This window comes from Elaeis guineensis, chromosome 1, assembly GCF_000442705.2.
Source record: "Elaeis guineensis isolate ETL-2024a chromosome 1, EG11, whole genome shotgun sequence".
Classification (NCBI taxonomy): Eukaryota; Viridiplantae; Streptophyta; class Magnoliopsida; order Arecales; family Arecaceae; genus Elaeis; species Elaeis guineensis.
In genome coordinates this window covers 32,903,039-32,975,127 of record NC_025993.2, presented here as the reverse complement: position 1 = coordinate 32,975,127, position 72,089 = coordinate 32,903,039, and the positions used below count along the sequence as shown (strand labels likewise).

Sequence of the window (72,089 nt, the reverse complement as noted above, 5' to 3'; positions counted from 1 at the left end):
CATATTTAGATCCTAGTGTAGGGTAAATATATATTAATTAATTAGATTAATTAATAATTTTGACTGTAAAATAGTGATTTTGAAAAAAATTTAAAATTACCATTTTGCCCTTGCACTAAATTTCGCAACAGAGAGACCATATCAGGTAGATGAAGTCATCCGACCAGGAACCTACTAGTTGAAGCAATTAGATGGAGCCCTGCTCTCTCGATCATGAAATTCGGAATATCTCCGAGTGTATTATCAATGATGTAGCATATAGCATTAATAAAATCCTTACTCTCCAAAAAAATGGTCTCTCATCTGTTTGTCAGCCCACGACCTTTGATTGGCCCGACTGAAGAAGTCTTTGATCGGCTTTAAATTAAAATGAGATGACTTTTGATCGGCTCGACTGAAGGAGCTTTTAATGATGGGCTTTGATTAGCCTAATTGAAGAAGTCTTGGATCGACTTTAAGTTAAAAATGAGATGGTCTTTGATCGGTCCGACTGAAGGAGTCTTTGATCGGTCTGACTGAAGGAGCCTTTGATTGGCTTTAAATTAAAATAAAATAGCCTTTGATCGATCCGACTGAAGGAGCCTTTGATTATCTTAAAATTAAAATGAGATGGCTTTTGATCGATCCAACTGAAGGGGCCTTTGATCGGCTTTAAAACAAGATGGCCTTTATTCGGTCTAACTGAGGAATAGTCATTAATCGAAAATAACGTACACACATGACACATGGAAAGGAGTAAACAAATTTTTCATTAAAAATATTTATAGAAAATGGTGCTTTAAGCACTGCTCCCAAAAAAAAAAGAAAAGGAGGGATGAGGAATCTATTCCTCATCCAAAGAAAGGGCCCCTACCTCCTCATCACTGTTGCTAGCGAGGAGGTAGCAAAGGTCCAACTGCGGCAACATTTGCTCCAAGTAGGCCTTGCAGTCTTCGAAGCCAAAGACGTAGGTAGAGGCAGTGATGTTGGTGGCATCTTCCTCAAACATCATCGAGACCTTGTACTCTTTGATGCAGCGCTCGCAGACCGCATAGGGGATCCGCTCAGTGGAGGGGGCACTTTCATCCCTGACAGGCAGCTCCTCATCCAAGGAAAGGGCCCCTACCTCCTCATCACTATTGTCAGGGAGGAGGTAGCAAAGGTCCAGCTGCGGCAACATCTGCTCCAAGTAGACCTTGTAGTCTTTGAAGCCAAAAACATAGGCAGAGGTAGTGATGTTGGCGGCATCTTCCTCAAACATCGTCGAGACCTTGTACTCTTTGATGCAGCACTCGTAGACCGCATAGGGGATCCGCGTAGTAGAGGGGGCACTTTCATCCCTGATAGGCAGCGGTGGCTGGGGTGCAGACGATGTCCCAAAGGAGGAGGACTGGCTGAGTCCTTCCTTCTTCGCCTTCTTAGATGAAAGGGTCTTTTTTGCGGCGATCCTCCTCTCCTTGATCAGGTCTTTTATGGATTACTTCGAGGGCATCATGGTGGCAGAAGAGACAAAATCTTTGCAAATGCTACAGAAAGAAGGATGGAAAGTGAAGTTCTCACCAACCATCAACCCCACTTTATAAGCACGAGTGCCTCAACTGTTCACCAATCGTCGATCTTGATGGAATAGCTATTCCCTAAGCCATAAATGGTGCATCTTTCCAACTTCAAAAACTAGCTCAAGTGACACTTCATAGACTGGTACATTGCCACGTGGTGTGTCCCCATAGGGTCCAAGCATTTTTCCAAAATTCACTCCGACGGAGGAGGCAACGATTGTTATTTCCTAAAATCAGTGCCTAATCACGTTACGTCCATCTTAAATGCATCAAGATTTATAAAGCACCACCCCTAATTAATGCAGGAGTAGTTAACGTGATAAGCGTTGAGGGTTCCTCGTCTGAAATTTGATATGAAGTAGTCTAGTGACGACACCAAATAGCATTGCAGAACAAGGGAAAAAGTGACATAAGAAAGATTTATTGCATTTGCAAAATCATTACAAGAACATCGTCACCCATAATGGACAACCAAAGATTGTCACATAAGGTCATGACTGGTCCTAGCCTCTAAAGTTTCATCCTTGTGGACCTCCATACCGTCAGGGCCGAACTCGTGGATCTCCATCCCCTGAGACCTATGTCAAAGGTAGAAGACTCAATATTGCCTTCAGACAAAAAGTTGAAAAGATCTAGCCCTGGGAATACTATTCTGATTCGATTCCTGCATGTCTAAAAACCAGTCGTGTAACCCATGTCGAACATTCGTCGGACTGTATCATCCGGAGATGCGAGATCAGCTAATCCTTGTCTGACTAGGCTCTGGGATCTTATGATCCTATTGGCCGACTTTTCCTCGATCTATATTTGGCAACCACATTCTCTGAACTCTCAAGTCTGAAAATTTTCTCTCGGATGACACGAAGATCCTTTGAAGCCATGCCACATGATCGATGAAGTGGCCGACGACTTCAATTCTGAAATCCTTCCATGAGCCCAACAGAGCTGACTATGGACGTGGTGCTGTTTGGCAGTGACACCCCAGATGGTATGCTCAGTAAGTTCTGACAGCTTTATAGACTCAGTTGTCAATCTAGCCTTCTCTGCAGAGTACGTCACGACATTCCGATGAATGATCAATTTTAACCGATCGATTTCTACTGAAGCCTCATCGAGTGCCTTCTTAGTCTTCGACAGCTCCTTCTTCTGAACAGTAACTTTTTTGTTCAATTCCTTAATCTTCTTCTCTAAGTCACTTATGCAAAACCTAATCCTTACTACTAAAGCTGTCGGTAAGGGCTCGACGACTGAAACTAGGGGCACATAACCGCCAAGTACACGCTGACACAACTGAACAAACAAAAGAAGGATAGTGTAAATTTTAAAAATGGATAAAACATCATTCCACTAATAATGACCTTTCTACAAAAGAAAAAGAAAAGAAAAAGTACAAGACGTCTCATTCGCTGACCTCACCTTGAAGATCGGTGGAGCTAGGTGCGGCCCCCATGGGCCCGAGGGCACTTCAGTCGAAGGAGTCATCCCCAGAGTTGACGTGTCGATGGCAGGCATCCTTCAGCTTCCTCTTCTACCTCATCCTCATCTAAGAAAAAGAGGTCAGCCTCAGGGATTCGAGCGGCAACTCAGCGGCGGTAATCCTCAAATTCGATTTCATGCTCCATGTTGAAGGGTTCTTGACCGAATGCAACCATGGCATCATAAAATTCTTCTGATTCCTTGAAGCTATCAACCACCTGAGCTTTCACCCCACTCAAAATCTATCAAAATTTTGAAAACCTCCACAGCCGACCAACAGGCCTCAACAATCCTTCCCTCGGCCTCTTGCTTGGCCGCTACGATCAAGTCCTCAGCTTTCTTCTCGACCTCTATGATCTTGGTGGTGGCTTCCTGTAGCTCCTCCTCCCTCCGAGCAAGGTCAGCATTAGTTTTATTTAGCATCTCCTTCAGATGCTCCACCTCTCCACTGGCTGTCTCGATCTGTGCATGTGCCTCTGCTGCGGTAGACTCAACCTACCGATGCAGATCTTTCATCATCTCCACTTTGCACGTGCGGTCAAGCAAGATGACTAAGAAATGAAGCATCTGCATGGAGGCCATGTTAGTAAGAAAGATGAAGAGGAGAAAAGAAGTAAAAGAATAATAAAAAGAGCAAGGGAAGTACCTGGTGCATGGTAGTCGCAGAGTATCATTGTAGGTCATCGAAGTCCATGCCATCGATTCTCCTCAACTCCACTAAGAGCATTGTCCTCTCAATCAGCTCTTTGACAACCTTCCAGTCATCAAAGTTCACACCCTCGGGGATGGTGAGAAGATGAGCATTCGAATCGACTTAGTCATCCAGGGGAGGCAGTCTGCTTGGGCCTGTGGTCACTGACGGTCGAACCCCAACTCCATTGGGGGATGTAGGTGGAGTCGGTGCAGGAGCAGCAAGTGGCGGAGACACTTGTAGCTGAGTAATAAAGGTGGGGGCCTCAGCCAATAGAGACAGACTCGGAGGGGCGGCAGTCACCAACACGACAGTGGCTTTGACTGTCGAGGCCTGCTCACTCGCAGCCTCTTATCAGGGGACTGCTCATTTCTTAGGAGTGCCCTTTGACATCGGAGCCATCCTCTTTTCGGAAGGTTCCACTTTATTTTGGTGAGATCCTCAGGCCTCATCTCTATGATTGACAAAACTTGGTTAGAAACGAAAAAGAAAAAAAAAAAGCAAAAGACAGATGACTATGCTACTGAGTCTTGCATTATAAAGGGCTTCATCGGACAATAATTTGACAATGGAGGGGGCTTTAAAATTTTTAAGGATCTTAAAACAATGTTCTTCCTCGGCTCCTAATTTTGAGATCTGAAGTGCTAAAACCTTTGACCGATCTCAGCTCAGCAAGTTCCAACTAGCTACAAAAGAACTAGAAATAGACAAAAACTTCTCCTTCCACCTATGAACGGAGGTAGGAGCATCCTTTATCAGAGAAGAAATCTTCTTCTAAAAAGAGATGTGCCACCAATTCTTAGCATAGGGGTGCCTCTTGATGGTAAAGAAAGAACGGAAGAGGGAGACAGATGGTCGAACATTAGCCATAACGCAGATGACCAAAAACCCTACTACAAACCTAAAAGAGTTTGGAATGATTTCATAAAAGGAAAGGCCATAAAAGTCGAAGATGTCAAGAATAAGAGGAAGAATAGAAAACCTCAAGCCAGCCCAGAGTGCTTCCTCATACACATCGAGTTGTTCGAGAGGTAGATTGTTTATTCGACCGCCAGCCCTGGAGAGTTCCAGATCGAAGTCTGGAGGAACTCCATACCAAATCTGTATCCGACACAAGTTGTCTAGATTTAATACAGAACTATGGGTGCTGGGCCTGACCTCACTCTGTTCAGCTATTTCTGGACAAAAAGACTAAAAGATAGTTTGAAAAAAAAAGTAGAGAGAGAAAATAGATGGGGGGAAGGAATACCAAGAAAAATTCATCTGAGAACAAAGAAAAAAAGATGAAGAAATGAAGCAGCAAGAAAACACCTTCAAAAGCAACTTCAAAGGACTGCAACTCAGACAAAAGGGAGAGCCTCTTGTTTCGAAAAAGCCATAGTGAAGACAAAATCGAACGAGGACTAGTCTGCGTAGTAGCAACCCCTACAAAGAGAGCAGGAAAAAGAAAAAGAGGATGGAAGAGCCTAGAAACAATCAAAGGGGCCGAATAGACCCTTCTTCTATTTATAACTAAGAGAAGATAATCATCAGATATGGAATCATCTCCAATCAACAACCTATGGTATGTGTGGCGCATGTGGCACACATGGCCCCTTCCCATTCGATTAGCCGTTGCCACCAGATGAGTAAATCGATGCCACGCATCAAAAAGGACTTTCGAAAAGATGCCCATTTTAATTTCATAATGATGGTTTGGCCATATTGCCTCATTTACGTCTCAAAAGTTGCGTACGGCCCATCAACTGAAAGGTCTTTTTATATCCTCGACTTAAGAGAGTAGGTATACTTTCTTCATCCGACCAAAGCTCAGACTCAAGAGTAGGAGGGCATGTGTTTGAAAAAATTTCATACGAACTGATGATATGAAGAAGCCCAAGGTCTAGGATATTTAAACCTGACAAGCCCACCTGCTGAGCCCTCACCAACCCCTAGTTAGCTGTGGCTATTGTTGCTCTATTACCGACTGATCCTCGACATCTATCCTATTATCATTCGTACCCTAAATAGATGAAGGTCATCTGACTGTCGCTCGGTAACACTCACTCATGACCGTTGATGTCTTCTCAGCAACTAACTCCTCTAGGCTAAGTTGATGAATCGACAGCATGTCCAAATGTCCAACTCAATCCGATCGAAAGATGGTCGTCAGTTGATCACATCCGACCAACCAGTCTCCTCCTATCGAGTAGGCCCCCAGTTCTTGACTTCCTCATCTGACAGCAGCATGGGGTATCCGACTCATGATCATAACCAACCAGCCTCGGCTCATTGGCACTAGTTGGCATGTCAATTCAAAATTCAACGCCAACCAGGTGATAACTATCACAAAACTAATAAAGCAACCACAACTGCGATATCCTGAGAATCTCGAGCGATAGTTTTGCCACTACACATGAATATACCTCAACTTGATGGGATCATGTCAACCAATCTGCCAACTAAAGCAACGATCTCCATCTATAAAAGGAGACCCAAAGAGGATCTTAAAAAAGATACGTCATTACTCTACCTCTCACACTTCTCTATCTATTGAACGAGAGTTTTGACTTGAGCGTCGGAGGATCGCTACCGGAGCAACCTCTGATCAGAACTTTTTTACAGGTCATGTCCCAAAAGACCCCACTTTGCCATCGACTCCAGTGCCTCGATGCCTTGTGGATTCGCGCACCAACAGATATGAATATAGATAAATAACTATCCAATCCATGTTCGAATTTTGGAATCTACATATAATCCTATATAATTTTATATAACAGTTATTAATTTTTAAAAAAATATACAATCATATAAATATATTATTAACTTGATTTATCATCTATTTAGTAATATCTTTAATTTTATAGTTATAAAATTTAATTATTTAAGTTATATTTATAATTATATCCATACTTTTAATATCCGAATTGTATCCGTATCCGTTTAAAATAAATATGGATATAAATTTTTGTATCCCAATAATATCTCTATCCGTATTTGTATTCAACTGATAAAACAAATATGGATATGGATATGGATATGCTGGTATTTGATCTGTATCTGATCTGATTTTAGTGCTAATTATATGTCGCTTTTATATATTTGTCATCTCCTATATGGTCTATGTATTATCTTCTGCTCTTAGGGGGTGTTTGGTTGGAGAGAATGGGGTCTAGAATCGGAATCGGAATGGATGACTCTCATTCCAACCGTTTGGTTAGAAGGAGTCCCATTTCGATTCCGATTCCAAGGTGGAATAGGAATGGCTCAATCTATATAGAACTCAATCCCTACTCTCCTCTGTGGATTCAAATTTTCATTCCAATTTCGATTTCGATTTCGATTTCGATTCCGATTCCGGTCACGAACCACACGCTTCGGAGGATTTGGCTATTCTGATTCTGATTCCAAGCCATTCTGATTTTTATTCCTATTCCGATTTCGATTACGAACCAAACACCCCCTTAGTGTCTTATTATCTTCCACTATTTTGTATATTTACTTTGTTGAACAGGGGTACCTATTTTTGTATACTTCTTATCTGGCACCTCCTACTTTGTAATTTTTTGGGTTCCTTACTATGGTCAGACTCTATATTTATTAGACTAATACAGCTTCACCTGCTCTTTTTACCAGGAAAAAATAAATTATTCCAACTATAACTAATATAATAAATAAAAATAAATTAGAAATAGAATCTGAATAAAAAATATAAATAAGATAAGTAATGAACTTCCAATAATAGACTGATCATTTTCTACTTGCCAACGAATCCTTTCCTCCAAAAACACTTTTGCCTTCAAAATGCTCATCCGTGAACATGAGGACTACAACCATTGAAGAGGTTGTAAGAAAACAATTTGGAAAGTGTTTTAACTCATAGACTTTATAAAACAATGAATTGCGATTTTGGAGATGCCTGACTTGTTATACCGAACCAAGCTTGAGTTGTTTTACTTCCGATCAAGCTTGTATCTTGGAATGAGCTCTTGGAAGCTGTCATCTCTTTGGGAAACCAAGTTTTCTTCTTTGTTTTTGCGGCCGTCATTTCATCTACAGCCCCTACTCGTATGCAAGAGGAATCCATTACGTCCATTGTCACTAAGTCAAGGCAACTTGGCCTTTTTCCACCAACTTTGCCAGCCTTTGAAAACTAAAAGGGAAAGTCTTCTCTTTTAGTTTTCAAAGGCTGGCAAAGTTGGTGGAAAAAGACCAAGTTGCTTTGACTTAGTGATAATGGACGTGTGCGACTGTGAGCGAACACTGATGATAGGATTTGGAAGATAAAAAAATATTTAAAAATAGAAGCAAATCGACAGCCAATGGTGATGGGTTCTTCATCGAATTCACTGAACAGCCCAAAAATACAAGAAAAAAAAGGTAAAGATCATCCATCTACTATTAATTGTCGACCATCGATGGGCAAACCATCGAAAGCTACTCGGTCTTCTAGGAACCGTGTCGCTTCCGATGGGAGACGTCACGTGATGAAGTTGCTGTTTTGGAGCAAAGATTCACAAAGATAATTGCTATTTCAAATGATCTAATTCATAAATCTAGCGATAAATGGCAAAATGTCCTAGTTGGAAAATTTTTGGGGCGAGGATTTTTGATTGAGTTTATTCAAAAAAAAATGAAGCTAAGATGGAATTTAGAGGGGGAACTCCAAGCTTCTTCTTTATCAGAAGAGCTTCTTGTTTCCACTGTCCATCAGTGGAAGCTAAAACAAGGATTTTGAAGTGAGGGCCATGGTCACTCACTGGATAACTTTTAGCTTTAGAGAGCTAGCATCCAAAATTTCAGCTAGGGTGGGATGCAATCACCCAGGTATGGATTTGGCTCTGTCTACTAGACCTTCCACTTGAGCTATGGGATAAAGAAATAATGCTTAACATTGCCTCAGCGGCTAGCACGCCCCTCTTTTTAGATGACTGGATAAAAACCTCCTCTTATATGAGTTTTGCAAGGGTCTGTGTCTTGCTTGATATTATGAAGACCATCTGTCCAGGGATTAAGATCAGGGTTAATGAATCTCTAATATGACAACAATTCATTTATGAAGAATTGCTAGCGATGTGCTATCTTTGTGAGAAAATTGGCACTACAATGAAAATTTGTGGTTGTGGACCTGCCGAAAATATCAAACCAGTATTTGGTCCTTGGATTCGTGCTGTCCGAGTGCCAGTGGAATCACCTACTTCGCAAGAAAATAGCAAACCAACTGGCCCTACTACCACTAGATCTTCTCCCCCCACATAGACAATCCCTAAGAAATAGCTAAGTGATCTCCACCTAAATCCCGACCTGCTACTGAGAAGACTCTAGTAGTGGGGTCTACCTCCAAATTTTTCCCACTATCTGAACATCAAGAAGAGGGTGAAGAATCACAGATGATAGATATAATAGACGTCACTGCAGATAAAGATCAGACCTTCAGGGTGGCCCAATTAAAGGAAAAACACAAACGCTCCCCTCCCAAGAGCCAGGAGTAGAGGGGTTCTCTAGGTTCAGATTCTCCTCCACAAACAAAAGTCCAAATAGTTAAGAAACAATCTTCAACAACTACTGATAATCAAGAATTGCAATTAGTTCTTCCTACTTCTAAGCAACATCCACGTACTGTCAAGGTTTATAAAGAAGTCTAGAAGCCTATATCATCTCCAACACAACAACCTGCTGATTAGAAAATGAAATGTGAGGTCCAAAAGGATGTCAAAGATAAATTTCCACTTTGCCCAAACAAAGACCTCCCAATGATATATTTCTTTTTTTAGCAATTAAAGCAGAAGCTAGAAGATACTAGCACACTGGTAGATCAATCTACTACAGTTTGTGTAATTTCAGATTCGACTGTCTTGGCTTCTTTAGAGTTGGTGGCTGATAAGGTTAACTTAGAAAGAGGGGATGCGTGTCTTCAACCCCATCAAAAAATGAAGATATTAGCCTGAAATTGTAGGGGTGCAGCCGAATGCCCCTTCATAAATTATATGAAAACTTTACTTTGTCAGTTTTGTCCTGATATTTGTTGCTTCCTTGAAACTAGACTATCCTTTGAGACTCTTAGCCGCATCAAAAGAATCATGGGGCCTCATTGGGAGATTTATATGATACGAGCTAATGGTCTATCCAGGGGAATCATGATTACTTGGTTAAAAAATCTTGATCAAATTTTTTTCACTCATGTAGATAAGCAAGCTACCTTTGGTATTATATCTCAACAAAATCAGCCTATCTGGATTCTTGGTGCGGTTTACGCAGGTACTTGTGGTCTGCAAAGAAAAAAACTTTGAGCTCAAGTACTCTCAGTTCAATCTCTCAATCAGCCACTCTTACTTATTAGTGATTTTAACTATATCACTTTTGCGGATGATAAGAAAGGTGGTAAAAAATATTATCCCAATAGGGATATTAAAGAATTTAAGTATTTCCTCCAAACCTCAGGTCTAATTGATCTGGGTTTTCAGGGACCCAAATTTACCTAGTGTAACAATAGGTTGGGCTTGGCCAGAGTCTAAGAGCGTATTGATAGAGCTTTTCCCTCAGACCTCTGGTTTGATCTCTATCCTAAGTCTACTATCAGACACCTTGTCTGTTTTGCTTCTAATCACTATCCTTTGTTGTTATCCACCATCAGTGATTTTTGAAAAGACCCCATTCCTTTCAGATTCAAAAAAATTTGGCTATATTCTTCTGATCTATATAAAACTATCTCCACTGCTTGGTTTTGTTCGGGTGCCCATTCTCCTTCGGTCAAATTGACAAAGTTATTGAATAATACAAGGGCTACTCTTAAAGCTTGGAAGCACAAAGTAGATAGTATTTTTAAGCAGGGCCAGTCTTTAAATGATCAAATCTATAATTTGCAGCTTCAGGAATCACAGGATAGAGGACTATCTGAGCAAGAACACATGCATCTTTTGTCTCTATTAAGAGCTCATCAAAAAAATCTTTTCCTACAAGAAGTTTTTTGGAGACAAAATGCTCAGGCCACCTGGATCAAGGAGGGGGTGCTAATACAAGATTTTTCCATCGATCCATTCTGTTGCGGAGGAGAACAAATAAAATTCATTCTCTTCTAGATAATAATGGTGAAAAGGTGGAAGGGCATGCATTCATTTTGTCCTTATTTCTTCGGTACTTTCAGGTCAGATGGGTGTCTAATACCAATCTTAATACTATGGACCTCACTGTTCTGCCTCAATTAATCACTCCTGACCACAATATGCGGCTTACTCAAATGGTATCTGAGAAAGAAATTGTTGTAATTGTGAAGTCATTGCATCCGGATAAAGCTCCAGGTCCAGATGGGTTTCCCACCTTCTTCTTCCAACAATTCTGGACTTTGATCAAAGATGATGTCATCCTTGCTGTAAAATATTTTTTTCAACATTATATGCTTTCGGATTCTTAGAAATGTACTTATATCACTCTTATTCCAAAAAATCCTCATCCTACAAGGGTCACTGACTATAGGCCAATTAGCCTCTATAATACTGTTTATAAGATCATTGCTAAAATTTTGACAAACCATATGAAACACTTTCTACCTTCTCTCATTTCACCTGAGCAAGGAGCCTTTGTATCTGGAAGATATATTTTAGAAAATATTCTTTTGACCCAAGAAGCTATGCATTATCTTGAAAGGGCCCCTTCATCCAAAAGCCTAATGATGCTAAAATTGACATGGTGAAAGCCTTTGACAAAATACATTGGCCATTTTTGTTCCAAGTTATGAAGCGGATTAGTTTTCACCTATCTTATATTTGGTGGATTCAAGCTTGTGTGATTGCTCCTAAATTTTTTACTCTAGTCAACGGGTCCCCTACAACTTGGTTTGCTTCTTCTAAAGGTCTCAGATAGGGGTGTCCTCTCTCCTCCTATTTATTTATCTTTTGTTCTGAGGTTTTCTCTAAATTTCTCCAATATGCAGTGCAGGTCCACATGCTGAAAACTTTTAAGGTGCGTGGTGGCCCTATGATCTCATATGTATTTTTTGCAGATGACTGTCTTCTTACTTCTAGAGCCACTCTTTCAGATACTGTTTGCCTCCGGGCTATCATTGATCCCTACTATTCACTATCCGGCCAATCAGTTAATTATGCTAAATCTCATATTAAGTTCAGCCCATCCACTCCTTATATTAAAAATCAAGTATGCGGGCTATTTTGGATCACTCTAAAACAAGATATTTGGCTTTATCTTGGGGTTCCTATCGCTAGTGCACCTTTGAATCCAATTGTTTTCAATTCTTTATTAGATAAGGTATGAGAAAAAAAGATAGATTAAAAATGGAAGGCTTTGTCTTGCACTGAAAGACTCACTTTACTCCAATCTATTCTTGCATCTTTCCCCCTTCATTGCATGTCGGCCATCCATATCTCCGTCTCTATTATTAATACTTTGGAAAAGGAATTTCAGGCTTTCCTTTGGGTCATTCTACTCATATAAGAGGGTTTCATGCTGTCGCTTGGGATACTATCCGTATACCTAAAAAATTGGGGCACCTTGGATTGACTTCTTTGCCCATCAAAAAGCTAGCTTATCTTGGCAAATTGGCAGCTCAATTGGTCCTAAATCCCAATTCTCTTTGGACGAAGGTTGTAACTGCAAAATACTATTTTAATGGATCCTGGACTAATTATAAGAAGCCGAGGCAATGCTCTGTCATTTGGAACAAAATTAGCTCATTAAGCTCCAAAATACAATGTGCCTTCCAATGGTAAGTTGGATCTGGCCTTACAATTCACATCATGACTGATCCTTGGATCTCAAACATTCCTATTATTGCTTGGCCTACCTTTGTTAATATGGATCATGTAGATGACTATCAATTTATTTCAGATCTTATTACCACTGATCGATCATGGACTATCGATATTCTGCAGACTTTCTTTTCAGTCGACATGATAAATCAAATCATCCGCATTCCGATTGTGAAGGGGGTTTGGTCAGATCACCTGACTTGGTCTTATGGCAACTCTCAAAATCCTTCTTTACAAGATCTTTACCCTCTAATTACTCAATTTCAACATTCCGACACTCGGGTTCATTTCTCTTGGATTTGGAGACTACAAAATCTTCCAAGAGTTAAATTATTCTGGTGGAAACTTGTCTGGAAAAAACTTTCCACAAAAAGTGCCCTCGCAAAGAAAGGAATCATTCCTTCCTCTTGCTCACATTTTGATATCTGCCATTTGGAGGAGGACTGTGAACATATTTGCATCTCTTGTCCCCTTGCGATAGCCTGCCGGAGGTTGCTTAGTGGCAGATGTGGGCTTGGTTTTCAGCCAGACTCTCTTCAGTCCATGTTTGATTTTATGATAACTGCTGAAATTAATTACCACCTCAAAGCTTTGATTGCCTATCTTTCTTGGCTTCTATGGAATGCTTGTAATGATAGAATTTATCAGCATACTGAGTCCATTCCAGTCCAAATTATTAATATGGCTTGTGCTTTTAATTCTGCAGTTGTGAATCTAAACCTTCATACTCAATTAAGGCACTAGGGTGGCTGTATTTCTTCCTCTCCATGCGCGGATAGTAGTCTTTATGTAAGCTGGCTGCCCCCTCCCTTGGGAGTTTTGAAGGTCAATTTCGATGCTTCAGTTACCTCTGATAAAGCTGCAGTAGGATTTATAATCAGGGACCATAATGGTCAACCGATAAGAGCTGGAGGAAAATTATTGCCTTCCTCCTCGGTTCCTTATGCAGAATTAGTAGCTGCATGGTTAGGGCTTCATACTGCCGTAAATGAGCTTCATGGACAGAACATTTGGTTGGAGGGTGACTCCTTCACTGTCATCAATTGGATGCTAAACTTAAATAAGTGTAGCAAGCTGGGTTTGCCTTTTTTTCAAAGATATTATACAGTGGCATAAAAATAGGAATATATTCATCACTCATGCTTTATGGGAAGCTAACCAAGCTGCTGACTATTTGGCAAATTATGCTCTTAATGGAGATATTCAGAATATAAATTATATAATCTCCACCCCTCAGTATGCTAGTATCTCGCTGGCTGATTGTATGTCCATCTCCTTCTTAAGACATAAAAAATGGAAGCTCTGATGGTCTTCTTTTCTTATTCTGCAAGATGGCACGTCAACAAGTATTTTGGCATTGTGGAAGAGGAATTACATCTGTTGAGGTCTACTGCCCAGTCGTACCAATCTATCACCTCCACCCAATCGTGAGGTATTGTCCGCTCTGGAGCGGGGCCCGGGCCTCTGATCCGGTATCACCCGCCCCACACGGTTTTGCCCCGCAAAAGGCGCCTCACGTGGGAGAGGGAGGCTGGTAGTACTTAAGCAGTAGAGTCCCTTGATTGTATCTGGTATGGGACTTTCGGGCTCAATGCCCCCGATGCCCATCCCACAACAACATCTAAATCTTTCTGATGGGATTATTGGAATAGCATGCAACAACAAGTATTTGAATCTCCCAAATGATGATTTCTATTTCAATTTCACTAAAGAGCCTGATGGGGCTTGCAGCTGGCCACATAAAGCGCTGTCTGTTGATTATTGGAGAGGTGAACTACATCATACTGGCCATCTGGTAGAATTATTTCTCTTTACTCGGAGAGTGACCTTCTGCTATGGTTGTATATTTAAATTCACCATATCCCAGCATGTTGCGTTTTGCAGAATTTCAATTATTCTAACTACTGCTGAACCTATGTTGAGAGATGGTATTTGCAATCTTTTACTGATTTTCTTCTCCTGCCTTTTAAATTATGTGAGCCATCTGCTGCACAGGGATTTGAGCTTTAAGTTGCTAAGACTCCCATATGATGCTTCACAAATAAAATTTGTTGAAGAGAGAAGGACCTGCACTTATAAAGACCTCCATAGGGATCTGTTTGGCTCCATAATCTATTCTTTGTCCTTTATTAAATTGCATACTACCCCAGATGATGAACTACTTTCAAAATATTCTTCTGATGGGTTTGTTGCCGTATTGTGTAGGACTTCTTGTTGGAACTAGATAGATGCTGTGCTTTATACTTCTCCCATAGATATCTCTGAATGATTCGCTCTTAAACTTTGTTATTTTCAATATGGTAGGAGTTTCGATCTACTTTTTGCTTCTTGATGGTCCTACTGCAGAACTGGCTACACTTTCATCATTTCTTGCAGGGACTAATATATACTTGGCAACGGCGAACTTTTATAATATACAGTAGACGGCTCTTATTTCTTTCAGCAATAGTCTGTATTCCCAGCATTGCATATGCTTTATCTGTTATAATGATGCTGAGGGAAGGCGTGCAAGGTATCCAACAAAAGCTTAGCATCATTGATACAGTTCTCAGGCTCCCAGATGATGAATTCAATGGTGTTAATAATTCTGATGGGAATTATCCAATCTTACATATTGACAGTTCTACTTCTTATTGGGAAAACATAATTATTCATACTTGCCAATTGTTGCATCTTGCCTGGTCTGGAGAACTGATTTTTTGCTATCCTGATACAACAGAGGCTGGTTCGGTTGCATGTTGTGTACCTTCTTTCTCATTAGCTCTGTGGCCGTGTCATCTTATCATCCTTTATAGCATCTTGGGTGCTCGGGATGCTAGCAGTATAATTATCATCTTGTGTTTCGTAGGGTATTTTTACTGCTATATATTTTGTTTAACTTGTACATTTCTTAACTCTGCCGCTCACTTTTTTGTACATGTAACTCTCAAATTTTATATTTTATTTTTAATATTAAGCTCTGCCCTCATGCTTCTATCAAAAAATAAAAAAAAATTATGCACAATATAGTGTAATAAAATTGACATAGAACACACCATTCAATCATATTGAAGTACGTAGTCATCACTTTTTAACATGTATATGATAGCACATTTAATATCTACAATTCTATTTTTTTCATTAAAAATTTTTAATAAAAAAATATTTTTTTATTTTGAAAAAATTATGATATTCTATGACCATATTATAATATCCTACGATCAAATTATGATTTTCTGCATATAGAACGTCATAATTTTTTTTAAAAATCATAAAAAAAATATTTTTATCATTAAAAATTTTAAAAAAATTTTAAATAATAAAAATTTATGAAATTTTTAAATGATAAAAATATTTTTTCATTCCTTATAATATATTATGATCAAATTATAAACAGAAAGTCAATATTTAAACAAGAATATCATGATATATCCATAGAATGTCATAATTTTTTTTTAAAAAATATTTATATTATTTAAAATTTTAAATAAAAAATAAATTTATAAATATTAAATATATATTAAAAAATAATATTTATTGGATGTACAAAAAAAAAAAATTACTCAAACTAAAAACTTCACTAGCGTTTTCCGCCACCAAAAAGCGGACACGGACTCGAAGCCAACTTGACGCTCATACCACTCAAATATTGCCGCATCTTCTTTAAGATATGTTAGACCAAAGTGGTCTTTTGCTTTGTTTTGGTGTGTAGATTAAAAACCCGTGTTTCCACCCATCATCTGAAACCCACTTCCATCTCCTCCAAGAATGCCTCCTTTCTTCGCTCTCATCTCTCCTCTTCTCCTTTACCTCCTCTACCGCTTCGTCTATTCCCTCTTGTGGATCCCTTACCGCACCCAGCTCCACCTCCGTCGCCAGGGAGTCCGCGGCCCACCCCGCCGCCTCCTCTCCGGCAACGCAGCCGACGTCCGCGACCTCATCGCAAGGGCCCAGGCGGCGCCGCTGCCGGCGTTCCACCACCACGATGTCGCCGGCCGGGTCGTGCCCCACTACCGCGAGTGGTCGGCCCAGTTCGGCCGGACATTCCTCTACTGGTTCGGGCCGCGGCCGAGGCTGGCGATCGTGGAGCCGGAGCTGGTCCGGGTGGTGATGACGGACTCGACCGGGCGGTTCGAGAAGGTGGGGTTCAATCCACTGGCGAAGCAGCTGTTCGGGGAGGGGCTGCCGGGGCTGAAGGGGAGGACGTGGGCCCGCCACCGGAGACTCATCGCCCCGGCGTTCAACATGGAGCGAATCAAGGTTGGTGTGTTGAACCCTGTCTCCCTTCTCTTCTTCTTTCTTCTTCTTCTTTTTCTCGAATATTATGCACAAGTTAGAGCAGATGCTGGCATTGGTGTCGTATTCTGGCATTGCTGTCATAAATCTGAGCCTGATCAAGCATAGTTTAGATTATTTTTGGTTGTGGCATGAATTTGGAAAGCACCTTGACTTGCTTGCTATAGCAAGATCCAAGCTTAATTTTCTACCGAGCCAAAACACGAGCCTAATTGACCAGCTTGATAATCTCAAGTTGACCTAAAATCCTTTGGGGTTTGTATCAAGTAATCAAACCTTTCTTCAACCTTGAATCAATATATTTAGCTGACCCAAACAATAAATTATTAAAAGAAACATTCACTCATAAAGCATCAATTTGGAGAAGACAATTAAATATATTATAAAATATTGCACTTCATAAGATATAATAATTTAATTAAGCTATCAACCAGAGCTTTTATACAATAGCATATATTATATATACTACAAGACATTATATAATATTGTCCAGCGTTATTGAGTCAAGCTTGATGGAGTTAAATATAATCTTTGGCTTGTTCTGAAATTAATTTCCTGCTTGTGAATCAGGTTCAAGCTTGGTTTAGTTAAATTTGAATTGAGCTTGGTTCAAGCTTGTTTTGATGTCCACTCTTTTACAAGCAACAAGGTGTGGATCATCCATATGATGGTGATCTTCAAGGAATCTAGCACACCAACAGGGAATGGATCTTCAGATGGCTTGATCTTAATCGACTTTAGATGAGTGACTTGATTTTGCCATATATGCTCCTCACATGCATCTTCATTATTTTGTTCTTTTGCCCTTGAGATGTCCAATGGATCATCATCTAACAGATTCTCAATTAACAAATCTTTGATGCTAGTATCGTTGCATGCTGGATCCTTGACCATGGACTCTTCACATGATAAAGAATCAAGTGAAAGCTCTTCATGCATCAGTTCTTTGGCTTCTTCATCTTAAGATTCTTGATCTTTAGTTTGACCTTAAGGAGACTTTTAATGCCTAAAGCCACCACATTTGCTTGCAATATAGCCTACATTGACTATTGATAGATGCCAATCTATTGTGCATCGAGCAAAAGATATTCTTCCCATAGCTGATACGCTCGTGAAGATTACTGGTTCTGAAACTTAAGTCATTATTTGTGATTACAATAAAAGGGAAAGAAACGAGAAAATAAAAAGAAGATTAAGAATAAAGACAAGGTAGGATCCTTCAACTTGTTATTGGTGGCTACTTCTCTAAGATGGCACACTTTGTAGCATGTCGGAAAACCACGAATGCGAGCGATATCACTAACTTATGCTTAAAGGAGATTGTGCATACCCATGGTGCCCCAAAAACTATCACCTCTGACCAAGACATGAAATTCATGAGTCACTTTTGGAGATGTTTGTGGAAGAAGATGGGAATAGAGCTTCGTTTTAGCATTGCATATCATCCTTAGGATGGATGGGCAAACTGAAGCTGTGAATTAGAGTCTTGGCAACTTGCTTAAATAAGCCAAAGCAACGGGATGTACCTCCACCAAAAGCTGAGTTCACTTTCAGCATGTCTCAGAATAAAACTTTTGGTCGGACCCTCTACTAAGTGATCTTGGCAATAACCCCACTGGTGTTTTGGATCTAGCACTGGTTTTCCTCAAGTAGGAAGGAATGACAACAAGGCTGAGGATATGGTAGAGCATATGAGGTCCATCCATGAATCTGTCAAGCAGTAGATAGAAGCCAGCAATGCTAGATAAGCTGCTGCAGATCAACATAGGTGATAAATAACATTTGAAGTTTGTGGGCTGGCCTAACCAAGGAATGTTGTCTAGTTGGTGACTACAAAAAACCACATGAAAGGAAGGTTGGGTTATGCAAGGTGCTTAGAAAATCAATGACAATTAGCTGAAATTGCCAAGTAATCTCGAAACATTTGTAGTCTTTTTATGTGAAGCAACTAATTCCGTACAATGGCAATTCTTTAGATTATGAGGCTCCTAACTTGCGGGCATGTTCCTTGTAGGCTGGAGAGAATGATTCCTTGTAGGCTGGAGAGTGATGTAGTGCAAGATATGATTGGCAAATATTATGATCAAAAGGACAATGCTAAACCACGTAGGAGCAAGTGGATTCACAACTAGGGACCTCAAAAAATTTACTTTTGATTTATTTCCTTATCCCTTGAGCGAGAGGCTTTTGAGGAAATTTGATATTAATTTTTCATTGGAGGCATTATTAATTTTGCCAAAATTTTTATGTTGTTTAGCCCTATATTTTTAGGATGTCACCTTTTATTTCTAGGTCAGAAATTCTATGTCTAGTTAGGCTGTGTAGGACTTGTCTATGTAAGGCAGCCCGGGGTTGTGTTTTAAGTAGACTTGATTCATTTTGAATGATAACTTCATGGAGAATAGTTTCTTCCATGCCTCTCTCTTGTCCTTGTGCTGCTTCTCTCTCTTCAACTTGCTGTTTCATTTTGGAGCTGCGTCACTATGTTAAATAGTACCAAGGTATGCCATACTATTCCAAACCAGATATTGCAGGGCATACCATACCGGTTTGGTACTACCCCCTTGTACTGTCCGGTACATGGTATGGGGGGCATATGGGCACTCGATATGCTAAACCGGCCCCCATACTAAGCATACTGGCATAGTGATAGGGTGGCACTGGTATGGGGCCCAGTATTGAGATAGCGTATCTTAAATAGTACTATCCTTAAAATGCACCCACTCCTAAGGGCCTATTTAGGAACTTATCATGGGATCCAGCTGGATAGGCCAAGAATAGAGCGCAGTGGGGTAGGGAGGGAGGGAGCGAGAGCAAGAGAAGAGTGCAGGTTCTTGGGTGCTACATCTTGGTGGGAACAAAAAGGACCTTGGGAGGTCATTTTCTTTTAAAATCTTCTGGGAGATGGGCCTTGTAAGTAAGAACTCTGTGGGACCTTACTGCTCTAATCCTACCAGATTTTGCAGGAAATTCCCAAAACAGGCCTTGAGTGGATTTAGGCTGACATATGAGGGAATCTATATACAAGTGCAACATTGGTGCTACTATGGACATTGTTCAAACACTTCAAAGAACATCTTTGCTAAGCACAAAGTACAGTCCCAATAACCAGCTTACAGACAACACATGGCGTCACTACCTTGTGTCTCACATGTCATTCACAGGATGTGAGTATTGGTGCCATTTGACATGGGTGTGTTTTGTGTTGCTTATTGAATATTGAGTTATTTTGCCAAGTCGAGTGGACTGTGACATTTATATTGGAAAATTTCCCCTAAGCTTTCTATTTTCAAACTAGCTGCACCTATTTCAAAATTGTGACTTGTCTCCAAAATACATAACTTAAATCCATTATATAATTTATTTGTCTGGTCTGCTAACAAGGATAGCTGTTAAAACAAGCAATCTCATGAAAGTAATATTATAATGATTAAGTAACTATGTAGACTCCTATTTGGTTCTTGACTGTTGGAGTTTGAGAAGAAGAAACATTTTTTTGGTAACTCAACTAAAGTTGTGTAAGAAACTAATTGTTTTTCTTCATTTAATGACTGATGATTTTTTGTAACAAAAGATATTGATACACACACATATACACATATTGGGGTTGAGATCTTGGTCCAAGTTATTGATGTGCACAATGAGTTGGCTCAAAAATGGCCCTAAAGGCATTTCCTTCTAATGTCAAAAATTTAAGTCTTCAAGGTTGATCCATTGGTCTGACTGTATACAAATAAGTCATTATTAGGAATGTTGGTGGGCTTTTGTACCATCTTGCATAAAAAATGTACTTATTTTTGCTTTTTGTCAAGATCTACAAATGCAATTCCAGACTATAATCGCAGGACTATTATAATGATGTCTTTGGAAGCATTTCTCATGACTTCATTAAGATATGTATCTTCATTAGGCTTGTGGGCTAATCATATGCAAGTGATTAGTAACTAAAGAACTATTGTTATAGATACCTGTCATTTCTCTGCCCTAGCAGTTTTATTTGTAGGTATACAAGATCACAAATATCTCTTTCAGAACACCTATCTATATTTTTTGAAAAATTATAAAATAGCTTTTGATCTTTCTATAACATAATATGTGGCCACAATTACATCAAAAATTTATTTGAAATTTGAATGAAATTAAACTTGTTGCAGCACAACTTGGATAATAGTGCAGTTTAAAACTTAACAATCTATCATTCATCAACAACCTATTTTTTACTTCTTTCCATAAACCTTTGATGAATCCTTCATTGGCTTTTTCCATTTCTTTTTGTCTCCAAACCTCATGTATATTTAGCTTCTTGAATATCACATCCATCTGAATCCTTTGTCATCTTGCTAATTAAGGGAAAACTCTGTAATCTGAAATCCATAAAATAGAAGTGCCATGAAGTCTACCAAATGGGGGGAACTGGTTTCATATCACCTTTCTTGGTATTAGTAATGCTGCTAATAGAGGCTTTATGAGGCTAAAAATTTATGGAAGTAGCTAGGTCTACTACCATACCGGAATCAATTTAGAGTGAGGACGTTTGAGGTCTTAATGTATATCCTAAATAGGTCCAAGTTTGATGGTTTGATATACCAAGATATTATATTCAATTTTTGGTATGTAAGTTAATATCTTAAGGTCATAGTATGTGTAAAGGATGAATGTTTGATAGCCAATTCTGCAAATTTATGAGAAATAACTAAAGGGTGAGGACATTTAATGAAAAGATATGGCTAAACATTTTGAAGTCATTCAAGAAAAGAAATTGGATTTTGATGAATTTTGGAATTTAGAAAGAAATCCTCAACTCAGTGTATAAGTAAATACCTTGAACTTGAAATCTTCTAAGTTCTGACATTGAGTTATTTATTTTTTTAGAGAATATCTATGTCGTAGATCTTGAGATGACTTAAAAGTTATGTGGGAGTTACCATGGATGAGCAATGTACAACTAAAAATTGTGATACATTCATGACCCTATTCAACCATATATCATGGAAATGAAAAGGTGAGTGAGGAATGTATCACCTGAAAGGCTGCTTTACCACTTCATACACATTTTCCTCTTTTAGTGTCAATGAAAATTTATCATTTTCTTTCTCACATTAGTCTTATATGTCTTATTTCTCCTTCTTCATTTTACTTTTGGGAACACCTCCAGAAGATCTATCTTATGAGAAGATCATGTCAAGATTGATTTTTCCAACTTAGAGCTTAAGTCAACAGATTTTAGGATTTTGCATGTCTATCTCTATACCTTTATGCTCATTGCCAAGGTTGACAAACAAGTCTTCAAGTCTGTCCAATTATTACAGAATCCAATCCACTTAATGCTAGTTATTAGTTATTACATTTGCTAATGTCTGAGCTTTGTGATTTAACTGCTCACATAAAGAAGAGATTAGTGGATTCATCTTCATGTGTATGGTTTAGATGAAGACTAACATCATATTGATATGAAAATATGAATGGTGCATAATTGCTTTGTTGAATCACTGGTGTTTATATGACAACATGTCTATACTATTTTCCTTGTTATAAACTTTTGTTTCAATGAAAATCTAGGATATGAGTAATTTGATTCAAGAATAAGTTTAATGATGAGATCATGGTTTCAGAAATTGTTGAAACAGGCCGGTATGATTGGTACCATATGTTTCTGTGCAAAATCGACATCGTCACGCATGTTGGGACATTGAAAAAACTGTATCAATATGTACCAGCTGTGTCGGTCTATAGTGGACTATACCGGTGCATATTGGTGGTAATATACCATCCATCAAGGTTCGCCATCTCGATACTGGATCCTGTACTAGTACCATCCTATTAATAGATCAGTGCACATTATGGTATGTAGTGTTAATATGGTATGGTACGGGGTACTGGTGTGGTATTGGTATGCCCTTGTACCAGGTGGTATAGAGTGGTGCGGCAAACACTGCCAGCCATATTGGCAATCATTTGCATTGCTGATTTTTCAATTTTTTTGGAATATGTTATTTTCAGTATCGTACTATTGATACCAGTATTTTCCATGGGTAAAATGGTAGAGGGTTTTAGTACTGGTATTTAAAACCTTGTATGAGATCTAAGTAGTGAAGGTGGTTGGCATGGAAGAGTTCCACAATTTCACTTATCCTAAATTACTTACCTTTCCATAGGCAACAATGATGGATTCATATTGTTCAAGTTATGTGATTGTATATTGGATATTTAACTTTTGATCCTTAATGAGTTTCCTGTTTCATAAAATGCCAACACCCATTGTCATATTTGATTTATATGATTTCTTTAAAATCTTTAATTGGCATTATCAAAATTGTAGTTTATTCTAACATTAGCAAAGCTTAAATCAGTTTATGTTGAAAAAAGGCCTTTGTTTATCTTTGGCTTAATGCACTTGACTTGTATATGAAGAGTTGAGGCATCTGATGAAGAAGTTTTGAATTTTTATGCATAGTTATGTCCCTCGAATTTCTGTTTTTTTAGTGTATCTTATTACCTAATTGGACTAGGTCTGCTTTCCTTTTATCAGTAGACTATTTATGTCCATATGAACTACTGTGAACTTGATTGCAACAATCAACGGGAGCATTGAATCTATTTTTAATTCCATATGTTTTCTAAGAGTTGAGTGTTAAGGCATTTTAACTTGACAATTTAATTTTATTTTTTAGTCTTGGATACCTGCAATTGCCTCTAGCACATCAACAATGTTAGAGAAATGGGAGGTGCAAGTTGGTAGTAGCTCTGGATTTGAGATAGAAGTGAATAAGGAATTCCACACGTTTACAGCAGATGTCATATCTCAAGTTGCTTTTGGAAGTAGCTACAAGGAGGGAAAGCGAATATTCCAATTGCAAGAAGAACAAATGCTTCTCGTTTCTCTTGCATTAAGAACTGTCTACATTCCAGGGTTCAGGTGCTTTATCTTTAACTAGCTATATCTATTTTGTTTTCTTTAGAAATCATAACAGGAATTACTTTCCTCAAGTTTTCTCTGTCCAAACAAAATGTTTTGGTGTTTTATTTGGATAAGACCATGAAAGTATCAAATTGACTTGACTAAGCTTTGTCCTTGACAAATTTGAAGTTACAACTTAGGCTAGAGAGGAACCAATATTTGTACTGCCATGTTTTGATCATTGGTCACTTATATTAAATCAACATAAAATAAGTTTCCTTTATCGATTTTCCCAATGCTAGAGCAAATATATACGCCAGAAGTGTAACTAGACTGGCGATCAAGACTGTAGCATTTTCTTTTCCTTTTTTTTTCCCCTGATAAAAGGCTGTAGAAATGTTTTAAAAATAGTCATTAAGATTTTGCTCTAAATTTAAATCATCATTGATGACCGAAGGGTTTCAGCTAAGGTTTTAGAACACAGTTCCAGTCCTTAGTAAAGTTCTGGTTCTGGTTTTGAGTTATCTAGGATCATATGTAGTTAGGGTGGTTCTAGGGTTGAATGTAATTGTATTGATTATTGAAGCTTAATGCTTTAAATATGACACAGGAATGTACCACCTTTTAAGTCCAAGTACCAAACGTCACATAGTCAACTAACAAATCCAATGCATAAGAGTATTAAATTAAGGAATTTTTGTATACATACACTTGTAAAAGTGCCCAATTGTGTATTTACCCCTGCAAAGTTGCAATTTGCATATTTTTCCCCAGTTTAAGTTCTTTTTGCATGTTTACCCCAGCCAGAACTGCTAAAACCTGAAAAATCACCTTAACCATCAACATTAGCTGAAGGTGGCCAAAATTGACTATAACCAAAAACTTTAGTCAATTTCACATCAGCCTTAACTGAAATTAATCTGTTTGGTCCAAACGGACTTGTTTTAGCTGAAACTTAAACCTTTCATCCAAGTATATTTCATTCAATTTAATTTTAATAACCTATCCCACAAAAAAAAATCCTTACAAATAAAAAGCCACTTTATGTCATCGTTTCATTTTTATTTTCTGATAAAAGAAAAATCATCTAAGTAAGATGAAAAAGAACTGTACAAACACGTTAAACTTTGTTACTAGTAAATAATTTGAAAGGAAAAGAAGATCAAAGAAAGTACGAAACAAATTTACTGGTTGAACAAGGAAAAAAAAGAAGCAATTCTGGTTAGTTTGGGCTGAAACTAGGCGAAAACTAGTTGAAAGCAGCTGAAATCGTTGAAACTGCCAAAATTGACCAAAATTGATTGAAAAAACTGAAAACCAACTGAAACCAAAGATTTTTGTCAATTTTGGATTGGTCTCGGTGTTATGATCCAGGTGGTGTGCCCAAGGCCCAGGGGACCAAGGCTAAGGTTAAGGTCCATCATTCATGAGGGCTTCATGAAGACTCTAGGGCTAGTTGGGCCCTAGGTTGAAAGACTGTGGGCCTTTCGGGTTCTTGAGGTCTAGGTTATGTGGGCCTCAAGGGACCAACTCTTTATGGGCCAGGTCTGGGTCTAGGATAGGTGAGATTAGGTCGAGTCATGGGTGTACATGGGCTTGGGTTAACCTAATCTCCCATAGAGCTGGTCAAGGGAGTTTTGGGTTTGGGTCACTGACCCGGTGTTTATATATACATGTACTGTGTATAGGTTTGATTAAGCCAAGAAAATAGACAACTCTTTCTCCCAAGTCTCTCTCTCTCTTCTCCCTCTCTCTCCAGCAATCTTCCACGCACCAGGAGCAAGAAACCCTAGGGTTTCTTGCCGCCAGTCCATAAAAGGAAAGAAAGGAAGGGAGGCGCTAGCCCCTTCCCCCTTGCAGCCGCCAGCCATTTCTTCTCTCCCCTCTCTTGCAGGCGTCCAAACACCAGGTTCAGGACCTGAAATCTCTTGAGAAGAGGTTGGTACAAGTCCCTCTCAGATCTGGAGTTGATCTGAGGTCGTTTGAGGCACGGGTGAGATCTCCATCAATAGATCTACAAAAAGGCTGCAGCAGGACAGATCTGCGAGATCTGTCTCTATCTATCTTCTTCCCCATCTAGAACGTCCCGATTCGAGATCTACAAATTGGAGGACCTCGGTCCAGATCTGATCTGGTTGGGTACCAGATCTTGGATTTTTTAGAGGTGGTTTCAAAGGCGTTTTTCATCTGGAACGAAAGACTGACGAAGAAGACAGCAACCAGGCTGATTTCGTCAAGGGCCTTGGATCGTGCCCAGAAGTCTCCAGATCTATTCGTTGCTGGTTCCGCTGCACCCAAGGTCCGTGGGAGGAGCCGGGATCGTGCTCCAACAGTTGGTATCAGAGCCATGGTGGTGAGGAAGCGGTTCCAAGCGCGAGAAGTTGAAGATCCCAAGTGCTGAAAATTTTCAGCAAGGTACATGAAGGTATATTCTATACTTCTTGATTTTATATTGCTTGTTTGGCTTGGATCCAGTCATGGGCAGCAATATGAAGGTCGATTTCGAGAAGTTTGATGGCAAGAAAAATTTTTCTATATGAAAAATCCGGGTGGAGAATCTTCTGGTGCAAGCAGATCTGGATTAGGCTTTGGATGAGAAGCCTGAGGGAATGACAGATAGACAGTGGGCATCGTTGGAGAAGAAAGCATGCTCGGTGATCAGAGGATGTTTGGCGGATGCGGCGTTGTATTCGGTGCTGGAAGAAAAGACCCCGAAGGGCCTTTAGTCGAAGTTACACACCATGTACATGGGGAAGAATATGTGCAACAAGCTGATGCTGAAGAAGAGGTTGTACAGTCTTCGGATGCAGGAGGGATCTGATGTGATTGGCCTCATTCAGAGGTTTGACCAGTTGTGCACAAAGTTGGTGAATATCGGGGTGAAGCTGGATGAGGAGGACAAGTCTCTATTGCTTCTATGTTCGCTGCCCGGATCATATGATTCTTTGGTGACTACACTGCTCTACGGCAAGGAGACTCTGGAGTATGAGGACATGGTCTCGGTGCTGAGGTCGAAGGAGCAGAGGGAAAAGTTGACCAGAGATCGGGCTCCCCAGGAGGGTTTGGCAGTAGGGGAGAGGACAGGTAGAGGCAGAGGCAGAAGCAAGTCCAGGGGGCGGTCCAAGTCCAGGAAGGGAAAGAAAGAGGTGAAATGCTTCAAGTGCAACGAGTTCGGGCACTTCAAGCGAGAATATCCACTATGGAAGAGCAAGAAGGGAGAAAGAAGTAGCTCAGAATCAGTGAGTGCAGTTGCTGGGCAGCAGGTGGAGGATGATCTACTTGTGATATCAGATGGTCACAGGCATTACACAGAGGAGTGGATACTAGACTCTGCGTGCTCACATCACTACACACCACACATGTCTTGGTTTGCGACATACACCAAGACAGATGAGGGATCAGTGACTCTAGGCGACAATCATCCTTGCAAGGTGGCTGGGATAGGGACAGTCAGGGTGAGGATTTTTTTGATGGGATTGTGAGAACATTGACAAATGTAAAGCACATCCCAGAGCTGGAGAAGAATCTGGTGTCACTAGGCTACTTGGAGCGCAGTGGATACAGCTTCAGCAGTAGGACTAGAAGCGGAGTACTGAACATCTCCAATGGAGCTATGGTGGTGATGAGAGGCAGGAGGTTGGACAATAACCTCTATCGCATGGAGGGATCTGTGGTGATCGGAGAGTCTGATGCAGCAGCTGCAGCACAGGACCAGCAGGGGGCTTACAGTATGTGGCACTATCGCCTAGGCCACATGGGTGACAGAGGGCTGAGGGAGTTGAGCAGGAGAGGACTCATCTCTGATCTGGAGGATGGTGCTACAGGGGAGATCCGTGAGTCTTGCCAGATGGGAAAGCAGAGAAGAGTTCAGTTCACCATCAGTACAGCCCGGAGTGCAGCCCCTCTGGAGTTAGTACACACGGATGTGTGGGGACCAGCCCCAGTTTTAGCTAGGAATGGGGCCAGATACTTCATGACCCTGATTGATGATTTCTCAAGGAAACTTTGGATTTACTTCATGAGAGAGAAGTCTGAGGTCTTCACCAAGTTCAAGATCTGGAGAGCTGAGGTGGAGGAGCAGGGGAGGAGCGTGAAGTGTCTGAGGTCAGACAATGGCGGGGAGTACACCAGCAGAGAGTTCTAGAACTACTGTGAGGAGTGTGGGATCAGGAGACACTTCTCAGTTAGGGGGACTCCATAGCAGAATGGACCCCCGAGAGGATGAACAGAACACTTTTGGAAAAGACACGATGCATGAGGCTGCAGGCAGAGCTTCCAAAGGAGTTCTGGGTTGACACAGTTGACGCAGTCGGTTACTTGGTCAATCGGTCACCTCACATCAGGTTGGATGGCAGGCTTCCAGAGGAGGTGTGGTCTGGGAGGACAGTTGGGCTGGGCCATCTACGGGTATTTGGGTGCACGGCCTATGTGCACATTGGAGCTGGTGAGCGGAGCAAGCTAGACGCCAGATCACGCAAGACGGTGTTTCTAGGCTATCCGCGAGGAGTCAAAGGATACAGGCTGTGGGATCCCTTGGAAAAGAAGGTCATCATTAGTCGGGATGTGACTTTTAATGAGGAGTCAGTCCTACGAAGGCGAGCAGGCATGGAGGAGCAGCAGGAGCAGGAGGAGGTCCAGCAGGGCGCTACTGGACAGCTTACCTCTTTTATTTTGCCTCTTGCAGGTACTACAGGAGAACATGACATTCAGGTGGAGAACCTACCTAAGGTGTCTCCACAGGTGGAGAGGACTCGGACGGATGATCGAGGCGGAGAGGTCCAGCAGGAGCGAGCTGGATCGAGGACTGATATCGGTGTTGCCCTACATAAGCCCAAGAGGACCATCAGGCAACCGGACCGATATGGCTTTGAGGAGACGCTGTCATATGCCCTGGTGACAGCGAATGGAGACCCATACACGTATCAGGAGGCTATTGAGAGCCAGGACAGCGGTGGGTCCAAGCGATGTCCGAGGAGATGCAGTCTCTCCACCAGAACCAGACGTGGCGATTGGTGCAGTTGCCACCGGGGAAGAGGCCCATTGGCTACAAATGGGTCTACAGTCGCAAGGACAGAGTGGAGTTGGTTGAGGCCTTGGGACACCAAGGTGGAGATTGTTATGATCCAGGTGGTGTGCCCAAGACCCAGGGGACCAAGGCTAAGGCCAAGGTTCATCATTCATGAGGGCTTCATGGAGGCTCTAGGGCTAGTTGAGCCCTAGGTTGAAAGGCTGTGGGCCTTTCGGGTTCTTGAGGTCTAGGTTATGTGGGCCTCAAGGGACCAACTCTTTATGGGCCAGGTCTGGGCCCAGGATAGGTGAGATTAGGTCGAGTCATGGGTGTACATGGGCTTGGGTTAACCTAATCTCCCATAGAGTTGGTCAAGGGAGTTTTGGGTTTGGGTCACTTGACTCGGTGTTTATATATATATGTACTGTGTATAGGTTTGATTAAGCCAAGAAAATAGACAACTCTTTCTCCCAAGTCTCTCTCTCTTCTCCCTCTCTCTCCAGCAATCTTCCACGCACCAGAAGCAAGAAACCCTAGGGTTTCTTGCCGCCAGTCCATAAAAGGAAAGAAAGGAAGGGAGGCGCTAGCCCCTTCCCCCTTGCAGCCGCCAGCCATTTCTTCTCTCTCCTCTCTTGCAGGCGTCCAAACACCAGGTTCAGGACCTGGAATCTCTTGAGAAGAGGTTGGTACAAGTCCCTCTCAGATCTGGAGTTGATCTGAGGTCGTTTGAGGTGCGGGTGAGATCTCCATCAACAGATCTACAAAAAGGCTGCAGCAGGACAGATCTGCGAGGTCTGTCTCCATCTATCTTCTTCCCCATCTAGAACGCCCTGATTCGAGATCTACGAATTGGAGGACCTCGGTCCAGGTCTGATCTGGTTGGGTACCAGATCTTGGATTTTTTAGAGGTGGTTTCAAAGGCGTTCTTCATCTGGAACGAAAGGCTAACGAAGAAGACAGCAACCAGGCTGATTTCGTCAAGGGCCTTGGATCGTGTCCAGAAGTCTCCAGGTCTATTCGTTGCTGGTTCTGCTGCACCCAAGGTCCGTGGGAGGAGCCGGGATCGTGCTCCAACACTCGGCTGAAACAAATCAGTATTGGCTGAGATATAAGAGCTTCATTTCAACAACGTTAAGTGATCCTCAATTTGTGAAGGGAAATCTATTACTTCCTGTTGTTTATATTAAGTGAAGTTAATGTATGATGCATGGCTTTGTGTACGAAAAAAGTTGACTAATGATGAAAACTAGCAAATAAATACAGAAATAAACTAATAAAGAAATAACGAAACGAGTCACATTATCGCATAAAAAGAACTTACATGTGCCAATCAACAAATACATGTTTAAAAGGGAAATAAACACATTGAAGATGAACAAATGAAAGTAACTATGAATTTTGTTATAGTTATTTCAAGCAAGAACTGCTAATATCTTTCGACTTATTATGTCCCTACTTGATGCACAAGGACTATTCAAATGCTAACATTGGAACTACTGTTGGCACCATATTATTTTTGCCAACAGCATAGGCAAACAGACATGAAATATTGTGGTGCCTCTGTTAGTTCATTTAAAGTAAATGAAACAAATATGTACTTTTTGACATAATAAAAGTAGTTCTTTAATTGGAAAATGATACGAGTAGTTTTAGATATTGAAATAGAAAACAGTAATTGGAGTAAACTTAATAGCAAGGTTTGTTGTACCGGTGCCGGACGGCGTGCCGGTGCTGGACCGGTATGGTACGGTATCGGTACCATACCGACACATGGTACGTCCGAGCGTACCGGTCCGATATCGGTAGACAATTTTTTTCAATTTTTAATTTTTTTTTGATTTTTGAATTTAATAATTGATAAATACAACCTCAATATGGTATTATATTGCATATTATTGACATATTTGGGTTCAATTTGGAGTTAGGTTGCGGTACAAAGACTCTTGATCCAAAATTTCAAACATATATTTATTTACATTATATTTCAACTATGTCATCTTAAAACTAAAGAAAAAATATATAAAATACGCATTAAAATGTATCTAAATATTTAAGTACAAAGCACAATAACTGATATACGAACCTTAAGATGTACTCTGCATTTAATTTCTTGTCAAGTGTCTGTGACGCTCGTAGATATCTGGATCATCAACATAGTCTGAAGGGACATCAGTCCAACCCTCTAGCCAAGCTGCACCGTACTCTCAAATATTCATCATCCCATAAGGCATCCTCTCTGGATTGTAAGACATCTCAAACCTCTCGCTAAAATTCTGACTCTGAGAAGTATCTTCGAGATGATGGTACGGTTGTGGAGGAGCCCATCCAAATATGTCAGTAGCAAAATCTGATCCTAGAACTGCTCCAGACTGCATAAGGTAGTAACCACTAGAAGATGCCTCGGATGCACCATATGCATATGGATCATAAGGTGGCTGTGGATAATAGGATCCATAATGCGAGGATGATCCAGATACATCCATGGATCCTACTCCACGTGCAAGATCGTCCGCAGCTGCATCATGTGCTGGACGACCTCTAGGAGCCCGTCGTCTATATGAAATCGGCTCCCCACTATCTCTACCGACTCGTCCACCATGATCCCTATCCTGTGTGACATGTGTAAACTGAGACTCACCGGTGAATCGAATATCACCCTGTGGCTGTCTCATAAACGGTGGTTTTCTGTCCTCCAGTTCCTCCCTGATCATCAGATCCATGGCTACTACTACCAGTATCATCATCACTCTCCCTGATGTCCATATCTGAACCAGATCGCTCCTGTACTCTCGAGAGTGGTGCACGTGCAACTATTTTTTTCTTTCCCCCCTTGTGCCCCTCTGTGACTGAGTTTCCTGTGATTGGGAGGATGGATGCCTTCTTACTGGCTGTCGGGAGGAACGTCTATACATCTCTCGCTCGAATCTCTGAGAAGATGTATCGGATAGCGAGTCATGTGATGAATGAGTCTCTTGTATCCCCTCAGACTGTGGCTGATGAGCTGGAATCCTATGTGGAATATTTTTTTCTGCCCATTGCCCTGGATCCACCCTGATCTCCCTTGCCACCACACTGGCTGGTCGTGGAGGGGATCCTAGCTCATCAAGCTCTGGCTCCTGCTGCTGACCTGCAAGCCATCCGATGATCGGATCGTCATCCTCGTCGGCATAATCATCCAGCGTCGGATCAGTGTACTTCAACTGAACTTCCTCCTGAATACATTTTAGCCTCAACCTCAGATTGTAGTGAACATATAAAAGATCGTCGAGGCATTTTTATGTCAGACGATTTCTCTGTTTGCTGTGGATAAGGACGAAAGTGGATCAATTACGCTCACAGCCACTAGCAGAGACCGTCTGAGAAAGAATACGGACAGTCATATATCTCAAATTTTTTGTTGACGTTCCAAAATGAATCCATCATTCAGCTACAAAAGCAAAATTATATATCAAATTTGATGATATTATTAAGCAAAATTACATATCAATCTATATTGCTCATTATTGATATGTAATTTATCTGGATTCATCTGCTTTTTGCTTACGACAGCTGATGGGACTCCAAAACTGTCTGATCCCTCTCTAAACTGTTTCGTCTGAAATAAAATATATTTATTATTTATAAATATATCAGATCGAATTCAGTTGAATAATTATATCTGTTTTAAACTAGCATACCTCTTGCAGACACAACGACGCGATTTCTGGATCGGGCACCATCTTATATATGACATTGCGAAGAGCAGCAAGAAGCTCGCTATCCATATCTATCCCCGGAATAGTATACTGAAATCTCGGATTCAAGTAATAAGCTGCAGATAAATTTCAAGACTGATTAAGCACAATTTTATTTTCATGCTTCGAAAAAATATTTTAAAATATTCTTGAATCCAAACTTACCAGCTAGATGCAAATTTCTGCCCATCTGATAGTCCCAACGATGCTCAATAATGTTAATGAATTCTTGAGCATGCTTGGGATCATTCTCACTGATCTGTTTCTTTGCCCTCTCCATCATGTAATATAGGAAGTCCATCTGGGGGTATCTCTCGCTGTCCACGGTGCGAAGCACCTCATATAAAGGCTTGATAGTCTTCACTATCTTCTCAGTCCGCTGCCAAAATGACTGACTCATCACCAAGTTCTCCACATGACTTCCATCAGTGCCGGCCCTCGCATATCTGCTCTCCTGCCATTCGGCACTGACAAACATCTGACGTAGGGCTGTTTTCTTCTGAAGAAGACTATCAAGTGCTATGTAGTTGGTAGCAAACCATGTGATATCCGGTCGTAAGATCTCCCCCCCAGTATACGTCCGCATCAATGAAAGAACCTATGTGTGGTTGTAGATGAATCTAGTAATGGTCTGGGCAATCTCCACTACCTGCTGCACCCTGCGAATCTTTCCGATATCCATCAATATAAGATCAATGCAATGTGCAGCACATGGGGTCCAGTATATCTGCGGTCGCTGCTCCATCAGCAACTCTCCGGCAGCTTTATATTGTGGTCCGTTATCTGTGATGACCTGCACGACATGCTGCTCCCCACTGAATCAATCACCTCCATCAGACCAAGGATATATGTGGTATCGTGCATCTTATCTGAAGCATCGATTGATTTGTAAAAAAATATTTTTCCATCACAGTATGTCAAAAAATTAATGATGCTCCGCCTAGTAGGACCTGTCCAACCATCACACATCACTGTCAAACCGTATGTAGGTCATTTATTTTTGTAAGAAGCAATCTATCTCTGCAGATCCTTTTTATTGCTGTCAAGAAGCTGACCATAGATGTCCTTAGGTCCTGGAGAATCTACACCCTGATCGGCAGCCTCTATGGCTGAAATAGCAGATCGGTAGTAAGGATTGGCTGCTGCATTTGCTGGAATATGGCTGAAATGAAACCATGATCCAATAGCTCGCCACATATCCTTCTTCTTATTTTTTTTCAGCATACTGTCAATTCTCTGCTGTTTTGAATTCTTGCTAGGCAAAGCATGTGGATCCAAATCCTGAATGCTGGCTCCTGCTGGAATATCTCTGGAGGACCTTTTACTGCCAAAAGCTCCCAACAAAGAAGACATGCTGTATCTGCTCCCTCTACTACCAGGCTCTCTGACTGAGGTAGTCCCGAACTCGAATTCTCCCTTACCAGTCGCTGATCCAGATCCTGATTCGTAGCATGATGGTCCGAATCGGTCTTTGTACCGGACCATCTCCTCCTGCTGGTACTGATCCGCCAAGCTCGTATGAATGGCAGCCTCAATCTGTGCCTCATCATCTGGAGCAGAAGCCTCCTTTGACTCTCTAGAGTGATAAGAAGGTGGCTCTGCAGCTCGACGGTCTACTTCGGTCTTTTTCTGCTTTGCCCTTTCCTTCGCTGCTTTCGAATCAGCAAAGTGCTTTTTCATCAATTGTCGGATCTCTTGCGGACATTTCCGACATATCGACACATCAGGATAACCACCAGCTAGATACTGCTTCAATCTAGTCATTCCTCCCTTGAACTCTGTGTTGCACCATTTGCATCTCCAATGATGCCGAGCCGAGAGCATTTCGCCATGATCCCAACCGATGTCACGCTCTTGATCTTTCTTCTTACTCATTTCTGTAAATATAACAAAATACTAATTATTTCGAATTACTTGTAATATAACACTAATTACATATATTTTTTATTTGATAATATTTTTTACTATTTAAATATTTACAAAAAAAATTTCAAAAAAATATCAAGTTAGATTCAAATATTTCAATTATTTTGAATCATTCTAAACATTATTCTCAATTTCAAAACTAACACTGATTTTTTATTTTTTTAATAATTTTTATATAAATAAATATATACTATAAAATAACTGATTAATTAAAGTGAACGAACATCATGCTCTAAATTTTTTTTTTTATAAATATATGCAAGTATAACAAAACACGATAGTTTAACGATAATTAAAATAATTATATATAATTTTAAAATAATTTTAATAATTATTTTAAAACTTATAAATTCAAAATAAATATGTTATATTCTTCAAATAATATTTTTAAATTAACTAAAATATAACACTATTTTTATATATTTTTTATTTTATAATTAAATTTTTAAATTTAAATAATTAAAAAAATAATTTTTAATTTCAAATATTTAAAAAAATTAGAAATTAGATTTAAGTAGTTTGAATCATTCTAAACATGATTTCCAAACTCTGATTTTTTTCCTAAAATTTAATTTTTTTTAATTTTTAAATAAATAAATATTTAAAAATATTTAAAAAATATATAATTAACTAAAATTAATAATTTTGGTGTCATCGTGTAGATCTTCCAAAGATCTATCACATATAATTAAATCATCCCAAAATCACAAGATTTTGGCATGATTTTCTCTTATTTTCATTCTTTCTCATTTTTATCCTATTTTTAACAACAAAAATTAAAAAAAATATTTACTAAGAAAATAACACATTATCTGACCTCCGGCCAAAGATCAGCCTCTCTTCGAACCACTCCTGCAATTTGATGGAGTTTTTTTTTCCTAATTTTTCGAAGGTCTCAACGGTTTCGTTGAGACCTTCGAACCCTCGGGAGTTCTCTGAGGCATCTCAGAGAACTCCAAACCAGGGTTCTTTTATGCATGTGGTCTCCGACCCCACCCCACCCCCCATCCCCCCTCCTCACTTGAGGCACATGGGACTGTCGGTACGGTTCGGTTCACGCCGAACCGGACCGAAACGAACCATACCGTCCGGTTTTGGACGGTATGGAAGCGAACCGGACCGAACCGCTCGGTTCGGTACCGGTTCGTGTTTCTCGAAAAAAAGATCCGAACCGGACCGTTTGAGCATCGGTCCGGCTCGATACACCCCGTATCGGGTGGTTCGTCCCGGTACGGCGAACCCTGCTTAATAGGCTTTGTTATTGCATTTTCATGTTCTAGTTAGGTTGCTATTTGGTGGGTTGATTTGTTAGAAATGTTGATACTAAAGTCCATGCATGATCTTGGTAGCTTGCAAGAATATATCCTAGAAACCTTGAGCGAGAGGAAACTAATGATGAGAATGAGATCTATGGTACTGAAATTAGCACCCATGTCGGTGGGCCGGCAGTATGGTACAGTACACCCTGTTTGGTGCCGTCTCGGTATGAACTGATAGGGAAATCGGCAACGGAAAGGAAGGAAAAGAAAGAGGGAAAGGGAGAGGGAGAAAGGGAGGGAGAGAGTGGGAGGGCACAGTGAAGAGAGAGGTGGAGGGAGGGGGAAGCGGGAGAGTGAAAGAGAGTAAGAGAGGGAGGGGGAGGGAGACGGAAGAAAAGAGAGAGAGAGGGCATCGCTCATCAGAATAGGGCTAAGGGAGGGGGGAGTGCTCTCTCTCCTCCATATGTCAGAATAGGGGTGGAGCCCCTATTTTGAAAGGAAATAGAGGGGGCTCCGATCCTTGGCTTTACCTAAAAAAAATCAAAAAAAATATTAAAAAAAGGGGATTGAAGCCCCCTGTTTCCTTTTGAAGTAGGGGCCCCACCTCAGCTTGCTTCGACGCACAGAGAAGAGAGGGCTTTCAAAGCCCTCTCTTCCCCCTCCCTTGGTCCTATTCTAGTGAGCGATGTGCTCTCCTTCTCTCTCCCTCCTTCCCTCTCCCTCTCCCACTCTCCCTTTATCTCTCAAGTGCTGGGATTATTTACTATGTGAGGTGGATTTTGTTTTGAAATTTCCATGTGTTTATTAACATTGTTCTTTATGATTATGGTTGTTTATAACCACTTTCAATACTGCTAGAATAATATTTATAAAATTTTTGAAAAAAATATTTTTATCATTAATTTCTATTAAATTTTGATGGGATTATGTTAATGAAAGCCATGAATGATGGCACTATTTAAAAGAAAATTTACAGAGAAGGAGCATTGTCTAACTATATCGGAAGCAACTCTTCTAACTTTCTAATTCGAGTGAAAGATGACATATTTTCCTTTTAGCACAGGTTCATTCCTACAAAAAAGAACAGAAAAAGATGGAGCTTAAATAAGGAAATTCGGAAGTCACTACACCAACTGATTCAGGCCAATTGGAATGAGTGTGAGAATTCTAAAAACTTACTTGGTCTGATGATTTCAGCTCAAAAGAATAAAGGAGAAGAGAAAATGGAAATTGAAGAAATCATAGATGAGTGCAAGTCATTTTACTTTGCTGGGAAGGAAACAACTGCTAACCTTTTGACATGGGCTATACTTCTTCTAGCATTGCATCAAGATTGGCAAAAAAAGGTGCGAGACGAGGTCACTTATGTTTGTGGCAGCCATAAATATCCAAATGGGGACGTTCTGGCGGATCTAAAAATTGTAAGTTCTGTCACTTTCCATAGAAATAGAATAATAATTATATTGTCTAAATTTATAAGTCATATTATATGATAACAATAATGGGTCCTACCATCAATTTTGACCCCAGTGAAAGATGCTGGCATTATTCTCAACTCAATCTTGCTTCTTTTTCCTAAATTAGAACTTTTCTTTGCATTGTAAGGGCCGAATTTTATATTAAGGTCTTGACATGGTTTAAAGTATATATGAGTGCTAAAAATTTCAAATGGCTAAAGACATGATTTTAGTAGAAGAATTAGCAGAGCAAGCAAATGTAGATGAAGATGAACTCAACTTGAGGTTAACGGAGGTTTGAGTTGAATTTCTTATAAGAATAAATTTCTATGTCATGAATGGTAGTTGCTATGATACTTAATTAATCTTAAGTGTCTATATTAAGCCAAGTTATCCAAAAAGATTGAACATATTCTAAATTTCTAAACCTTGTCATTGACATTACTTCTCGTCTATGCTTCACATTGTTTGTGAAAAACATCTAATTAATCTCTACATATCCTCTATCCATGCTTCTCCTAATCATTCTACAAATTATTTAGAACCTTTCTTTCCATGATGATTTATACATCCTCTTCATAATCGTGATGTCTTCTATCAATACTTTAATCTAGTGTATTATTATAGTGACATTAATCAAGTATGCTTCGACTTCTAAAATGCTAATGTCAAATAGCATTAATACTTGCGAGAATGTTTTATAATACAGCAATTATGCTAGCTTTAAATCATCGACCAATAAAGAGGTCATATGAACATGAGATGAGCATGATGGAGAAGATTTTAAGATGAATGTCTGAGAAATTAACAAGGAAATCAAAAGAAATGAAAATAAGGTGCAACCTTAATATAAAACAAAGCGAAAGAGCTCTAAGATAACTTATGGATGTACGATACAGGCAAGAGATACCCACAGCAAGGAAAAAAATATTGAACATTGGTTGACGTCAAGAAGGTGCATAAAAGTTTAAAGAAACACTTTGAACTGGAAGTAATGATAGGGTATTTGATAAAGCTCATTGTCTCTTCCGACGTTGTCTTTAAAAGAGTCAATAAAAAAATGCAATCTTCTGGCTAGCATCAAACAACGCAGCGAGGCTTATTTTGTTATATGTGAGTGAAAGTTAAAATATGAGTTTGAGATGGGTGAATAAAAGTTAAATTTAAGTGTTTGACAGGGATTTGACTCTACTAAAAATTTGATTAGATGGGTGAATAAAAGTTGGATTTTACGTGTTTGACATGGATTTGACTCTACTTTTGATTCAAAGAATTGCACTGATTATGCATCTTCTCATGTGCCCATAAATCTTTTTTAAAAAACATATGTATTTTCTTTCTTCAATGCGATCTCCTTTTAATGTATTTTGGTTTTATGAGATAAAAATCTGATAGATGACTTATATGAACGGTATCCTAGTTGAGGTTATAGAAAGGGTTATAGGGTTTTCGGGAAAATAGCACCCTTGGCAAGTAAAGATCACTTGGAATAGAACTAAAGTTACGAACAAGATTAATGTTGATGGGGTTAGTTGTCAACATGGATGAAACCCATGATTATAGAAGGTTTATGAGAGATAAAACAAAATTAAGATTCAATTGTTGGATAGATCCTAGGTCTTGTAAACCAGTTGCTCACCGTGGGGGCAATAAAATATTGAAACTTAAGGTGATAATTTAATCCAGTACTGGACACAGAAACAAATCACTAACAACTCATACTATCACAGTGTAAGAGGATATTGAAGATAAATAAATAATCATTCACTTTGCATTTGATAAATTGAGCAAATACAACAAACTTCTTAACCGAAAGGCCCAAAATCTACAATCTCTCTCTCTCTCTCTCTCTCAATGTATATGCTGAAATATCCTAATAAAGTAGGGGAATGTATATTTCTATGAAGATGCACAGCTCTACTATAGGAATTCCTTTAGGCTATCTACTGTCCCTAGTACAAATTTTATGTTTGGCAAACTTTCAAAAAACAAATAGCTGATGCAAGCATGTCCCATTAGATTTGCCATCAGTGTTTATGAATAAAATTACTGTTTTAAAACCCTTGCAAGGCAGTTGGGCTGACATGTCTGTTATTGGTTGGATCAGGTCAAGACCCAGTTTTCTGAAAACTTGTTAATAACTGTTGAACTGAATGGTTCAACTGTTCAATTATACAAACCTTTCACTTCAACGAATCAGAGCAAGTCAATCATTTGAAAACTGAATAGAAACTAATTCCCTGTCTCTCACTTCTCAAAGTCCCAAAAAGGCTGTGGAGCTCAAAAAATGTCCCCTCTCCATCTCTGTGTCCTACTCGACAACAATCAATTATAACAAAGCAAGGTGGTTTATTGAAATAATCTCCTAACATGCCTTAAATAAATGAATCCTTCATTTTCATAACTATAACTATTGAAAAATGTTGTGGTTAAATCATTTTACAAATTTTAAATATTTAATTAGTTATTCAAATCTAATCTAAAAAAATAAAGAACCATTACTTGTGCACCTTCAAGATTTAACCTTTTATAAAATATCTTAATTTCCATAATAAGGAAAATGTTTCTTGGTGGCCCATTAGTTCATAAAAAATGTCCCTTAAAGCCCATGTAATGCTCGCTTGGCAACTCGGTAGCAATCCCCTCATGTCATGTGGCTGTAGGAACTTTTTCTGTGCACTAAATGGGTGCTCCTAGCATTACTCTGATATCAATCTTTATGGGAAAAAATTCTGTTAATGGATCAACCTGAAGCAAGTTCCCTAGCTCATGGGAACATCTGTAAATGTTTTTATTATTAAATTATTAAGCTACAATCTTTCTTCAATTGGAAAGATACTAACAATCTAATTATTTCAACAGGTGAACATGGTACTCAAGGAAACTCTCCGGCTGTATCCCCCGGGAATTGCGCTTGTTAGGCTAACCACCAAAGACACCAAGCTTGGCACTCTTGACATACCAGCTGGTACACAACTCTATATGCCTACAATCGCCATTCATCATGATGCTGAAGTCTGGGGTGCTGATGCCAGCGAGTTCAACCCGCTAAGGTTTGCAGAGGGTAAAGGGCATCATCTTGGGTCATTCACTCCATTTGGGCTTGGTGCTACCATTTGTGTTGGCCAAAATCTGGCTCTTGTTGAGGCTAAAGTAGCTCTTGCGATGATCCTCCAACGATTTGAGTTTGTTGTTTCCCCTTCTTATGTTCATGCTCCCATGCTGCTGCTCACTCTCCAGCCTCAATATGGTGCTCAAGTTTTATTCAGGAAGATTTGAGTGATCATGTGATCTTGGATATCACTTAATTGTCTTGGTCTGTAAGTGGTCTCAGTGAAAGGATAGCTACCTGTTTTGTTGAATGGGTTCGGCAGGGCCCTCAGGTTTGTGACCATGTTGTTGTTCATATCATATGAATTACTCTTGGGACAAGAAAAAAAAAAAAAGGAATAAAGGCATCTTAACCTGCCTCATTGTACAAAATGTCTCCATTTTTCTTCAAAAATTCACTCAATAACTTAATAGATACATGTTTTCTTTTTTATTTTTTGAGATCAATAGGCACAATGTGCCTAAAGGATTTTTACTAAAGAAAGTTTAAGATATAAGGGTGACCAACAAAAGAAATGTAACCATATAACTTTGATGTAACAAGATAATCTTTTAGTTGGTCACAATATCTGCATTGTATTTTTGGTGCAGAATTTGCTTTTTTTTTTTTTTTTTTAATGTAGTTTCGCAATTGTCGGCTCTTAAATTTTTTGCCCTTTGTTTAAATTTGCAATGGGCATGATATCTTTTATTCAAATATTTTCGCATATAAAGACTGAAAACATGCCCGACTTCTCTTTGATTGCTGACATTACCTTCGTCAGAATAATGAATTGACGCAATTGGATGGCAGACAGCAGGAGGCGTAAGGGTGACCAGAGGTCCAATATACAGAATCATCATCTTAAGTTGGATGGAAATTAGGATTTCCTTCTTGTTTGGCAAGAAGGCAGGAACACTTGTTTAAAGGTTAGTGATATTAGATTGGGAATGACCAAATCAAGTTCAGTAATCAAATTGTCTACTGAATTGCTAAATTTTAACCAGCAATCCATCTACAAAACTGGATGATGCAGCGGGGAAACTTCCAAGATGTCAGAAAATCTTTTGTCCACTAAATTTTTTAAAGTTTCATATCGAAAGCTTGAAAAAACTGTTTTCATATTGCAGGATCCACAATTCAAGACTACATATTTTTTAAAAAAAAATTCTAAACTAACTAAGTCAACGTTATTAATCCTCATTATGTCTTGCAAGCTAATCCGTTCTAATGTAGTCTGATTGGAAGGAAACTTCAGCAAGTATGGTTTCCGGAATATTAAAGCTTTGGTATGACTTGTACATCTGATTTTGACGTCACCAACCAACTATGGACTTCCAAACCTTTTAAGCATCGGTCGGCAAATAATTTAAGGAGGTCACCCATGTTTCCGGGGTGCCGGGTGCCGGAACGGCCATGCAACTAGCCTCAGAAAAGCATTTGAAAAGGTGGAGTATGGAGTTCATCCCTGTTCCAGAATGGATTCCAAGCCAAGGCTATGCTTGATGGAATAAGACTTTATAATTATGGTACCATGTCTCTATCAATTGGGCTTGCTTCCCCGCATCACCTTATTGCTGTGCCTTGTTATCTCATTTAACCCAGTCACCATATTTCTTTATTTATATTAGCTGGTGTGAATGCCCTAATCACCTTTGTTCTCTGTTTTTTGTCCTTTTTTTTTTTTTTTTCTTGTTTCCTTTAAGGAAAGGAAAAATAGTGTGGCTCTCTTCTTGGCAGAATAGAATGAGAATCCTATTCACATTATGAATACTCCTTTAAAGAGAAGCTCAGGTGGGCCCATGGGGTAAGGGTGAGCTCACATACCCAAGAGTGTAAGCAAAAATATTCTTGCCAAACTCACCGTACTTGGAAGCAACCTTCTCCTCTCTTCCTCTACTTTTGGCAGCCCATACAGCTATAAATATGAAGAGAAGAATACTCTTTTTAGATAGCCAGGGATTCAGACAATAGATCACTCCAAGACAGCAAACAACATGGCAGGATATTACCAAAAATCCTCTGAGAAAATGAATTCAGCATCCCAGTCCACTAGAAGCAATGCAGAAACTATGGGGGATAGGGCCTTCAAAGGGATAGCTGACCTCATAAAGCTCCTCCCAACTGGGACCGTCTTCCTCTTCCAATTCCTCAATCCTCTGTTAACCAACACTGGCCATTGCCACACCATCAACAAGTACTTGAGCGGCGCGCTCCTCACCATCTGTGGCTTCTCTTGTTGCTTCTCCTCCTTCACTGATAGCTATATTGGTGGTGATGGAAGGGTCTACTACGGTGTGGTGACAAAGGATGGGCTGTGGTCCTTCTCAGACCCGAATGCTAGCTCGAAGGACCTATCGAAGTACAAGCTAAGGTTTGGAGATTTTGTTCATGCCTTCCTCTCACTGATTGTGTTTGCAGTGATTGCATTGTTGGATGACAACACTGTGTCATGCTTTTATCCATCTTTCAAGTTTGAGGAGAAGACATTGCTCATGGTCTTGCCCACCGTGGTTGGTGGCCTGGCTAGTTTTGTGTTCATGGTTTTCCCTAACAATCGACATGGAATAGGGTATGCTCCAACCGGGAACACACAGAACTCTGATTGAATTTAGCAACACTCACCCATGCTTCGGTGTGATGTTCATGTGAAGAAGATTGTTTAATTTGTACGAAGAACAGGAAGGCATGGTTCCGCTTTCCTCTTGCATGTACTAGTCCAAATGTGAGTAATTCAACAATCATAATTTATTAAGTTAATTGGAGAAATGAGTGCATGTGTTCCATTTTTTTTTTTTCTATGTATTAATGCACAGTGCTTCTTGGTTTATGTTTGCAATTGTATTTATCTGCACTCTCTAGTTTGTTGCCAACTTTGAGGATGAGCTCAAGTTGATGATTGTAATGTAAATCCTGAAAAGGTACCTCATCAACCTAGTGTCATCTTACACTTCGCTGAGAAGCACAGCATTTTTGAACGAGTCCTCCAGGCTCTCAATTATGTACGGCATTCCACGTATGACCGGACCAACAATTAGTATCTGATTTCTTCGGAAAAAAAAAAAAAAAAGCAAAAATAAAAATAAAAATAAAAATTGCATCTAGCATCGTTTCTATAAGTAATGGAAGTTATTACAAAAACAAAAATATGGTGACCAAATATGTTTTCTGCATTAGATTCTATATCTCTTTTATTTTTTAAAAAACAAAGAGAACAAAAGGTACCAAACTGGCCAAAACTTTAAAGTTTTACTTGTAATTGCAGTCTTACTTGTAAACTTTGTATTTTTATATTTTTTTATTTAGATGGCTCAATAATTGAAGTCTTACTTGTAAACTCTGTAACTAATTTTTTTAGCTTAGAGATATTTTCAAAATGAAGTTGTTCAGCATCTGAATGGCAATGAAGCTTTTCGTTCAATTTAAGAGTTACTGGAGAGTGCCAATTGGTATAGTTGGTAAAGTCATTAGGTGTTGTTACCAATAGCATGAGTCCAAAGAAAGGCTGAAGAAGAGGATGAGTGAGGGGAGATGGGAAGAATAAATAGAGATATGAGGGTTTAGACTTGGGAAACACCCCTTTTTGCCAAAAATGGACATGTGTCAAAATGATGAGCAAGGGAAGTGGTTATTGCAAGTACAAGATGGTGATGGAGCTGCAATCAAGTTATTGTAAAAGCATGGTTGGCTTTCTGTCTAAGCTGACTTTTCACCTTTACACATCTGTTCTGTCTTCGAGGTTGTGTGCTGTCCAACTACTTTTTTTTATGTCGTTATGGTCAAGTAACTACAGTTATTGCTTTCTTCTTTCTTCAGTCCACGTGTCTGTTCAATATCAACTTTACCGTGTACATGGTTCCTCTAACTCTTTTTCTTCGTAAATAAAGCTAATAGTTCTCTGTTTTAACAAAAAAAGACAATGATAACGTTTGGTGTTCGACGGAGAGCAATGCTATTCAAATTAACATGGAACACTTGAGATAATCTATTTAAGAAGCATACTTGATAGGCGTTCATGATTTGATCATAAATTGAAATTTTTATTACACTTGTTTATTATATGCAAGAAACATTTCGTGAAAAAGGTGCAAGATTGATTTCTCTCTCTCTCTCTTTTTCAAAGTTAACTTACTCCTCTTCAACTATGGTAAGAATAACTATATGAAGCAAACCCTTTAGTTCAATTGTGGCTGCAAGGCAGAGTAAGATGTGGGATCTCTGAAAGCATCGACTAATGGATATTTAGAACAACTAAACCACTATTGTTAGCTAAATTTCAACTTGTCCTGGTATCCTTGTTGGAGCATGGGTTGTAGTTTTCGGAATTTTAGGATCCATTTAGTTGGGGTATGTAATAATTCATAAGAATCATTTATCTAAAATATTATATTTAATTGAAGATAAATCTACATAGGAATATGATCAAATTTATAAATATATTTTTAAATATAAAATAATTTTTTAATATTATGATAGCATTGTCATCTCCAATTAGTTTTTATATAATGACTATAATCACATAGTCCTTTATATAATATCATCTCCATCTTAAATTTTTTACAAAAATTCTTTATGGAATGAATTTGGAAAGATATCAGAACAAATTCAATAATTATGTATGCAGCTTTATTAGGAGCATTTTTTTTCGAGTATAGATTACTGTTATTTGAAAATTTATCAAATACAGACCCTCCTATGGTATTTGTTTTACTTTCTCTCTCTGAAAAGTAAACATGGAGCCCATCAACTTTTTTACCATCTCTTTCTTCTTTTTTCATACCAAATATAATAATCTGACATGGAAATCATTTTTCCATGCCAGATTCCCCTAATCAAATGGCCTCTTAGAGTTTAATGTGTATGAAGAGGATAATAGCTTCCAATTTTTTGGTTAACAAAATAGGAAAGAAGATTTGAAACAATTGGGCCTTGATATTGTTTGAGAGCAGCGGACTGATAATATTGGCTACAGTTTATTCATGTGATAAGAGTTGTCTACAAAAAAAAATTATTATCCTAAAATGTTACTAGTTTATCGGTCTTATAGATTTTGCAATGAATTGGTATGCTATAACTTTATATCATTTGAAATATACTTTTGGGCCAATTCACATGATAGCCATGAATATTTTTTTCCCCTTTACGTGGCCAAATTGAATATTTCCACCTAATGCTTATACATAATCACAAAGTTTGACAAATTGATATTGCCGTTAACTTATACATCAAGTAGGGACAAAATAAACTGTATCACTTAACAAGTGTACGACAGTATACGAGAGATACATAAATTAAAATCTACCTCATCAATCATGATGCACACATTTTCAAATTTGGCAGGATTTTAAATTTACCATGTTTCAATGATTAAACCATCATAAAATATAAGATCATTTAATATCATTCATCTTAACACCTACTTGATATTTAGGTTAGAGTCCATCAAAATACATGATTTTTGGCTATTAAAAAATTTAAATGTAAATTATCTTCAGTTTGAGTAAATCATTATAAACTTTGAATCATTAATTATTTTCTCTAAGACTTAAACGTATAACATGTAATACAACTATTAAATTAATCAACATTGTAAATAGCATTATAATGAAAAGTTCACTTAATGAAAAAAATATTTTTTTTTCCTAATCATACCATCTCTTTGAAAAGAAATTGACGCAATAGAATTGAACTTTAGAAAAAATAGCGGTGTCAGGTTCTTTTGGTTGAAAGTTAGCCGCATTAATTATATCACAACAAACTGTAATTATTATAATAATTATTATGACAGTATGGTAATAAATATAACCATAACGGCCTTTTTTTTTTTTTTTTTTTTTTTTTTTTTGAAAAAACGTTACATTTACTATTTTTAGTGTGCAAGAGAAAGATAATCCCCAGCTGCCACTCATCCCTATCTCCAACCCAGACCCTTCTTATACCGCTCCCACTCTCTTCTCACTTCCTCCTTCGCAGCACCAGAGCAACGCTCGCTCCAAAACAAAATGAAATAAAATATTCAAAAAAATAAAGAAAAAAAAATAAAGAAAAATAAAGAAGGAAACATGCTGACTCTGTGCAAGATCCATACCTTACTGGGTTTTTCCGACCAGTCCACCGAACGCCGGAACCCTCCCTACCGCTGCCGGAATATCCCCTCCCCCGACGCCGACGGCCTGCGCCTCCTCGTCGGAGACACCCCCAAGCCGCCGAACATCGTCGAGTCCTCCGCTGTTGGCCCCGCAGGGAAGCCACCGCAGCGGACCGGCGACCTCGGCGCCCGCGGCCTCCACGAGCTCGACCATGGAAACCTCCGCCTCTGCACCGAAAACCTCGGCTCCGAGAGCTGCGACGACGGCGGGATGGGGATCGACGAGATCGGGGGGTGGACGCCGGAGGAGGATGATCGGAGACTTGAGGCGCGGCCGTGGGGGAGGAGGAGGAGGCCGCGGCGGTGGAGGGCGGAGGCGAAGTTCCCACCGCCGCTGCCGTGGTTGGTGGGGCGGGACGGACGGCGGAGCCGGTTCATGCGTGTGGTGAGGGAGGATGGCCGGGTCGTGCTCACGGAGGTCCGGATCGAGCGGCCGGAGGTGCTCCGTGCATCCCGCCGCGACGGCCGCCTCCGATTGGAGCTCGTCGGAGATCCGAATCTCCAGGTGATGATCTCCAATCCAGAACAAGAGGAGGAAGAAGAGATCGAAGAAGAAGTGGCAGCGGAGGAGGATGACAAAGAGGAGGAGGTGGCGGTGGCGCGGAGGGTGAAGAGCGAGGGAGCGAGGTGCGTGGAAGAGCTGAGCGGTAACGGGGTACCGCCGTTGTGGAGTCACCGCTTCGTGACGACGGCGTAAGCTCAGTGGCACGGTTCTCAAAGGGGCGAAGTATTCCATGGTAACGGATGGTGGCCTTAAAAAAACAAAAAACAGCAAGAAAAGGACGGATTTACGCGCAGGGGGGAAATGCGGTGCGATTTGGAGCTGGTGGGTTCGTTTATATCGACCGCGGAGTTTCTGATCTTTTTATTTATTTTATTTTGTTTGCTTATTTTATTTTACTTTTACTTCATTTTAAAATGAAATTAATAGTTTTAGATTTTTTTTTGGTGAAAAACAATGATGGTAATGTTTGGCTGGTGATAGATGGGTTTCAGTGATTTAATTTCATGGGAGATACAGGGAATGGCTGGAGTCAAATAGAAGAGGATGTAAAAAGAGAGTTTGAATGACTTATTGTTAGTGATTCAGTAAATAGGGGGTCAAAGAGAGTTGAGAGCTGACCCTGAAGTGCTGATGGAACTCAACAAGAAAATAGGAACAAAGAATGGATGGCCTCAAGCTGGCTTGCTCAGGTGGATGCTGACCTGTCTGATGTGTGTAGATTAGATAGAGCCTCATTTATTGACTCATCACTTGAAGGGTGCTGACGTGGCTAGTTGCTCACAGATGTAGCGTGTGAGAGAGAGAGTGTTTTGCTGGTAGGCACAAGTTGAATCCATGAAAAGCTAGTTTCAAAATTCACTTTTTTTTTATTTTCATTTTTTCAACGTACATAACCTCCTAAATATTAAAATTTATATAAATATTCTCATAAAATTAATATTTATATATATCCTTATAAAATATTGATTTTGTATATATACTCCTATATTTTTTTTCTGTATATATGCATACACTATCTAATATTGTTAAAAAATTAATGGTTTAATATTTAAATGATCGGTAATTTTAATGAATATACATACAAAAAAAATATTTATAATGATATACACGCAAATATCAGCTTTGTAAGGATATTCATATAATTTCATATATTTAGAAAAATTTATATATATAAAATTTTAATTTTATTTTCATCTATTTCAACTTGTTAACACTCAAATTAGCCCAATACTTCGTTCTTAATATTTTTTTTGTGAAAACATTCCTCAGAAAAAAGATCAATTCGGTAATTAGATAAAAAAAAAGTTTATAGAAGTTCTTTCTACTTTGCTTTTCTTGAATTATAACAACTATTATATCTTATTTCATCAAAAATTATTTTATCATAGTAATTTTAAATCAGCTATTTGCTTGCACATGAGGAGTTTTCCAACTCTAAAAGATAAACATTGCAAACCTCACACATTAAAAGATAAATATTGTAAATCTCTTACAATATTTTCCTTTAAATAATTCATAAATCTAAAGATAGGTCCCCACCATCTTCATATAAAAAAAATATAATGAATTAAAAATTTCAATGGCAATGAGAGGGATTTAGATTTTGGTAGCGAGAACTCAAGCAAAGGAAAGAAAAAGAAGAGAATGATCACATAGGAAAAGAGAAAGTTCAATCGATCAAATAAGTTAATCTGTTATCCACTTCGAGGATAAAAAGATAATTTCATAATTTTTATTAATTTTTAATTAAAATAAATATGATTTTGGCTAACAATATTAACTGAATCATTATGGCAAAAGTAGCCATACAAAAATAATGTTTGTGAGGGCACGCATGAAAATATCAATTTGGGAGGGTATTTATGTAAAATTTATTATTTAGAAAGGTATTTATATAAAAATTCAAGAATTTTTTTGCATGTATGTCCTGCTAAATATATGAAATTTAATGAATATCCTGTAAAATTATGATATATATATATATATATATATTCTTATATTTTTTTTCGTGTCCACCCATTAAGTATATTTTAGTCATTTAAATTTTAAATCATTAATTTCTAACAACATTAGATGGTATGGGCACAAATGAAAGAATAAAGAAAAAATAAAGGTGTGTGTATAAAATGAGTATTTTGTGAGAGTATACATACAAATATTAATTTTGAGAAGGTATTTATGTAAATTTCAATATTTAGGATGGTATGTATGCAAAAAAAAAAAAATTCTTGAAAGTGCATATAGCACCTATTTTTTAAAATACTAGGATAAAATAGTTTCTATTGTTCAACTCATTATTAATTTGATAGATTATCATCTATTAAACAACTATCAAGCTTTAGTTTTTCTATAATTATATCACAAAGTACCCAAATGAGCGATTCATTCATTTCTTTTCTTTTTTAATGAAAGATATTTGGAATAATATAATCGTCACTAAATAAATGACAAACAACCAAATTAGCTATTAATTGAGTTATATAAGTCTATTTTGTCTTAATAAACAAAAAAAAAGTAGTTACTATATATTCTTTTAGAAAATAAAGTGATCATTTTAAAACTAGATTTAGGGCTAAAATTGAATCAGATACGGATTGGATATCATCATGTCACGCCCCAAATCCGGGACATAACACGGTCATCCTACCAAGGGATGGACCCACGATAACACGAAGCCAAATTCATCTTCTTAAATATAATAACAGGTGTATCACAAATAAATGTAATAATAAAATTTAATTCAATTATTTAATTAAACCAAAACTGGTTCAGAGCATCTAAATCCAAAGATGAAATAATCCAAGTCTTAAAATTCATAATGACTACAATCCATAAACATAAACTGAATTCCTAGTGCAAAATTTTCAAGCTTGCTTTGCTGATCCCCAAGCCTGGATTCCCTTTTCTTCGGTCCTAGCCTTATTTCTCTGTACATGAAAAAGAAAACAAAAAGAATATGAGCTACACTAGCTCAGTAAGTAGAGTTTTGCTTCCTTACCGGATCAAGCATAAGTTTTCTATGATAATGCATCATTTAGCAAATAATAATTATTGCAAAAATAAATATTTCATAGAGCATATAATAAAACAAGTTATAAGCTCATCATGCATGCATAAATCATGTATATTTCACAATTATGAATCGTAAATCATTTTCATCATGTATTCATGTCATGTTTCAAATCATTGCTCACAGACATTCATGCTAAGGTCACTATTATACCCGTGACAGGGCCATGTTTCTTAATCGACAGAGTTCTTAATTCATGTGCCAACTTTATACCCGCTGGCAGGGCCATGTTTCGTGTGGATGCTAGCTCCGGATATCGACCTTCCCGAAGGGATTCATTCATAGCTATCTGAGAGCCTTTGAAATCATTTTTATCTTTTTCTTAAAATATACATATACATAAATAGAAAAACAATGAAATTCATAATCATGCTATTTTTATAAGATATATTCATGAAATCAATGCTCATAATAAAATATACTTTTTCATATCACATATGCCGATCCTTATTTTATGAAAAATTTTGATTTTATCAATAGCAATTCTTTACATAAAAGTATGACCATTTCAAAATAAATAAGGAGCTTAAAATCCACTTACTTCGATCATCCGGGACCTTTTAATCTTCCTTAAAAGAATCAGACAGTCCTATTTAAAATATTAAATTATTAATAAATTTTATATATTTAATAAAATTACATAATATAAAGAAATGACTGATTTGATGATCAGTCAATAAATCTCTCTCTTCGGCTCTAAACCGATTTAAGGTCATAGGTCCCTAGGAGTGGAGAAGATAGCCTAATAAAGGATTCATAGGATTTCTTGAAGAGAAAAAAAAAATTTTTTTAGAGAGAGAAAGTAGAGAGAGAACGAATCCAATTCTAGAGAGAGAAAGACTTTAGAGAGGGATGAGAGAAGCTTTCTCTTTTTTTTATTTTTTTATTTTTTATTCTTATTATTTTATAAATATATATATATATATATATTTCTTTTCTTTTTCTTCTTTTCTTTTCTTTATTATTATTATTATTATTATTATATGATTATATATTTTTTTTCTTTTCTTTTCTTTTTTCTTTTCTTTTTCTTTTCTTTTTCTTTTTCTTTTTCTTTTCTTTTTCTTTTTCTTTTTCTTTTTCCTTTTCCTTTTCTTTTTCTTTTTCTTTTCCTTTTCTTTTCTTTTTCTTTTTCCCCCCGTGGCCTTCTTTGGCCGGAACAGGGGACCTAGAGGTCCCCATTCCCTTATGTCGGCTATTCACGGCCACTCCTTGCCCGGCGGCAAGGGTGGCCTTCCCCCGAGTTCGGAGGGCCCGTACCGGCAGTCGGTGGTGGCCGTCGGTGCCGAAAAATCAGAGAAAGAAGAGGCCGAACAGAGGTTCTCTTTTCCAACAAAATCCAGCGACACCCATCGCCGGCAATCGTGCCCATAGGCACTGAAAAGAAGGGAGAGAAGAGAGGAAGAGGAAGGAGACCTTACCACAACCTCCGGTGACCCCCACCGGCGTGAAATCGCGGCGAATACAGGTCGAGGAGTCGCGGCTTCAAATGAGAAAATCGGAGAAAAATCTCTGACAATCATCAGTGACTGATGGATCTACCCTTAGAGGAGAGGAGGGGGGTTCTTATAGAGCTCGTCCTAGGGTCTTTTAATGGCCCTAGGACTCCGATTCTTGATCGGAATCGGGGAAGAGGAAGACTCCGATCGGGAGTCTTCCTCCTTGCTCTGTTCTTTTTTTTTTACTGGGCTTAGTGGGCTGGGTTATCACATTCTACCTCCCTTAAAAAAAAATTTCATCCTCGAAATTTAACATACCTTCATTTTCAAATAAGTGTGGATATCTCATCTTCATATCGTCTTCAAGCTCCCAAGTGACCTCTCTCTCTTCATGATTACTCCAATGAATCTTTACGTATGGAATGATATGCCGTCTTAGAACTTACTCTTTTCGATCAATAATTCGGAGGAAAAATTCTTCATAGGTTAGATCTTCATGAACTTACAATGGCTCATACTTTATCACACTATTTGGATCAGGTACAAACTTTCTCAGTAGTGAAACATGAAAGACATTGTGCACTTTGGATAAATCTGATGGTAAGGCTAGTTCGTATGCAACATCTCCTACTCGATTTAAAATTTCAAAAGGTCCAATATATCGCGGACTCAGCTTGCCATGTCTCCCGAACCTCATGACACCCTTAGTAGGTGATATTTTTAGAAAAACATGATTACCGACCTGAAATTCTAATTCTCTTCTTTTTCTATCTGCCCAACTCTTTTGTCTATCCTGCGCTGCCTTGAGTCTTCTCTTGATTAGATAAATTTTATCTCTGGCATCTTGAACTAACTCGGGACCTATTAATTTCTTTTCACCCACTTCATCCCAATACAGAGGGGATCTACACTTTCTTCCATATAGGGCTTCATAGGGTGCCATCTGGATACTAGAATGAAAACTGTTATTATATGCAAATTCAATCAATGCCACATGATTATCCCAATGTCCTCCGAAGTCAAAAGCACAAGCTCTTAACATATCCTTCAGAGTTTGAGTTGTCCTTTCAGATTGGCTATCGGTCTGAGGATGGAATGCAGTACTAAGCCTCAATTCTGTTCTCAAAGCATCTTGAAAACTTTTTCAAAATCTAGATACAAATCGTGGGTCTCGATCAGATACAATACTTATTGGAACACCGTGCAGACGTACAATTCCATCAATATACATCTGGGCTAACTTATCAAACGGAGTGCCAACTCGAAAAGGTAGAAAGTGAGCTGATTTAGTAAGCCGATCAACAATCACCCACACTGCATCATTTTTTTTTGTTGTCCTTGGAAGTCCAGTAACGAAATCCATCATGATATATTTCCATTTTCATTCTGGTATCTCCAATGGTCTTAGCAGACCAGCAGGTCTTTGATGTTCGACTTTCACTTGTTGGCATACCAAGCATTGAGATACAAACCGAGCTATCTCCTGCTTCATTCTATTCCACCAGAAGAGTTGTTTTAAATCTCTATACATCTTTGTACTACCAGGATGAAAAGAGAAACGAAATTTATGGGTTTCTTCCAAAATTTTCTTTTTTAGTTCAGGATCACCTGGTATACATAATATGTTCCCAAAATAAAGAGTTCCATCTGTATGGAGTCTAAACTCAGTTCGTAATCCTTTCTCCATGTCCTTCTTAATCTGACATAAATGAATATCATTTTGTTGGGCCGCTTTTATCTGTTCGATCAATACTGGTTGTACCATTAAATTTGCTAACATATTCTTAACATCAGTACAAGTCACTTCAATTTGTAAATCTTCAAGATTCCTAAGAATTTATTGCTGAAAGGATAGCAGAGTCATCATATTCGCTGAAAACTTCCAACTAAGTGCATCTGCCACCACATTAGCTTTTTCAAGATGATATTTAATATTTAGATCATAATCTTTTAATAGTTCAAGCCACCTTCTTTGCCTCATGTTCAGCTCTTTTTGAGTAAATAAGTATTTCAAACTTTTATGATCAGTAAAGGTTTCACATGATTCTCCATATAAATAGTGTCGCCAAATCTTTAAAGCAAAAATAATAGCTGCTAACTCCAGATCATGGGTCGGATAATTCTGCTCATAGACTTTTAATTGTCGAGAAGCATATGCTATGACCTTATCATTCTGCATCAACACACAACCTAATCCTTTCTTAGAAGCATCACTATAAATGACAAATCTTCCTTCATTGGATGGTAGAGTAAGAACTGGGGTAGATATCAATCGTTGCTTCAGATCTTGAAAACTCTGCTCACATTCACTGCTTTATTCAAATTTTATTTGTTTCTGAGTTAAGCGAGTCAGAGGAATTATAATTTGGGAAAATCCTTTGACGAATCTTCTATAATAACCAGTCAAGCCTAAGAAGCTTCTAACTTCCGTCACATTAGTCGGACGAAGCCAATTTACCATGGCTTCTATCTTCTTTGGATCGACTGAGATTTTTTTCTTAGATATTACATGGCCGAGGAAGACAACACTATCCAACCAGAATTCACACTTGCTAAGCTTGAAGAAGAGCTTCTCTTTTCTCAAGGTCTGAAACACGATCCTCAAATGTCTCTCATGTTCCTCTATATTTTTAGAATACACTAGGATATCATCAATAAAAACAACAACGAATTGATCCAGATACGGATTGAAAATCCTGTTCATCATATCCATAAAAGCAGCCGGTGCATTGGTTAGTCCAAAAGTGAAGCAAAAATTTAGTACAGGGGCAAAATGGTAATTTTAAAACTTTTTCAAAATTACTATTTTACAGCAGAATTATTAATTAATCTCATTAATTAATACTAATTAACCCTACACTAGGATCTAAATATGATACAACAGTATGCATTTAAATTTGAAATTCAAATTTGAATCAGTAAACGTTTTACAGTACTGTGTTCAGAACACATCACCTTTTGCGGGTAGTCGATCACCGCAATCTGATCACCGTCGGGGGGATCTGATCATCACATCACAGCCATACAAATATCTGACCTCTGTGGATCATCCACATGAAGCTCCCGTCTGATCAGCTCCTCACGAATGCTAGTTCGTGATTTCACTCTTTTGATGGTAGATGTTGATCGAACTCCTTCGATCGATGTGTGCCGACTTCTTGGATACTCCGGATCATTTGCACAGTTGCTTGAGAGGCTGATGGATCTCTCCCTAAAATTTGGTAGACTCACGACACTCGTGGCACACCAATCTCACTTCCCGAACCCTAGGCAGAAACCCTAGGGTACACACCAAAAACTCTGTGCTCAATTTTCTCTATTTTCTTTCTTTTTCTCTTGGAAGGTTTTGGACCTTCACCTTGCACAGAAGCCTTCCTCACGCCCCAAAGTTTCTCTCCTAAAATTTCTACGCACGTCCCATCTTTCTCCTCTTTTTAAAACAACGTCGAACGTGTCTTATCCGTGTGAGAGGATAAAGACAAGAGGTTACACATTTGAATTCAAATCAAATTTGAATTCAAACGAAAACCAACTTATCCCTATCCTTTTGGGCGTGAGAAGAGAAGGGGCGTGGCTCTTTGTGCATAGAAAATATTTCACGAGAAACCTTTTCTCGTGTAAGTAATGTGGCGCACAAAATGGATAAGGATGAAAGGGCAAGTGATAAGTTATCCATTCAAATTCAAACATGCTTTGATTTTGAATGGCTAACTAATTATTTTATTCATCCATATGGCGCACAAATGAGGGCGTGGGGAAGGGTTTTGCGTGAGAAAAATTTCACGAGAAGTTTCTTCTCGTGAATTCAAATGGGTGCAAGAAAGTTGGGTGTCGCAGAGAATTTAAAACAAGGTGGTTTGATTCAAATTGAGCCAACCTAGTTTAAAATAGGTTAAGCACAATTAGACCAGATTAAACCCAACATAATTAGGCTTAATTAAGCTCAATAAAATCCTAATCAAATCAGGAATTAACTAAATCTAACCCCTGATCAAATCAGGGACTAAACCACCTTAGCGATTAGGTCAACATTTAACCTAATCGGGTCAATCCAAACTGAATCCAATTCAATTGGACTTGATCCAAAAATAATTACTCAATCAAATTGAGTTAATTAGTGATTAAATCACTAATTAAACCTCTCATAAATATTGAGTCCAAATCCGATGGGCAATCAGGCATCAGAGACCATCGATATGAAACCCTGATCAAAGAGTTCAAATTTCAAATTCAAAATTTGAAATTCAAAATTTTGACCCCGGTACCCAAAATGTGTGGAACTCATGATTAGAGAATCTTAATTCTCAATCATAGAGTCCCAGATAGATAAGACTCATAATCAGCCATCAGATCAGAAAGGAACCTCTAATGTGTGTGACCCCGCAGGTTCGAACCTAAACCGGTAGCACAGGAACCAATTCCTGTACTAATCGAAGTGACCATCTAGCAATGGTACCCGATGATCGGATAGGTCGAATAATCGCAATCGCAACATTCAGAACCTACGTGAATATGGTTACCGTATAATTCATCCCTTTTGACCCCTGTGTTTAGGATGACTCAGGGTTAAACTGTCAACCCTGATGATATCATCCGAATCGTGCTCAACTCAATTAGTCCCGTGACTCCTCACTAGGACTACCCTGGCCAAAGTTTTGCTAAATTGAAATACGACTGTACACAGCTCCTAAACTGGAGTGGTCAATCCCATCTTGACACACGCACCGACAAGTCAAGTACTTGACTACACCCAGCAGCCTTCCGTCACTGAATTAGAAATTCAGGTAGTCCAGTGCCTAAGTGCAGTGAGTTGCTTGCAAGTCACCGTGGCGGTCTCAGGTCGGAGGGACATTTATACCCATATCCCATCGGAGCAAATCTTGACAGCAGAAATAGCTCCGGAGTTGGTCACGTTCAGTGCAGATGTACCATTACATCTCACCTGTATGCCATACCAGTGTCTCCACACTCTTTGGTTATGAAGACAACCAACCCATATGGCACACAATGACCTATGCTCAATAAACGTTGTCGTACTTGGTAATAATGTATCATTTGGTCGCGAACATGTTTAAGGACTAAGCGACAAATCCTCCTTTGTCGAGTCTAAATAGTCCTAAGGACTTCACCACAACACAGGAGTTCATTAGAAGATGAAACATTTGTGATGAAAAAATACCAAAATAACTTTTATTTATTTATAATTCATGTACTAATACAAAAAGGAGCACCACCGTCAACAGGCTGACGATTGGCTTTGGGACACTATTCCCAACAATCTCCCACGTGGCCTAAAGCCTATCGGTGCAGTATCTAATACCCATCTTCGACTTGTAGTCGTTGAACTCCTTCACCGCAATGGCTTTAGTGAATGGGTCGGCCGGTTCTCCTTTCCGTCAATCTTCTGAAGGTCAACGTCACCTCGATCCATGATCTTCCGGATGAGATGGTAGCGGCGCAGAATATGCTTCGTCCGCTGGTGTGCCTTTGGTTCCTTCGCCTGAGCAATGGCTCCAGAGCTGTCGCAGTAGAGCAGAACTGGACCAACAAGGGAGGGTACTACTCCAAGCTCGGTGATGAATTTTCTCAGCCACACCACTTCTTTGGCAGCATTTGATGCAGCAATATACTCCGCTTCGCATACTGAATCAGCCACAGTGTGCTGCTTGAAACTCTTCCAGCAGACAGCCCCACCATTAAGGGTAAAAATAAATCCTGACACACTCTTGCTATCATCGCGATTAGACTGAAAACTAGAGTCTGTAAACCCTATAAGTCTCAAGTTCGATTCACCATATATAAGCCACTGGTCCTTAGTATTTCTTAAATACTTCAGGATGGTTTTAACAACCTTCCAGTGATTCTCTCCTGGATCAGATTGGTATCTACTCACTACCCCTAATGAGTATGCCACATCTGGTTGTGTACATGTCATGGCATACATGATAGATCCCACTGTCGAAGCATATGGAATCCTACCTATACGCTCTCTCTCTTGAGGTGTTGTCGGACAATCCCTCTTCGAGAGAAAAATTTCATGGCCTATCGGTAGATAGCCTTTCTTGAAATTTTCCATGCTGAACTTTTTTAGCATAGTATCAATGTACGTGGACTGGGATAAGCCAAGCAACTTTTTGGATCTATCCCTATAGATCGTCATCCCTAGGATGTAGGAAGCTTCTCCCAGATCCTTCATGGAGAACTGTGACGATAGCCAAATCTTTATTCCCTGTAATGCAGGGACATCATTCCCGATTAAGAGAATGTCATCCACATACAATACAAGAAATACTACTACTGGACCATTAGCCCACTTATAAATGCAGGGTTCTTCTCCGTTCTTAACGAAGCCATACGTTTTGATCGTCCTATCAAAACGTATGTTCCAACTCCGAGATGCCTGCTTAAGTCCATAAATGGACCTCTGTAGCTTGCACACCTTAGACTCATCTGTGGATGTGAACCCTTCAGGTTGTATCAATACACCTCTTCGTCCAGCTCTCCATTTAGGAAAGCTGTCTTCACATCCATCTGCCGATTTCATAGTCCAGATGGGTAGCTATCGCAAGCATAATCCGAATGGATTTGAGCATTGCCACAGGAGAAAATGTCTCGTCATAGTCTATACCATAACGTTGACGATATCCCTTGGCAACCAGACGGGCTTTATAGGTCTCCACCTTTCCGTCTGCACTCCTCTTCCTTTTGAAGACCCACTTACACCCTATGGGTTTTACTCCTTTGGGTGGGTCAACCAATGTCCACACATCATTGACCTTCATGGACTCCATTTCGGATTTTATGGCCTCTAGCCATTTCTCAGAGTCAGGTCTCTGCATTGCATCCATGTAGGTGATCGGATCCTCATCGTTTTCATCAAGTTCGACAGGATCACCATCCCGGACCAAGAAACCATAGTATCTGTCCGGTTGATGTGGTACTCTACCAGACCGCCTTAAGGGTGCATAATCAATGGGCTCTGGATCTGATCTAATCAAATTCGGTTCAGGTTCAGTAACATGTGTCGGTTTTTCCACCTGTCGAACTTCGTCAAGTTCGACTTTAGAGGCAACAGTTCCTTCACTAAGGAACTTCTTTTCTAAAAAGATTGCCTTAAGGCTGACAAACACCTTTTGCTCATCAGCAAGGTAGAAATAATACCCTTTGGTCTCTTTTGGGTACCCTATAAAATTACACTTGTCAGACCTAGGTCCAAGCTTGTCTGTAATTAAACGTTTAACATAAGCCGGACACCCCCAAATCCTAAGGTGCGAGAGTACTGGCTTACGTCCTATCCATATCTCATATGGCGTTTTGGCTACAGACTTACTCGGAACTCTATTTAGAAGGCAACAAGCTGATTCGAGCACATATCCCCAGAGGAAGATCGACAGACCAGCAAACCCCATCATGGATCAAACCATGTCTAACAGGGTCCGATTCCTCCTTTCAGACACACCATTATGCTGTGGTGTTCCAGGAGGAGTCCACTGAGAGAGAATCCCATTCTCCCCTAGATACGTCAGAAACTCATTGGAAAGGTATTCACCTCCTCGATCAGATCGAAGAGTTTTAATACACTTTTCAGTTTATTTTTCTACCTCATTTCGGAATAGTTTGAACATTTCAAATGATTCTGACTTATGCTTCATTAAATAGACATACCCATACCTAGATAGGTCGTCTGTGAAGGTTATGAAGTAGAAAAATCCACCTCTTGCACTTAAGCTCATGGGTCCACATACATCAGAATGTACCAGACCTAAGAGTTCACTGGCTCGCTCACTTTTTCCAGTAAAAGGTGACTTGGTCATCTTTCCAAGAAGACAGGACTCATAGGTTGGAAGTGATTCACAATTAGTAACTTCAAGAATTCCTTCTTGAGCCAACCTGTTTATCCTGTTCTTATTGATATGACCTAGCCTACAGTGCCAAAGGTAGACTTCTGACACATTATCTATTCTAGAGCGTTTACCGAATTTTTGAACCACATTAACAGGCTGTGATAGTAAGTAAATTTTATTATTTAATTGTCCAACAAATATTGTAACACCATTCAAAATGATATTGCAAATATTTCTTTTTATTAAAAAATCATAACCGTACATGGCCAAAAGGCCTACAGAAACAATGTTTAATAAAAAACTTGGACAATAGTGACATTCACTCAGAATTACATTACGAGAATTGATTACAAGACTCATGATTCCTAAAGCTAGAACTGGAACTTTGCTTCCATCTCCAACATTCAGGAACCTCTCGCCTTCATCAAATCTCCTACTGACCTGCAGACCCTGCATCGAATTACAAATATGATAAGGGCTTCCGGTATCCAATACCCAGGCAGTAGTATCACAAATCGAAAAGTTGCAAGGAGTTATCATATAATTACCTTGCTTCTTCTTTGGCCTGTTCGGGTCCAGGGAGGCAATGTATTGAGGACAGTTCCTCTTCCAATGCCCGTGCTTCTTGCAAAAGAAGCGCTCCGCCTGGCTCTGGTCGTGCTTGCGCTTCTTGGTCTGACCCCGTGCTACTGTCCCAGCATGAGATTGCACCTTTTTATTTTTCTTCTTCTTGTTCTTCTTCCCCTTCCCAAAGGGTTGACGACGAGAAGAAGACCCTCCCACTACATTCACCGACCCCTTATGGAGTTGGTGATCCTTCTCAAAGTTTTGCAGCAACCCCAACAATCCGTGGTAGTTTACTGCAGGCTTTGTCATTCGAAAATGAGTAAGGAATGGGAGGAAGGACTTGGGCAAGGAATTAAGGATCGCATCCTTACCGAGCTGCTCGTGCAGAGGAAAGCCCAATTTGCTTAGGCGCTCAATCATCTCGATCATGTACAGTACATGATCAGTGACTGAGGCCCCATCCCTCATCCGAGCATTGAAAATGGCACAACTAGTTTTGTGCCTTTCAACATCGTCAGGCGTGCTAAAGGAGTCGTTCAACATTTGAAGCATCTCCTGTGGCTGGGCATTCTCAAACCTTCGGCTGAACTCATCATTCGTTGCTGCCAGCATAATACATCGAACGGTGGTGCGGTCATTGAGCCACTTCAAGTAAGTGTCTCGGATCGCCTTACTAGCATTCGGAGCTGGCTCCTCAGGTGCTGGATCCGTTACTACATAAAGGATCCGCTCATGCTCAAGGACGATTTTCAATTTTCGATACCAGCTATCGAAATTGGGTCCCATGAGCTTGTCATTATCTAATAATGACCGAAGCGACAGGGTAGTGGCCATAGCTGCTTAAAAGAAAATGAGACCTCTATTAGTACATAAATTAATACTAAAGACTTGGATTTTAGTCTAAAGTTTTTTTCAATATTTTTACGAACTGGTAGCCTCATCCTCCAATTCGAGGAATTACTTTAATTCCTTAATGGGTACTAGAATCCACACAGACTACACACGAGCCCAACTTTGGTTGGTCAACCCATGTGCATCTATGGGTAGGTTCTTAACCAGTTGTTTCTCTAAACAACTTCTAGTAATTGATTTTGCCCCAGAACCTAATCAGTAGGCTTTGGCCTCCACTGAAAAGATCTGGTAAGGTCCAACCATTAACATGACTTAATTTAGTGAATCGGATCAATAAATGATCAGGCCCGACTTTGGCCGGCCAACCTAACCACCATCAGAAAGACTCAATCAAATTATCATATTATGAATAATAATTCCATTAGCCAATGAGCACCAGGCCTTTGGGCCTCCAATGATCATTGAACTAATGGACTCATTATCACTCACTTAATGGGAGGCTATGACTTAGTTATCATTATAACTTAATCATTTTAGGGACCTAATAATTTTGAGGATTTTATTAAAGAATAGTAGAGAAGAAATCATCCAGCCAATTTCAATCCTCCCACTGACTTCACCAAGTCAGATTAAAAAAAGATTTAATTAAAGCTGGCATTAGGAGCACCTAAATCAGTCACACTGATTTACCTAATGACATGGGTGAGCTCTAATCACCAAGTGATCTAATCAAAATCTAACTTACCAGATTGGCCAGGTAAGTGAGATTAGTGGTAGGGATTTGCCATTAACTCATCAATGATCGAATCAATGCGAGTAGCTCCCGCTTAAGAACCACTGGTCAAAACTGCCGAACTTACCTTAGACACCAACCGGTTCATTAGTTTTAATTTTGATCAACTTAGTAAATAGAGCTCCACCGCGTAGCCATGAATTAAGTCCATCTTGGTCTAGTTAAAGACATGGACCCATTCAACTACAACTATTGAAGTTGAGTCTAGAGTATCCTTGACCTAATCTAATTCAACTTTTGATTAGATTTGACCAATTACTCCATTTAGTCCATTTTTTAAACTAACCTTAGGTCTAACCCAATTATGGACCTAATTCATCTAACCCATTGACCCACAAGTTTATGCAATTGTCTTAGGTCTTAATTCATAATTCTAGACCTACTAGACAATACTTAATTCTTTTAATTAAGTGCTTGGGCTGATGGGTCAGGGTTTGGCATTTCGAAAATAATTTTCAAATTTGAAAGATTTTATTTTCTGTTCACCAAATATGTTAACTCATTTCACAAACGGGTCAGCACATTTCATAACAGAAAATAACTCAAAATAAATCATAATTTTTTTTTTAGATCTAATCTAACACATTCATGATAAATTTTTTAATTAAGTCCTTTCGCTGCTTCATCGGCATGGGATATAATTGCATCGGCACCCCTACCGCCATAGGAGACCCCATCGAATGGGAAGAGAGGGCCTTTAAACCCTACTTTTCTCCTATGACCGGACGGCCATGGCAACCAACCCAATTAGATTACTTGCTACTTGGATCAAGTATATCTAAATATACCAATTTCAAAATTTAAATTTTGAATTTCAAATTTCAAATTTTAAATTTCAAATTTTAAATTTTAAATTTGAGATTTCAACCAAATTTCAAATTTCGAATTTTCAATCTTTGAATTTTAAATTTCAAATTTCAAATTTCAAATTTTAAATTTCAAATTTCAAATTTCAAATTTCAAATTTTAGATTTCAACCAAATTTCAAATTTCAAATTTTGAATTTCAAATTTCAAATTTTGAATTTCAAATTTCAAATTTGAGATTTCAACCAAATTTCAAATTTTGAATTTCAAATTTAAAACTTCTAACAAATTTCAAATTTCAAATTTCAAATCTTTTTGAATTTCGAATTTTGAATTTCAAATTTAAACTTATAGATTACACCTTAATCTATGCATGCATATGTATATCATATTCTAGAACCATGCTCTGATACCATTTGAAGCAAAAATTTAGTGCAGGGGCAAAATGGTAATTTTAAAACTTTTTCAAAATTACTATTTTACAGTAAAATTATTAATTAATCTCATTAATTAATACTAATTAACCCTACACTAGGATCTAAATATGATACAACAGCATGCATTTAAATTTGAAATTTAAATTTGAATCAGTAAACGTTTTACAGTACTGTGTTCAGAACACATCACCTTTTGCGGGTAGTCGATCACCGTAATCTGATCACCATCGGGGGACTCTGATCATCACGTCGCAGCCACACAAATGTCTGACCTCTGCGGATCGTCCACATGAAGCTCCCGTCTGATCAGCTCCTCACGAATGCTAGTTCGTGATTTCACCCTTTTGATGGCAGATGTTGATCGAACTCCTTCGATCGATGTGTGCCGACTTCTTGGATGCTCTGGATCGTCTGCACAGTTGCTTGAGAGGCTGATGGATCTCTCCCTAAAATTTGGTAGACTCATGACACTCGTGGCACACCAATCTCACTTTCCGAACCCTAGGTAGAAACCCTAGGGTACACACCAAAAACCCTGTGCCCAATATTCTCTCTTTTCTTTCTTTTTCTCTCGGAAGGTTTTGGACCTTCACCTTGTGCAGAAGCCTTCCTCACGCCCCAAAGTTTCTCTCTTAAAATTTCTACGCACGTCCCACCTTTCTTCTCTTTTTAAAACAACGTCGAACGTGTCTTATCCGCATGAGAGGATAAAGATAAGAGGTTACACATTTGAATTCAAATCAAATTTGAATTCAAACGAAAACCAACTTATCCCTATCCTTTTGGGCGTGAGAAGAGAAGGGGCGTGGCTCTTTGTGCGTGGAAAATATTTCACGAGAAACCTTTTCTCGTGTAAGTAATGTGGCGCACAAAATGGATAAGGATGAAAGGGCAAGTGATAAGTTATCCATTCAAATTCAAACATGCTTTGAATTTGAATGGCTAACTAATTATTTTATCCATCCATAGGGTGCACAAATGAGGGCGTGGGGAAGGGTTTTGCGTGAAAAAAATTTTACGAGAAGTTTCTTCTCGTGAATTCAAATGGGTGCAAGAAAGTTGGGTGTCGCAGAGAATTTAAAACAAGGTGGTTTGATTCAAATTGAGCCAACCTAGTTTAAAATAGGTTAAGCACAATTAGACCAGATTAAACCCAACATAATTAGGCTTAATTAGGCTCAATAAAATTCTAATCAAATCAGAAATTAACTAAACCTAACCCCTGATCAAATCAGGGACTAAACCACCTTAGCGATTAGGTCAACATTTAACCTAATCGGGTCAATCCAAACTGAATCCAATTCAATTGGACTTGATCCAAAAATAATTACTCAATCAAATTGAGTTAATTAGTGATTAAATCACTAATTAAACCTCTCATAAATATTGAGTCCAAATTCGATGGGCAATCAGGCATCAGAGATCATCGATATGAAACCCTGATCAAAGAGTTCAAATTTCAAATTCAAAATTTGAAATTCAAAATTTTGACCCCGGTACCCAAAATGTGTGAAACTCATGATTAGAGAATCCTAATTCTCAATCATAGAGTCTCAGCTAGATAAGACTCATAATCAGCCATCAGATCAGAAAGGAACCTCTAATGTGTGTGACCCCGCAGGTTCGAACTTAAACCGGTAGCACAGGAACCAATTCCTGTACTAATCGAAGTGACCATCTAGCAATGGTACCCGATGACCGGATAGGTCGAATAATCACAATCGCAACATTCAGAACCTACGTGAATATGGTTACCGTATAATTCATCCCTTTTGACTCCTGTGTTTAGGATGACTCAGGGTTAAACTGTCAACCCTGATGATATCATCCGAATCGTGCTCAACTTAATTAGTCCTGTGACTCCTCACTAGGACTACCCTGGCCAAGGTTTTGCTAAATTGAAACACGACTGTACACAGCTCCTAAACTGGAGTGGTCAAACCCATCTTGACACACGCACCGACAAGTCAAGTGCTTGACTACACCCAGCAGCCTTCCGTCACTGAATTAGAAATTCAGGTAGTCCAGTGCCTAAGTACAGTGAGTTGCTTGTAAGTCACCGTAGCGGTCTCAGGTCAGAGGGACATTTATACCCATATCCCATCGGAGCAAATCTTGACAGCAGAAATAGCTTCGGAGTTGGTCACGTTCAGTGCAGATGTACCATTACATCTCACCTGTATGCCATACCAGTGTCTCCACACTCTTTGGTTATGAGGACAACCAACCCATATGGCACACAACGACCTATGCTCGATAAACGTTGTCGTCCTTGGTAACAACGTATCATTTGGTCGCGAACATGTTTAAGGACTAAGCGACAAATCCTCCTTTGTCGAGTCTAGATAGTCCTAAGGACTTCACCACAACACAGGAGTTTATTAGAAGATGAAACATTTGTGATGAAAAAATATCAAAATAACTTTTATTTATTTATAATTCATGTACTAATACAAAAAGGAGCACAACCGTCAACAGGCTGACGATTGGCTTTGGGACACTATTCCCAATCCAAAAGGTATTACTAAAAATTCATAATGGTCATACCTGGTTCTAAATGCAGTCTTAGGTACATCTTCATCTCTAATTCTTAGTTGATGATATCCTGATCGTAAGTCAATTTTGGAGAAAACTTGAGCACCCTAAAGTTGATCAAATAAGTCATCTATTCGAGGAAGAGGATATTTATTCTTTATGGTTACCTTGTTCAACTCCCGATAGTCAATGCATAATCGCATGCTCCCATCTTTCTTTTTCACAAATAACACAGGAGCTCCTCAGGGTGATGTACTTGGTCGGACAAACTTTTTATTCAAAAGTTCTTGCAGTTGATCCTTTAATTCTCGTAATTCTACGGGAGCCATCCGGTAAGGAGGTTTTGAAATAGGCCCGGTTCCTGGGGTGATATCAATTTTAAATTCAATCTCGCGCATTGAGGGCAGTCCGGGTAGTTCATCTGAAAAAATATCAAAAAATTCTTTGACAATTGAGATATCATCCAACTTTATCTTTTCCTTCTCGACATCTATTACATGGGCCAAAAATGCTTTGCATCCTTTCCTTAAAGCTTTTCTTGCGTTCATGATTGAGATAATACCCAAAGATTGTTTGGATTCCTTATTATGAACTTCGTCTTGAAAGAAGAATTGCGGTTCATCCGAAATTTGAAATACCACTCTTTTTTCAAAACAATCAATATGTGCATGGTATGAAGATAACCAGTTCATCCTAAGAATAACGTCAAAATCATACATATTTAGCTGAATCAAATCTGCTGCTAATTCTTTTTCTTCTATTTGGATTATGCAATTCTTGAAAATAATGTCAGCAACAACAATATTTTTAAAAGGTGTGCTAACATATAACGGTTCATTTAGTTTTCTAGGCACACAATTCAAAGAAGTAGCAAACTTGAGAGATATAAAAGAGTGTGAAGAGCCAGAATCGAATAACACACGAGCATAAATAGAATTGACTGGGATAATACCTGTCACCACTTGATCATTTGCATTGGCCTCCTGCTGGTTTAAAGTAAACACTCGTGCATTTTCTTTTTATTTTTGATCAACTGGTTTGTTAGGTCTAGAGTCATCTCTTTTCTTATTTGGGCAATCACGAGCCATATGTCCTTTCTCACCACATAAGAAGCATGCTCCAATTCTCTTGAGACAAGGTCCATTGTGATTTTTTCTACAGTAGGAGCAGGATGAAGATTCTTTCTTCTTATCAGAGTTATTACTTTTGAAAATTTTCTACTGATCCTTTAGATTTCCTACTGATCTCGGTCTCTTCTTATCTCCTCTTTCTAGTTCTGCTCTTTTCAATTCAGATTCCACTTTCAAAGCTCGATCCAGTACGTCCTTGTAGTTATTGAAAATATGAGAAGACAGACGGGATCGAATTCTATATCTCAGACCTTGTTCGAATCTGTTAGCCTTACTCCTTTCGAATTTCATAAGCTGGGGGCAGAAGCGGCCTAGCTCATTAAACTTGTTAGCATATTCTAGCACCGTCATATCATCCTTTTGCTTTAAGGCTAGAAACTCATTTTCTTTTACCAATCTCATTGTCCCCGGAAAGTACTGATCATAAAATATCTCTTTGAATTCTTCCCAAGTGAGCTGATCATCATTGTTCCCATAGGCAGTTTTTATTGCAGTCCACCAAAACTCGGCATTTCTTTTTAACATAGGAACGGCTAATAGGACCTTCACATTCTCAGGATATTGCAGGGCATCAAACATCTTTTCCATCTCTCGAATCCATGTCTCTGCAGCCATAGGATCAAATCCACCCTCAAATAGAGGTGGGTTGAGCCTTCTGAATCTCTCGTAGTATGACTCCATAGATAATATCGATCGAGGAGCAGTCTGTGCCTGCTGCTGGATAAGCTGAGCTACCACTTGACATACACCAGCAATGTCCGCCTGTGTGGCCGGTGTGTCAGGAACCCGCTCAGCTGGTTGATTGTCAGCTCCTCGTGATGTCAGTCTTGCTCCTCTTGTCCTAGCGGCCATATTGCCAAAGTCTCGCCCTCCCTATCGCTCATTGCTTCCTATTTAAATGCCCATCATTATTACGTTATATTATAACAGAGTTACAGTACAGTTAATAATTTAAGTCAGAGTCTAACTATGCGTAACCTAACTACTCACTGTTAGGTTTTAAGTTCTACCCTTGATTAAACCTATTACTCTGATACCATAAAATGTCACGCCTGAAATTCGGGACATAACACGGTCATGCTACCAAGGGATGGACCCACAATAACACGAAGCCAAATTCATCTTCTTAAATATAATAACAGGTGTATCACAAATAAATGTAATAATAAAGTTCAATTCAATTATTTAATTAAACCAAAACTGGTTCAGAGCATCTAAATCCAAAGATGAAATAATCTAAGTCTTAAAATTCATAATGACTACAATCCATAAACATAAACTGAATTCCTAGTGCAAAATTTCCAAGCTTGCTTTGCTGATCCCCAAGCCTGGATTCCCTTTTCTTCGGTCCTAGCCTTATTTCTCTGTACATGGAAAAGAAAACAAAAAGAATATGAGCTACACTAGCTCAGTAAGTAGAGTTTTGCTTCCTTACCGGATCAAGCATAAGTTTTCTATGATAATGCATCATTTAGCAAATAACAATTATTGTAAAAATAAATATTTCATAGAGCATATAATAAAATAAGTTATAAGCTCATCATGCATGCATAAATCATGTATATTTCAGAATTATGAATCGTAAATCATTTTCATCATGTATTCATGTCATGTTTCAAATCATTGCTCACAGACATTCATGCTAAGGTCACTATTATACCCGTCACAGGGCCATGTTTCTTAATCGACAGAGTTCTTAATTCATGTGCCAACTTTATACCCGCTGGCAGGGCCATGTTTCGTGTGGATGCTAGCTCCGGATGTCGACCTTCCCGAAGGGATTCATTCATAGCTATCTGAGAGCCTTTGAAATCATTTTTATCTTTTTCTTAAAACATACATATACATAAATAGAAAAATAATGAAATTCATAATCATGCCATTTTTATAAGACATATTCATGAAATCAATGCTCATAATAAAATATACTTTTTCATATCACATATGCCGATCCTTATTTTATGAAAAATTTTAATTTTATCAATAGCAATTCTTTACATAAAAGTATGATCATTTCAAAATAAATAAGGAGCTTAAAATCCACTTACTTCGATCGTCCGGGACTTTTTAATCTTCCTTAAAAGAATCAGACAGTCCTATTTAATATATTAAATCATTAATAAATTTTATATATTTAATAAAATTACATAATATAAAGAAATGACCGATTTGATGATCAGTCCAATAAATCTCTCCCTTCGGCTCTAAACCGATTTAAGGTCATAGGTCCCTAGGAGTGGAAAAGATAGCCTAATAAAAGATTCATAGGATTTCTTGGAGAGAGAAATTTTTTTTTTAGAGAGAGAAAGTAGAGAGAACGAATCCAATTCTAGAGAGAGAAAGACTTTAGAGAGGGATGAGAGGACCTTTCTCTTTTTTTTTATTTATTTTTTATTTTTTATTCTTATTATTTTATAAATATATATTTTTTTTTTCTTTTTTTCTTCTTTTCTTTTCTTTATTATTATTATTATTATTATTATTATTATTATTATTATTATATGATTATATATTTTTTTTTCTTTTCTTTTTTTTTTCTTTTCTTTTTCTTTTCTTTTTCTTTTTCTTTTTCTTTTTCTTTTTTCTTTTTCTTTTCTTTTTCTTTTTCTTTTCCTTTTCTTTTCTTTTTCTTTTTCTTTTCCCCCCGGTGGCCTTCTTTGGCCGGAATAGGGGACCTAGAGGTCCCCGTTCCCTTATGTCTACCATTCACGGCCACTCCTTGCCCGGCGGTGGCCGGCGGCAAGGGCGGCCTTCCCCCGAGTTCGGAGGGCCCGTACCGACGGTCGGTAGTGGCCGTCGGTGCCGGAAAATCAGAGAAAGAAGAGGCCGGACAGAGGTTCTCTTTTCCAACAAAATTCGACGACATACGTCGCCGGCAATCGTGCCCACAGGCACTGGAAAGAAGGGAGAGAAGAGAGGAAGAGGAAGGAGACCTTACCACAACCTCCGGTGACCCCCACCGGCGTGAAATCGCGGTGAACACAGGTCAAGGAGTCGCGGCTTCAAACGAAAAAATTGGAGAAAAATCTCTGGCAATCGTCGGTGACTGATGGATCTACCTTTAGAGGAGAGGAGGGGGGTTCTTATAGAGCTCGTCCTAGGGTCTTTTAATGGCCCTAGGACTCTGATTCTTGATCGGAATCGAGGAAGAGGAAGACTCCGATCGGGAGTCTTCCTCCTTGCTCTGTTTTTTTTTTTTTTTACTGAGCTTAGTGGGCCGGGTTTTTACTGGGCTTAGTGGGCTGGGTTATCACACATCATATCCATATCTATATTTGTTTTATCTGACGAATACAAATACGGATACAATATTATTCACATGCAAAAATTTATGTCCATATTTATTTTAAACAGATACGAATATAATTCGGATGCTAAAAATATAGATATAATTATATATATTACTTAAATAATTAAACTTTATGACTGCAAAATTAAAGATATTACTAAATAAATGATAAATTAAATTATTAATATATTTATATAGTTATATATTTTTTTAAAAAATTAATAAATACTATATAAAATTGTATAGGATTATATATAGATTTAGATATTTGAATACAGATTGGATAGTTGTTTATCCATATCCATATCTATTTTTCTTTAACGGATATGGATACGGATATGAATATTAGTCGGATCTTCAAATTTTTATCCATATCTGAATGGATTCAGATATAAAAATAGATCTGGACGGATAATATTTATACCACTTTTACCTTTAATTGGCTTAGATAAAAGAGGTCTAACATATTAAAATCCCTTCAATCAACTACATATTGGGTCAGGGGTTCTACGCCAAGTCCAACCTAGTTCATGCTGGGGCAAAAGTTCTAGCCGGAAGTTAAACCTAGCATATTGGGAAGCCATGGAACTTTGTCCACGATGTGTACTGCCTATTAGAGCTAGAGGCTACCTTAGCTATATGCATGCCCCTACAAAATAAGAAATTAATGGGTTTTCTCCGGTGGATGGTGAATATAAGCATTATTTGAAACACTTTATACAGTTTGATTTCTGCAACTTTGAAATAGATGATGAATGATCTTAGTGGGCTAGAATTACTAAATTATGATTTTTCCCACTTAAGGCCTATTAAAAACAATCTAATTAACTTTGCTATCTAATTAAACACAAATAAGTTTGGATAAAATGTATTTTTCTAGGACCAACCACTGTAAATGTTTGAGCAAATATAACAAATTTAGTTTCACGTGTGCATGAGATAACTCAAATTTTTCAAAATGCCTTAGAAATTTATTCTTTGTTATAAGAATTTAGATCATTTTGGGGAATTTAATGAAATAGATAAAGAAATCTAATACAAGCCTATCTCTTTAAATTTGTTTGAACCTTCTCTCTTTGTTCCCATCTAACCTTTGTTTGATGAAGCATGACACCTTCCTCATTACTTGTAGGAAAATCACTTTGAGATTCAAAGAAATGAATAACATTACATACCAAGAATAATCAAAAGATACCAAGGTTGCTCTAGCATGAATTGTTGTTTATTGGTTGGCGGTTTTATAGATTTTTTTTTTCCAGTCCCAATGTCGTTGACTCATTAGTTGGTGTTTGTCGCTTCTTGTCTTGCTTAGGATCAAGGATCAGAGGTTTAGAATTTGAAGCCTCAACTTATCTACTTGCTTACCTTTTCTAAGTCATATCCAGCATAAATTAGAGGGAAGTAATAGCATGCTTATATTGGGCTTTTGGGCCTAATGACACATTTCCTTGAGTATCTTGTCCTTGTTTGGTCATCCAAGTTTGTGCAATCATGGTTGTCGTGTATCATCAATTGGGTGATTGTAGACAGGTAAAAGAACTAATGTGACATCTAACACTATGGTGGTGTTAGGTTTCCAACTAAAATTAGAATCAGAATAATTTGGAATAAAAATTGGAATGATCGTATCCTTCGAAACGTCTGGTTCGTGATCAGAATTAAAATTGGAATAGAAATTTGAATCTTTAGAAGAGAATCAGGATTAAATTTTACGAAGACCGGATCATTTTCATTCCACCGTAGAATCAGAATTGGAATGGGACTGTCCCAAATCAAATGGTTAGAATAGAAATCACCCATTCCCATTCTTATTTCAAACTCCAACTCCTCCCCAACCAAACACCCCTTAACAATTGAACTTCCAATGAGTCAATTATGATATTATTTAGCTCGAGGTATTTAAGCTTGACGATAACATGCATCTATGCAGATTGAGGCTTAATATAAGGGGCCCAGTATTAGTAGACTAGCACTTATATAAACTAGACAAACTCAAATGCCACTCCTGTGCTCCCTCTTTCTTTATGTTTTTCATCACCAATTTCCAACTTTTTCCTCTTAATTTAGTACAACTCGACTTAGGAATGCTCAGGCCCTTTTGGTCAAGCTTATGATTGTTTTAAAATAGATTCCTATTTAGAAAACATAATCATCACAAGTTTTTGAGTCCTATGTCTATTCTAAAAGCAGTTTTCAAGTTCATGGTTAGCACAAGGAAGTTTTCCAAAACGTATACGCCTACACTTTAGTTATTGGTTGACACCTTTGGCTTAATTTGCAAGCCATAAGTTTGATATCTATAACTTATGGTTTGTGAAATGAAATCCATCTAGATTAATCGAAGTCAACTCATATGTCATTGTGAGGTGTTTATTTTGATGGCTTCCAAGGATGACCATTATTAGTGTTGCTTTACATTGTGCAATACCAAAACTTTTCCCTAGCTATGAGTAGATTTTTAGTGTTTAGATATTAATCCAATCCTCCATACACACACATATATATGTGTGTGTGTTCTCTCTCAACTCTCAAGAAAATCGATGTGGATTCTTTTGAATCGCACAGTACCATATGACTGTG

General features: G+C 38.6%; 3 protein-coding genes and 1 pseudogene across 4 annotated transcripts; 3 read left to right on the top strand and 1 right to left on the bottom strand.

Annotated features, from left to right (window-relative positions):
• Window positions 1-16,111: 16,111 nt before the first annotated feature.
• Window positions 16,112-40,486, top strand: LOC105038103 (cytochrome P450 734A1). Of its 2 annotated transcripts, XM_010913792.4 has the most exons (5): window positions 16,112-16,685; window positions 23,393-23,637; window positions 36,610-36,704; window positions 36,867-36,967; window positions 39,866-40,486. In XM_010913792.4, the coding sequence occupies exons 1-5, from the start codon at window positions 16,194-16,196 to the stop codon at window positions 40,280-40,282; spliced, it is 1,350 nt and encodes a 449-aa protein (XP_010912094.1). In that variant the 5' UTR covers window positions 16,112-16,193; the 3' UTR covers window positions 40,283-40,486. The 2 variants fall into 2 exon arrangements, with proteins under 2 accessions (XP_010912094.1, XP_010912093.1); XM_010913791.4 differs by having other exon boundaries at window positions 36,610-36,967.
• A 1,405-nt stretch (window positions 40,487-41,891) lies between these two features.
• Window positions 41,892-42,933, top strand: LOC105038102 (protein DMP2). Its single transcript, XM_010913790.4, has one exon. The coding sequence runs from the start codon at window positions 42,092-42,094 to the stop codon at window positions 42,701-42,703; it is 612 nt and encodes a 203-aa protein (XP_010912092.1). The 5' UTR covers window positions 41,892-42,091; the 3' UTR covers window positions 42,704-42,933.
• Window positions 42,934-46,069: 3,136 nt separating this feature from the next.
• LOC109505493 (uncharacterized) lies at window positions 46,070-47,249 on the top strand. Its single transcript, XM_019848262.3, has one exon. The coding sequence runs from the start codon at window positions 46,157-46,159 to the stop codon at window positions 46,937-46,939; it is 783 nt and encodes a 260-aa protein (XP_019703821.1). The 5' UTR covers window positions 46,070-46,156; the 3' UTR covers window positions 46,940-47,249.
• An 18,258-nt stretch (window positions 47,250-65,507) lies between these two features.
• LOC140855835 (uncharacterized) lies at window positions 65,508-67,072 on the bottom strand (annotated as a pseudogene).
• Between the last annotated feature and the right edge of the window lie 5,017 nt (window positions 67,073-72,089).

Excerpts from the sequence above, each read along its gene's own strand:
- LOC105038103 (XM_010913791.4), top strand. The coding sequence starts at position 16,194 with ATGCCTCCTTTCTTCGCTCTCATCTCTCCTCTTCTCCTTTACCTCCTC. Across the intron at positions 23,638-36,609 it reads GTCTACATTCCAGGGTTCAG|GTTCATTCCTACAAAAAAGA; the intron begins GTGCTTTATCTT and ends CTTTTAGCACAG. Across the intron at positions 36,968-39,865 it reads TTCTGGCGGATCTAAAAATT|GTGAACATGGTACTCAAGGA; the intron begins GTAAGTTCTGTC and ends TTATTTCAACAG.
- LOC105038102 (XM_010913790.4), top strand. The coding sequence starts at position 42,092 with ATGGCAGGATATTACCAAAAATCCTCTGAGAAAATGAATTCAGCATCC.
- LOC109505493 (XM_019848262.3), top strand. The coding sequence starts at position 46,157 with ATGCTGACTCTGTGCAAGATCCATACCTTACTGGGTTTTTCCGACCAG.